The 60,948-nt window shown below is 44.3% G+C and overlaps 1 protein-coding gene across 5 annotated transcripts; it reads left to right on the top strand.

Moving 5' to 3' along the window:
* Positions 1-276: 276 nt before the first annotated feature.
* On the top strand, positions 277-51,057 carry TGFBRAP1 (transforming growth factor beta receptor associated protein 1). 5 transcript variants are annotated; one of them, XR_006734798.1, is made up of 13 exons: positions 277-360; positions 16,541-17,242; positions 21,026-21,220; positions 23,216-23,370; positions 34,880-34,962; positions 37,801-38,142; positions 39,868-39,925; positions 41,481-41,624; positions 43,542-43,685; positions 44,644-44,803; positions 46,151-46,584; positions 48,282-48,645; positions 49,750-51,057. XR_006734798.1 is itself a non-coding variant. In XM_045550335.1 (12 exons), the coding sequence occupies exons 2-12, from the start codon at positions 16,555-16,557 to the stop codon at positions 48,456-48,458; spliced, it is 2,580 nt and encodes an 859-aa protein (XP_045406291.1). In that variant the 5' UTR covers positions 277-360; positions 16,541-16,554; the 3' UTR covers positions 48,459-48,742. The 5 variants fall into 5 exon arrangements, 4 of the variants coding, with proteins under 4 accessions (XP_045406291.1, XP_045406289.1, XP_045406292.1 ...); XM_045550335.1 differs by lacking the exon at positions 49,750-51,057 and having other exon boundaries at positions 48,282-48,742; XM_045550333.1 differs by lacking the exons at positions 48,282-48,645; positions 49,750-51,057 and adding an exon at positions 46,745-47,333.
* Positions 51,058-60,948: the final 9,891 nt, after the last annotated feature.

Raw genomic sequence — 60,948 nt, 5'->3', positions numbered from 1 at the left:
TATTTTGACTATATATGGAAGAGCGGTTCCTGGATTCATGGTAACCTTTGGTTCTTCATTGTGTGCTGACCCAAAGTAATAGTAAAAAGTAATAGTAATTTCCTAAAAGGAGTGGGTAAAATAGTCCAGGACTCAGTCCTTAAATAAGTGCACCACGCAGATGCACTCCTGCCCTCAGGCACCTCCTCTGTGCCTGGGCCCGGGACCGGCCCCGGGCCTGGGGGATGGGCGGCTCCGTCCCCGAGGCGCGGTCCAGCTCCGCCGAGGGCACCGCCAGCCACTCGGCGCCGCGAGCCCTCGCGGTCAGGTGGCAGCGGGGCCAGGCGATTCCCAGGATTCATTCATTCATTCATTCAGCAGGTATTGCCCGAGTGCCTGCCGCGCCGGCGGGGGAGGAGAAGGTACCCTAACCCCAGCAGCACTCGGAGCTGGCGTCGACTGAGCGCGCGCCGGGGGCCGGGCGGCGTTCTCGGTGCTTTACCCGAATGAACGCCTCGCACCCCCGGGCCGTCCCGCGAGGCAGGCGCTGTTGGGGTCCCCGTGCGCAGCGGGCGGCCCTGAGGCCCAGAGCGGGGCCCACCTCGGCCCGGGCCCGGCGCGAGGCCGGCAGGGCCCGCAGGCCGGCGGGCTGCACGGGCACGGTCGAGCTCCCGCCCTCGCCGGCGCCGGGCGGCCGCCCCACGTGACGGGAAGCGGCGGCGGCGGGGCCGGGCCAGCCCTGGAGCGGCGGGCCGGAGCGGGGCGGCGGGGCCCCAGGCCGCGGGGCGGCGCGGGGCGGCGGGCGCGGGCGCTGGTGAGTGCGGCGGGCGGCGGCCTGGCGGGGCGCGGGGCGCGGACAGGGGGGCTGGAGGGCGGGGGACAGGCGGCGGGGCGGGGTGGAGGGGCGAGCCGGTGCGTGTGCACTCGGGCAGGTGGAGGGCGCAGGAATGCGGGGTGGGGGGGCAAGTGTCTGTACAGGTGTGCAGGCGTGCGACTTGAGGGCAGGTACACATTGTGGGGGCCGGCGTGCTTGCTGGGGTGAGCAAGTAAGTGTTCACGTTGTGTGCGATGGGGCGGTGTGCACGAGTGTGGACTCAGCAAGTGTGTATGTTGTGGTGTGTGAAGAGTGTGTGTGTTCAGGGCAGGGGAAGATCCGGAGACCTCGTCCTCGATTTGGGTTTTATGGAGAGAGGGGCCAGGAAGGACTGCACTCCCGTGCCCCTTGCGCCTCCACCCCTCATATGGAATGGTTTGGGCGCTGTAATTGAGGGCTTCCCAAGCTCTTTGCATGTGAGAGCTCAAGTTCAGGTCACACTCAGGCCTGAATTGTTGCCCTGAACTGGGAGAGTAGACAGGGATTTTTCAGGGAGGAGGGAAGAGGCCTGTGCTGGGGTTCCTTACCCCTGTTTTTAGCACCAGGTCAGGGACTGGAAGCTGCCAGCTCCAAGGGATTTTTCCTTTCCATTGCTTTCTGAAGGTGCAGGTGGAAGTTGGTCCACTTGCTTCCCTGTGTTACGTTGGGATGACTTTAAAGACTGAAGCTGTCCAGTTGTCTGCACCTGCACCTACCCGTTGCTTACACCTAACGGCTGTTGGGTGACCCTCAGCAAGCATCCCCCAGGCTGCTCTGGGCCCTACCTGGGTGCTGGAAGTGGGGGATTAGGAATCACACTGTGTGTCTTAATGAACTGCAGTGGGATGTAATCACTGATGAAGTGCTTGTGGGCAGGTGCCTTGTCCATTGGGAAGGAAGGCAGCTGTGGCCATGGTTGTGGTGGCAGGTTAAGGCACTGAGAAGGTTTGCAAGGAGGATTATACTGTGGTGTGAGCTGGCTTGCCTGGAATCAAAACCAACAAGTGTGCAGGTGCTATGGTGCCCACTGCTCCCTTGTGGTGGACATGCTTCTCTCTGTTGGTCAGCTGGAACCTGGCAGACAACTGAGGGCTCGCAGATCCATGGTCAGATAGGAAGGAACATTGGACCAGCTGCTTCCTTTCTTTTCCCTTTCATTTCTGCCAGACAAGCAGCCTCAGCAGTCATTGCAGCTGCCTCTGGTGATAGTGAAAGGCAGTCTGGGGTATCAGAAAGACCACTGACTGGAATGTGCTGGCACCTGTCCACAACTAGCCTTTCCCAGGCCCTCTATGAAATGGGAGCAGTACTCCATGGTGGTGATAAATGTGGGGCTATGGGTTCAAATCCTGCCTTTGACACTTCCTGTGATCCTTGGGCAATTTGCTGGGCATTCTGAGTCTCGATTTCCTCAATCAAAATAGAGATAATATTAGAAAAGGTACATGAATTCTAATAAGAAAACTTGCCTGGAATGCTTCTGGCACAGGGCCTGACACTGGGTAGGTGCTCGATAAATTACTGCTAATATAATAAATATCAGTGAGGGTGTAGGGCTGTATCTCCCTTAGCTCTGAAAACCCAGGGTTTTATGCTCTGAGTAATTTTTGATCCAGTGAGTGCTTTGCTCTGGAGTTATACTTGCTGTGGATTCTGAATTCTAATTTGCTGTACACATCAAGGTATGCGTTCTACAATTAAACTGGGCGAGAGGTGTGGCAGTACTCCAGCCTTCATTCACTCTGCCCTTTCTCTTCTGCTCGTGATAGTGAGTGGCAGTCTTCTGGTCCTAGAGTTGGGGGCAGAGCTTGTTCACCACTGCATGTTCTGGGATGGATTCAGCCTCACCCTAAATCTTCCCACAGACAGGGATTTATTTTTATTTTTTAATTTCAATTTTTTTACTTGTTTATTTTTTTGAGACAGAGTCTTGCTCTGTCACCTGGGCTAGAGTGCCGTGGCATTAGCTTAGCTCACAGCAACCTCAAAGTCCTGGGCTCAAGCAATCCTCCTGCCTCCTACCTCTCTAGTAGGTGGGACTACAGTGTACACCACCACACCGGGAGAATTTTTCTAATTTTAGTAGAGACAGGGCCTCACTCTTGCTCAGGCTGGTCTCGAACTCCTGAGCTCAGGCTGGTCTCGAACTTCTGAGCTCAAGGGATCCCCCTGCCTCCACCTCCCAGAGTACTAAGATTACAGGAGTGAGCCACAGCGCCTGGCCCACAGACAGGGATTTGTAAGAGGCCTATTCTTCATTTAGGCAGCTCCAGTGAGGAGTTTAAAAGCATAGAGCTCACTGTTTAAAAAAATGCTGTATTTTGTAGGCCTGACTTGCAGCTGGCATTTCTGTTAAGAAAAAAAGTTATTATGGCTTCTTCGTTCATGCTGATATTAAAAATTTGTGATCCTTGAAGAAAACTCGAGGAAATTTTACTTAATGGGTTAAGCGTCTTCATCTTGGGCTGAATCCAGCCCTCATTAGAAATACATTAAAGTAATCATTTGTGGCAGCCAGGTGTTTGGATACTGCCGAATAATTTGGCCCATACTTTACAATTCATCTCGATGGCAAAAAAATATATAGCTACTAAGTGAATTTAGAAGTAACAGCTTAACTTGGGGCTACCCCAAATGAGATTGAGTGCTTCATGAAAAATGAATTATGAAATCTTACAGATGATTGGACATCAAGGTCTTTTCTTGATAGTCAAGTAGCTGCTATTGAGTACATTAAAGATTTAAGAAAAATAATGTATGTAAAAGAGGACAACCGATTAGCTACTATGGACTATGGACTCCTATAGGCAGTCGATAATTCCTTGTGGCTGCTTGAAGGTTCAGTGTGGAGAAAGTGTTATGAAATAAATGCCATATTCCCATTCTGCACTTCTCCACCTCTCCCTTCCCTTCTCAAATTCCTTCTTCAGTTATAACTGTTGATGTGACTTTTATAGGATTTCTATTATGTGTAGAATGTCCACTTCAGTCATTGTGAGTATTCTTTATAGGTTGTATATTAGGCATCCATACATATATACATCTATCAGCATACATACGCACACCCCATATATATGGGGTATATATGTATAGGCATATATATATGTATATATGTGTATGTGTGTATATATGTCTATATTTAAATAATTTTTAGATTAGTATTGCCCAGCAAAAGGTCATATATAGGTATACACCAGGGTAGTATTAAGATGACAAGTTAGGTGTTAGACCTTAGCTGTCCTTTTTCTTCTTTTTTTAGATACTCTGGCAGGTCATTGGGACAGGTTCATTGTGCTCTAACTAGTCTTTTGCTATCTCTGTCCCATGAGTGCAGAAGTTAACATGAAATGGTTGTCAAGTAGTATCTTAATTTTCAAAAGGGGGAAAAGTTGACTTTGATACAAGGCAACAAATTTATTGTTGATTCCTGGCAGATTTCAAGATTGTGTCATTAAACAGATAGTTGAGGGACTTAGAGAGGAACATGGGGCCAGCACAGGGTGCAGCTCAGGAAGAACAGTTTATGTCACATAAACCTATATCCTGTTTCGATAGGATTACTAGGTTAGTGGAGAAATTTGTAAATTTGCAGTTCTGTATCTGAATTTCAGCAGGGCAAGTGGAATAATAGGATTCCTCTTCTAGACTCACAGTGGGGAAGCAAGGGCCCTGCTGACGACAGGATCCCCTCAGGAGGAGCTATGGCAGCAGGACAGTCATCTTGACTTACCATAGTGGCCTCATGCTCCGGTTGCTGCTTTGTTCAGGAGAATTGAATTCCATGAGAGGATCTGAAATCACAGTTATCCCCCTCAATCAATAGAGTGGGAAGAATATGGCCTTGGAATCAGAAATGAAAACTGGGGTCAAACCCTGTTTCATCACCTTGTAGCCATGTAACCTTGAGCAAGCCACAGGAGATCTATCTCCGTAATAATATCCGCCCTCAGAATCATTGTGAAAATGAAAGGAAATCACTATATCGATTGCCCAGTGTCCAAGCAAACCCAGGCTCCAGCTCTGGTAAGGAGCCAGGGTGTCAGCCAGGGCTGTGTCCAGCCTTTGCCCCAGAGCCAATGTGGCATCTAGTTAAGAGCATGTGCTCTGGAGTGACTGCCTGGATTGAAATCCCAGCTCTCCACTTACTAGCTATGGTTATTCTTCCTTTTAGACCTCCATTTCCTCCCTCTTTGCCCAGCAGGAGCTGGAAAATAGTATAGGAGAGCACACAGCCCAGTCCAAATTCCTGTTTAACAGAAGAGGAGACAGACCCAGAGGCTCCAGATGACTTGCCTAAGATCATCTGGAAATGGGCAAGCCATGACGAGAACTAAGGATTCCCATATTAGTACTGGGCACATCTGCTGTGCAACCCACCCACCTTCACTGCCCCTGGGGCCTTGGTCCTTATGGAGAAGCTCCTCCCTAGCCCCCATCAGAGCCTCTCACCTGCCTGCTTCCCCCAGAGCTCACAGTCTGTCCATTTCTGCATCCAGCAAGAGTCAGCTCACATTCTTCCCAATCCAGTCTGAGCCCCTCTATGAGAATATTTCAAATGAGCAAAAGTGCCAAACTCTCCTCTTGGAAATGCATTTTTAGGAGGAAAAATTTATAGGTATTCATACCTATAATTTTAAGCTAGGTTACTAAACTGGAGAAAAATCACCTCCCAAAATGACTGAATGAGAAAGGTCATAAAATTGCTCCAAGGGCACTCCCTAGGAGCCGTCTGTCGACCTACTGGATGTGAGTTGAATCTTGTCCTTTTTGGTTTCTGACACTCAGGTCATTCTGACCATCTCTTTTCCTGTTAGAGATAGAGATTCCCAGGTTTCTCTTCTCTTTTTTGATTACTGTAAGGCGACATAATTAATCGGTATACCATGACTACATTTTCATTTTAACTTTTGAAGTAATTTGGGCTTACTGAAGAGTTGACAAATAGTTCACAAATACCCTTTGCCCAGCTTCCCCTTTTGTTAACATCTAATATGATCATAGTGTACAGTAAGCAAAACGAATATATTAACATTAGTACAATGCTATTAACCAAACTGCACACAGTATTCGGATTTCACCAGTTTTTCCACTAATATCTTTTTTCTGTTGCAGGATTTTTTTTTATCACATTGCATTTAGTTGTTACATGTCCCTGGCCTCTAATCTGTAGCAGTTCCTCAGTCTTTCCTGTTTTTTTCATGACCCTAACCCTCTTGAAGGGTACCCGTCAGGGATTTTGGAGAATGTCTCTCTGTTTGGGTTAGTTTGGTATTTTCTCATGCTTTGGTTGAGGTGATGTATTTTTGGCAGGAATACCACACAGTGACATGATGTGATTACTTTTTAACTCAATGCTGGATGCATTAGTGTCCTGTCCTCCGTCCACCCCCAAGCAACAGGAGCACCTCTGATGAAACGCCTCTGGGTCTCTACTGGCTCTTCTGTCCTCAGGAAATTCACTGGCCTCCAGGCCCTGGGAAGCGACTCTCCCTCCCTCTGCCCGTGGCGAGCAGGACCTAAATGTTCCCCATTTCCCCATCATATTTCTCTTTCATTTCCATAGGCCCCAGCCCCCAGCCCCCGATTACCCTGTTATTTTACCTTGAGGACTTAGGAGAGAATTTTTTTTTTTTTATTTCTGAGAAAGCCAACTGCAGCTTAAAAAAGAAAAATTTCAAGCCTTCTTTTAATGAAAAAAGTAATTATGTGTGTGACCACTGCGACTTTAAGTGATAACAAGCTTCATTTGACTTTAGGGTAGTAACTAAGATAATTCATATTTTTCTTGATCTTGAGGTGATGTCTATTGTAGTTATAATTAATTAGTCAATTTATATTTTAAGAAGAGGGAATCCACGCATAAAGCCACCAAAATGCATCTTTTAGGTGCGACGTAAACTTTAGAGACACTGATGTGGTTTTATTAAATGTTATTTCTACAGACTGAAGGTGATTGTCAGAGAGCCTGTTAAAGTGGCCATGGGAGTTGGAGGTGTTTAGTGTTTTATCATATAGTAGAGGACTCCCATTCCCTGTTTATTTTGCATATTTAGCACAAAGAACACATCGGAAAATAGCTTGCAATGGGAGACTTTTGTTTGCAAAGTTTGCCTCTTCCCACCTAATACAGGATTTTGAGACTGTGATTTGGTTCTTCTTTCAGTCAGTAATGTAATATAGGAAATACAGGTTCTCAGGCAAAAAATACCTACATGTCCTGCTCGATTTCTATGATGCAGTAGCCAGGAAAGGAAGGGTGAGCGTGGGGCTGGTGCCTGTGCCAGGGAGGAGGACAGGAGGTTAGCATTTGCACTGAGTCCCACGGGGTGGCAGAGGCTGGGCAGCAGGCCCCTTAATAGCTGATGCCCACACTGTTTCTGCTTCAGCAGCTGACAAAGCCAAGCTCCAGCATGCGCCCCCCACCGTCTGAGGCCATCACCTGACTTCCAGGCTCTCCCATGTCAGCCACTGTCTCTGGGACGAGCAAATTGGCCTTCATGCGTGCTTCTAAGTCTTCCTCCCTTCAGCATCTCAGGACCAGCCTCAAACAGCACAGGGAGCAAGGTGAGGTGTTCTGCCGTGTTGCGGATCACCCCTTTCCCATACCTTCCTCCTCACCACCATGGCTTGCTTTTGGCTATGTCCCCTGTGATTTACCTTTTGCTCCTGATTATGGGGCACCAACATTGCGACCAGTTGTGGAGCTGCGAATGACTGATGATGTGTGCCAGGTTCTGTATTCTCTCCAGCCCTCTCCACGGCTGTTAGGATGTATGGCAACTTTTGTTAATTCCCTTACAGGTTTGGTTTTTAGAGCTAATGTATGATATGTAGTCATACATTTCTTAACAATGAAGATACATTTTAAGAAACATGTAGTTATGCCATTCTGTCATTGTGCAAATGTCATAGAGTGCACTTACACAAACCTAGATGGTATAGTTTACTACACACCTAGGCTGTATGGTACAGTCTGTTGCTCTGAGGCCACAAACCTATGCACCATGTTATTGTACTGAATACTGTAGGCAATTTTCACACAATACTAGGTATTTGTGTTATCTGTGCATATCTGAACCTGGAAAAGGTACAGTAAAAATACAGTATAAAGGATAAAAAATACTACACCCATAGCTGGCACTTACCATGAATGGAGCTTGCAGGACTGGAAGTTGCCTGGGTGAGTCAATGAGCCAGTGGTGAGTGAATGTGAAGGCCTAGGACATTACTGTACACCACTGTAGGGTTTATACACACTGTGTACTTAGGCTATACTAAATTAATAAAAAAATTTCTTCAATAATAAATTAACCTTAGTTTACTGTAACTGTTACTTTACAAACTTTAAAAATTTTTTTAACTTTTTGATTCTTTTGTAATAACACTTAAAACACAAATGCATTACACAGCTATACTAAAATATTTTCTTTCTTCATATCCTCAGTTTATAAGCTTTTTTCTGTTTTTAAATTTTTTTATTTTTATTTTTTACTTTTTGAACTTTTTTTTTAAAAAATTAAGACACAAACACACACATTAACCTAGGCCTACAAAGGGTCAGGATCATCAATATCACTGTCTCCTACCTCCCCATCTTGTCCCACTGGAAGGTCGTTAGGGGTAATAACAGGCCTGGAGCCGTCATCTCCTATAATAACAATGCCTCCTTCTGGAATATCTGCTGAAGGGCCTCTCTGAGACTGTTGTACCGTTAACTTTTTTTCCCTAAGTAGAAGAAGTACACCCTAAAATAATGATTAAAAAGTATAGTATAACATAGTTGTTTATTATTATTATCAACCATTATGTGCTGTACATAATTGTATGTGCTAGACTTTTGTATGACTGGCACCAAAGTAAGTGTGTTTACACCAGCATCACCACAAACATGTGAGTAATGCACTGTCCTACAGTATTACAATGGCTATGACTTCATTAAGCGATAGAAATTTTCAGCTCCATTATTATCTTAGGGGACCACAGTTGTATATGCCATCTGTTGTGGACTGAAACGTCATTATGCGACGTGTGACTATATTCAGTTTTCTCAAGGTTTTCCCCTATAATGAATGTTGGTATCTGTCTATGGCTTCGTGGTCTCAGTAAATATGTTTACCCAGGTTAATTGAAAAGCTGCTTCTTAGAGAAACATTTTTTCTATAAAAGGAAAGTTCTTTATTAAAATGGCAAAAGAGAAACTTTAAGAAAGTCATTGTATTTATAGAAAAACTGCAACTCACAGGAAAATGCAAAGAAAGAAAGAATATTCATGCCTAAAGCTGGGATCCCTGTGATCAGCCACTCAGTGGCGGGGGTGTGGGAATCCGTGGGCGTCCTCCAGCACCCATACTGAGGCTGGCCTTGTCCCCCAGACGTCACGGCTTTCCTAATGCACGTGTGATGTGGTCGGCAGAGGAGGAGGAGGCAGCCTGTTTTCCTTTAGGGGTTATTATTAATAGGCTGTTAAATTCGACCCTACCACTGTAGGTAATAATAACTATTTTCTGATTGATGGTTTTAATCACTTGAAAAGCTGTCCAGAAAATAGTGTTTGCTCAAGATCCCTTTTGACAACAGGTCAGTTTGTAGAGTGACTTGGACACTTAGAGGTTCTTTGGAACACCAGAGACTAGTTCGATATAATTCAGAACTGAATGTAGCTTATAAAACAAGCGGCTGATATTATGGAATAATATGAATAGGTTAATAGCTGTAACTTTTCTTTCTAAATAAGGGAGGAAAGGTTAGCTGAGGTTAGAATTTTAAGGGCTTTGTGTCTGATCTGAGTCTGGAGTTAGGCTGGGGCACACCTTCCCGGACGAGTTAAGGACGGTAATGATGTGATATTTCAGGTGCACAGTCCACGTTTCTGCCCACCTTTCCAAACTGGCTTCGGATCTGGCCTGGCTTTGGTCCAAATGCTAGAATGACAGTTTGATCCTGTTCACTTATGGTGGACTGTCATAAACTAAAAAACAGACCAAAAAAAAGCAAAAAACCCTTACTGTAAAATAAGAAAATAGCAAATCTAACTTTAGGTAGAGTGTCCTTTTTAAAATTAGGTGAAGAATTAATCTTCAGCTTGTTCATAGGAAAGTGCCTTGTGTTATAGGGCTGTAAGACCCATTGATGGGTTTTTGGAGGTTTTTTTTCCCCCCTGAAGTGATGAAGTTCTGTTGCATATATAGCTACATAGGGCTCTGAAGAGTTTGTTTCATTTAAAAGTTGTGAGCTAATTTTAAAATGTGAGATTTTTTTTTTTTTTTTTGGTGCAGATGCATAGGATGCCAGGCTGATCTTAAAGTTGACTCTCATATTATGTGTACATTATTTGCACATAATATGCCATTTTTTCAGACAACAGATAACAGAATGTCATTCTGTGGTTCAAGAATAATTACTGGTAAAGATCCCATCTTAATAAATGCCACTTTGTCATAGCATTCTTTTAACAGGATATATTTATTGTATATAAATATTCTCTTCATATATTTATATCTATTTCTGTCTCAGGAGTTTTAAAATTATACCTATGTTAAAATCTTGTGCTGTTGAATCAACAAGCCTCTTTCTGTCTAGATAATGTATCTACTTAAAAAATTGCTTTTATTTCATGTTTATTCTTTGTGCTGTGACTTTTTTATGAGCCCTGGCATTGGTGAGATTAGTACAGCAGAAATGAAAAGGAGAGTCAGACAGTTGGTAAAATCAGTATTGGAATGGTTGAAAAATAAGAGTGGAGATAGTATACTTGTATGGCCCTGGAGGCTGAAGGAGGTGAGAGGCTGGCCTCTTGGAGAACGTACAGGTGCCCGGCCAGGGCAGGGCATCCACCTTCCGGAGCAGTCTGCCGTATGCTAGTTTTTTCCTTCATCTTCTAATATCTAGGGGATATTTATGAGAAATAATTGATAAGACGTCCCAAATTGGACTTTGATATTCTGAGAAATGCCCAGTAAATGTGAATACAAAGTATTATAATTTAGGTCTTCATTAATGTCTAACATCAGATTGAAGTTTCTAATCGTTTGTAGAAATGCAGATTGCTTTGGTAGTTTTTAAAAAAATTAAACTATTTTTAAACTCTCTAATAGATTTTTTGTGGGCTTCTATGTGAACAGTGACATCATCTATGAATAAGTATAGTTTTATCTTTGTTTTCAATTCTTTATAACTATTCTTCTTTTTCTTGTTTTATTGTACTGGCAAAGACTCCCAATACAATGTTGAATAGAGACAGTGTATTAGTTTTCTAGGGCTGCCGTGACCGAGTGCTACAAACTGGGTGCCTGGAACAACAGAAACTTCTATTTCATGGTTCTGGAGGGTAGAAATCTGAGATTAAGGTGTCGGCAGGGTTGGTTTCACCCGGGGGCTGTGAGGGAGAATCTGTTCCTGGCTTCTCTCCTAGTTTCTAGTCGTTTCCGGCATTCCTTGGCTTGTAGGTCCCCGTCCTCTTCCTGTGCCTTCATGTGTCTTTTCTCTATATGTGTCTGTGGGTTCAAATTTCTCCTTTTTATAAGAACACATTTCATATTGGATTAGGCCCACCCTAATGACCTCACCTTAACTTGGTCATCTGTAAGGGCCTTATTTCCAAATAAGGCCACATTCACAGATACTGGGTTTAGGACTTCAGCATGGTTTGGGTGTGGGGGGGGGGGTCTCATTTCAGCCCATAACAGATGGTAATAGCAGGCATTCTTGTCTTGTTTTAAAGGGAATGATTTTAAAACTTTGCTGTTAGGGTTTTTGTTTGCTTTAGATAGCAAGATAATATGCTACAAGTTTGTGCTGTAAATAGATGTTGAATTTTATTTAATGCTTTTTCTACATCTATTGAAATATTTACAGTTTTTTTGCTTTTAGTTTATAAAGGTGGGGAAGTAAACCAACAGATTTTATTCCCTTAAACCAACATTGCATCTCAACATAGCCATATTGTATTTTTAAACATATGTTAGTTGATTCAGTGTGCTAATATTTAATATTTTTGCGTGTTGATTTAAGAGTAAGAGTGACCTATGATTTTCCTTTTTCCTGTATCCTTATCTGGTTAGAATATCAAAGTTATACTTTATACTGGCTTTATAAAATAAAGTAGGATATGTTCCCTCTTTTTTTTTTTTAGTTCTTAGAAACATTTATTATGTGAAATTGGAATTATGTGATTCCCAAATGTTTGTAGAACTTGCTAGGAGAACCATCTGGATGTGGTGCTTGCTTTGTGGGGCAGTGTCCATGAAATCAGAATACAGACAGTGCTCTGCATTGCTCCTGAGTGTGTCCAGAGCAGCTCTCCTGGCCTTGGCTGTGTACTGTGAGATAAGTGGGTCCTCTAGAAGCCTACGTGCTGGCATAACAGGTCTCCAGGTAAAGAACACAGAAACATTTTTTTTGAAACTTACGGGTAATATGAAAGTCTGCGGTGTCCGGTGTATGGCCAGAAAGAATGGAACTGTTTTTGAACTGAGTTTTAGGAAACTTACTAAGGAATCTAAGGGAAAATGCCAAAAGTAACCAGTTCTTTTATTAGTGGCCACAGGTGCTAACTAAAAGATAATGTTTTTGTGTACATTTGTAGAAAAGAGATTAGTATTTGTACGTTAGTATTTTCAAAGACATGGACTTAGATTCCAGTTATGACTAGCAGCAGTGTCTTTAAGATGACAATGTGGGTATTCTTAGTCTGATAGGAAATAGGAAATAAAATTACTAATATTTTTATTTTGGCCCGTAGCACATATTGCTTTATACCGTTAAGTTGTTTATTTTTCTAGTCCTGTTTCCTTAATGAGACTGGGAGACTTTTGGGAAATAGGACTGTGTCTCATACTTTTTGTTTTATTTTGTTGCACTCTTAAAGGTGCTTGCTCTATGTATAATATTTATTTAAATTATGGTCCTTGAATGTACTAGCATTTTTCAATCTCTTCCATAACTGAGTATGTATTTTAAGATTTTGAGAAAACATTAAAATGTTGATCTTTTAGCTGGGCGTGGTGGCGCTCACCTGTAGTCCCTGCTACTCAGGAGGCTGAGACCGGGATCCCTTGAGCCCAGTTAGCTATGATTGCGCCACTGTACTCTAGCCGGGCAATAGAGCAAGACCCTGTCTCTAAAAAAAAAAAAAAAAAGGTTGATCTTTTAAACTATAAACATGCTTTTAAAGTGAAATGGTAACAAAAAGTTTCAGTTTTATTATTTTATTTTATTTTTTTTGCTCAATTTTCTCCATGGGTTGGAAAGTTTAAGTTTTAGATCAGTTTGAGATCACACAGTAAAAGTATGAATTATAATATAATAATATAATATAATATACCTTAGAGAAACTTTTTATTAGCATGTTGATTTCTCTCTGATTCAGAGCCTGGTTAGTTGGATTTAATGATAATACCAAGGTGTGACCTAAAGTTTATCTTTTTATGATCCATATTTTATCTATATAAATATATCCATGTGAACAAGATCATGGAGAGAATTTTCCCACTGCTTAAAAGAATGGTTTTTAAGTGCTACCATATTACATGGTCGGCTTTCATTTACCTCCATGTAATTTTGCTTTACCATTTAATTATTATCATTTAAATATTATTATTATTATTATTATTTTTAGAGACAGGGTCTCTGTCGCTCAGGCTGGAGTACAGTGGAGTGATCATAGCTCACTGTAACCTCGAACTTCGGGGCTCAGTCAATCCTCCTGTCTTAGCCTCTTGAGTAGCTGGGACATAGGTGTGTGCCACCCACACGTGGCTAATTTTTAAAAAATTTTTGTAGAAACAGCATCTCACTATGTTGCCTAGGCTGATCTCGAACTCCTGGGCTCGAGTGATCCTCACACCTTGGCCTCCCAAAACTGCTGGGATTATAGGTGTGAGCCATTGCATCTGCCTCCGTTTAATTATTAAATCAGGTTTTTTATTTAAAGGCCTCTACTAGGAAATTTATCTTTAGCAAGACTTGAGTAAATATAGTTACCAAATAGTGAAACAATATTGTATTTCCTTTTAAATGTTATAGAGTTATGACCTTCTAATAAACCACATGCTTTTCTTAACTGGTGCCTCTCCACTCCTTTTCTATGCCCAGCCAAGGACTTAGACTAACTGTGGTGTTTGATTCTTTCCATAATATTCTGTACTGCAAATGTGTTTAATATACCCCTTATGCTAACTAAAGACAGAGGCTAGAATTACGGACAATATGCTTTTAAGAAATTAAATAAGAATTTGATTGTAGGTGCCCAAAGCTTGTTTCTCTATTTCTTCCACAAAGGGAAAGACACAATTTATATTTTAAATGGCAGAATAACTTTATCCTGCCATTTTAAAGGACCGCCCTGATGATAGATCAATCAATGGAGGAAGAAGTATTTTCTGTTACTTTGCTTTCACAGACTTAGACGTCTCAAAGCCTACATTTCGATATCTGGGTTTTACTCATTAGCATTTAAATGGAGGAAAAAATACTGTCTGGGTGAGTTTGGGTGATTATGGTCAGTTGGGACACATAGATGATGGTGTTAAAGAGTTGTTTGTGCCAGAGACCGTTTGCAGGAGCCTGCCAGAGTCCTTCACCCAACTTTCCCTGGGATTCCGGGAAGTTCCTGAACCCCGAGATAGGTGGACACGATTCCTTCTCTGTGGGACCTTTTGAGCCTTCCTGCCCCCTCTCCCCTCCTCTTTTCCGTGGTTTCTGTGAGGATGAGCCCCCTAACTGAGTGTGAAGATGCTGAGGGTGGGGGGTGGGTGTGAGAGTATGTTCCGGCTGGCATTGCTGTCCATCGGGGGAGGTGAACAGGTTGCCCACATCTGAGGACAGAAGACAGCATTGTTCTGTCTCTTGATGCCCAGCTTGGGAAATAAAGAACTGAAGCCGGACTGGAGAGTGGGGGAGAGATGAGAGCTGGTCCAGACTGGGAGGGAATCACAGTTAATGGTGAGACCAAGCACTTAATTTATTGAGTGTTGTGTACCAAATGCCAAATGATATAGTAAGCTTTTTATGTGAGCTGATTTACTTAACCCTCAAACAATCTATGAAGTAGGTGCCGTTATTATTACACTCATTTCACAGATGAGGACATTGAGGCTGGAAAAGCCAAGTGTTGTAGTCTGTCTGGGCTGCTGTAACAAACTGCCATATACTAGGTAATTTATAAACAATAGAAATTATCTCCGCTCACAGTCCTGGAGGCTGGAAAGTCAGAGATTGAGGCAGGGCAAGTTCGGTGTTCGGTGAGGGCTGGTCCCTTCTAGTTGCCTCCTCCCATGATGGAAGGAACGAGCAAACTCCCTTGGGCCTCTTTGATAAAGGCACTAATCCCATCCACGAGGGCTCCACCCTCATGGCCCAGGCACCTCCCGGATGCCCCATCTCCCAGCACTACTGCACTGGGGATTAAGTTTCAACATGTAATTTTTGGAGGGACACAAACATTCTGACCACAGCACCAAGTAGTTTTTGCTCAAGTGATGGGAAGAGACAGGAGGGACGGATGTGTCCTCATCCCCAGGCCTGGGGTACCCTCCTGCATGGGAATTTTGTTTGCCCAGGGAAAGGGCGCTAGAGCCTCACTCACTCTTGTGTATCTGTTGTTGCCTCAGTGGTCAGGGGGATACAAGAAATTGCCAAGTTCTAAAATCTTTGAGTTGAAAGGCACCAGAGAGGTTATCTGATTCTTCCTCTTCCCTGATGTATGAATCTTTCTTGAATATTTCTGAGAGCTCTTCTTGCCTTTTCTGGAATGCCTCAAAGAATTAAGGAACTTAATCTCTCATGAGGCAACCCTGTTCCAGTTTTGGACAGCTTGCAGTGATGAGAAGGCTCTCTGACACAGGCCCAGCCAGTGTCCCTGTGACTTACATCATTCTCCACAGTCCTCTCTCCCGGATCCCCTGCTCTGCTCCTGTCACAGGGTCTGTGCCTGTGAGTCTGCCTCAGGAGAGGCCGTCTCGCCTGGTCTGCTGCCTCTGCCCATAGAGTGAGAAACCAAAATCCTCTCCAGAGGGTGGGTAGGAAGCCAGGGGTTAGCATGGGGGGCAGCCTCTCCTCCTGTGGGAGCCAGTGACCGGCTTGCAAATCTACCAACTCGCACCTGAAAAACTTGGGAGATCTGAGGCACGCCTTTACTGCTCAACCTGAACACGTTTACCCTGGAGCTGGGGCCAACATGCATGCCTTGCTGGGAAGAATACAAAGGAATTCAAGACACAGTTCCTGCCTCAGCATTTCTGGCCGGATTGCGTGCCACAGTTGACTTAAATGCACATTCAAGTAGCTGCAGACACTCAGGGAAGATTGATGAGGGTCGTTTCTGCCTTTTTCAGAAGTTCTTTTGTTATGTTGTCTGTGGGTGAGTATGTGCACCTCTCTCCCACCATGGGTGTGTCTCCTATGGGCAGCATGAGGAAGTTCCAGATAATTCTGTGTTTTGGTGGGAAGGAGCGTGATGGCACGATTACTAGCACATGTACATGTGTGCACACGTGTGTGCACGTGTGCTTTTCTGCTGGGGTCTCCCGATTGTCTGATGGGGGAGGTCAACAGGGAAATCTTATCTTTCCATTTTTTAAATCAGTGTTGAAGGATTTTCTGTAATGGAAATAACTGGCGAGTCAGTGCATCTTTATTGCAACCTGACCTGTTTCTGCTTATGCCTTGTTCCTCTAAAATTAATTTTATTTCCCCTTTCTCTCCCCACAGATCACCCGGTAGACATGATGAACATCAAGGCCTTTACGCTGGTCTCTGCTGTGGAGCGGGAGCTGCTCATGGGCGACAAGGAGCACATCAACATAGAGTGCGTGGAGTGCTGTGGCAAGGACCTCTACGTCGGCACCAACGACTGCTTCATCTACCACTTCCTGCTGGAGGAGAAGACTGTGCCCGCTGGGACCGCCACGTTCACTGCCACCAAACAGCTGCACAGACACCTGGGTTTCAAGAAGCCAGTGAATGAGCTGCGAGCGGCCTCGGCTCTCAACAGGCTGCTGGTGCTGTGTGACAACTCCATAACCCTGGCCAACATGCTGAACCTGGAGCCCGTCCCCTCGGGGGCCCGCATCAAAGGGGCGTCCACCTTTGCTCTGAACGAGAATCCCGTGAGCGGGGACCCATTCTGTGTGGAAGTTTGCATCATCTCTGTCAAACGCAGAACCATCCAGATGTTTCTGGTGTATGAGGACCGGGTGCAGATCGTCAAGGAGGTGTCGACTCCGGAGCAGCCCCTCGCCGTGGCTGTGGATGGCCACTTCTTGTGCCTGGCTCTGACCACTCAGTACATCATCCTGAACTACAGCACGGGGGTCTCCCAGGACCTGTTTCCCTACTGCAGCGAGGAGAAGCGGCCAATCGTCAAGAGGATAGGGAGACAGGAGTTCCTGCTGGCGGGCCCTGGAGGGCTGGGTGAGGAGGACGCGTTAGCGCCCCCGTTTTCCTGGGGTGGTCTCCGTGAATGCACACTGAAATTGGAGAGTGAGATTTTAGCTGTGCGCAGTAAATACTCATGAAGAGTATTGGCCAACATTGGGAATATGTGGCAGGATAGTGGCAGAAGTGCATGAGCACGGTTTGCTAAAATCCTGTTGGATTGTTTTGGCTCCTGCATGGTGACATTCTGTTTTTGTCCATTCCTCCTTCACATTAATATATTATGGTTGAGCAGCCCTAATCCAAAAATCCAAAATCTGAAACTTTTTGAGTGAGGATATGTCATCACGAGTGGAAAATTCCCCACATTAAGTACTTAACACAAACTTTGTTTCATGTACGAAGTTATTAAAAATATTGTATAAAATTACCTTCAGGCCATGTGTATAAGGCATATATGAAACATAAATGAGTTTCATGTTTAGACTTGGGTCCCATCCCCAGGATATCTCATTGTGTCTATGTAAATATTTAAAAGTCCGAAATCTAACTCACTTCTGATCCCAAGCATTTGGGACAAGGGGTACTCATTCTGTGTTGGGAATGCTTCTGTGAAGCGAAACTTCTCGTAAGTATTTGGTTACACCAAGTACATCGTATCCAAAGGCAGGATGAGGCAGTTTTCAATAGGGGGTGGACTCCCTTCTGTCTCGTAGAAATGACTTTCTAAAAAGCGTCGTTAGGAACTCAAGGATGTGCTTGGTTCCTTTGGTGCCTGGTGGAACCTCATTTGGGTGGACTTCCGAGTCCCTCTGGCATGTCCAGGAATCTCTTAGTGTCCCTGGCTGCTGGCATGTTCCGGGCTCACCTAGTGTACTTCCTGCCCTGGAATGCCTTTCAACCATTTCCCCGAGGAACCCTGATGTTTGCAGACCATAGCCTGGGGGCCAGAGGTACTTGTTTGCTATTGTTCCTAGGCCTTTTCAGTGGACAGTGCTGGGAAGTATGTATTTTTTAATGATAACTCCACAGTGAGATCATGTTGATAGAACCAGTCCGTCAGTGTACCTGTGCCCTCCTTTCAACCACACTAAAAATCTTCCTTCTCTACCACCCAACATCATTCTTCCTTTAATTTATCCCACAGTGTTTAGAACAGAATAACAATACTGACATTACTGTTCCCATGGTGTTAATTACTGGAAAAAGTTTGATGGCTTGTGGTTCTTTTTGTCCTGAGGGTATTAGGAATATACAGTCAAATTACTGTGTTTTAAATTCATTTGGAATAGTTCTCTTCTGTGCGATTATGCCACCAACTGGACATGCAGTTAGATTGGTTTGTTTTATTTTACTTTTCAATTTTTGGAAATTGCTTTAGTTTATTTATTTTTTTATTATATAAATATTAACAGGGTTCCAAGGCAGATAAATATAGCAAGATAGAATCAAAGAGGTCTAGCTTATATCCTGCTTTTTACCTAGTCTCCCCCTCCTCCATAGGTAACCTTTATTTTTAGGATTTATCCTTTCATTTTTAAATAAAACATAAAAACAAACATGTAAACATTTGTATCTCCCTCCTTCTTGGCTAAATGGTACTGTACTGTTCTTTCCCTTGTTTTTTTTACTTAATATATTATGGCAATCACTTTGTAGTATCACATAGAGGTCTTCCTTCATTTTTGTATTAATAGATGCATGCTAGTTGATGGTGTAGAGGTGCCACAGTGCATTGGATCTGCTGGTGGACGTTCGGGTTTTTTTCTAGTCTTAGTCTAGAAAGGGACTTATCTGTGTGTGTGTGTGTGTGTGTGTGTGTTCAGTGTGTCTATGAGAAAGTTTTCTAGAGGTGAGATTGCTGAATCAAAGTGAAAATGCGAGGTATTACCACATTTCCCCTCCATAAAGGTTGTACCATTTTATTTCTCCCCAGCAACGTATGACAGAGCCTGTTTCACCCCAGCTTTGCCAACAGAGTATGTTGTCCAGACTTGCGCACTTTTACCAGTCTGGTACATAAGAAATGGTTTCTCAGGGTAGTTTTAACTTGTATTTCCCCTATTGTGTGCAAAGTTGAACACTTTTCATATGTTTAAGAGCTATTTGCATTTCTTTTGATGGGAATTATCTATTTTTTTTTAAAGTATTCTTTATATATTTGAGATGCCAACCTGTATCTAAGTTTCAAATATTTGTTTCCAGTTTTTACCACGCAAAAGGTTTTCTAGAAATTTCTATATAATCAAATACGTTGACCTTTTTAGTTATTGCTTCTTGATTTTTAGTTGCAATTAAGAGCTTTTTCCCCATCTTCTGAGTTAAAGATAGAGTCACCTGTGCTTTCTGCTTGTATGATTTCATTTCTTAGAGTGAAGAGCGTAAAGAATGGATTTAATTTTATCTTTTTTATGTGGCTATCCAGTTATCCCAATCAACGAAGGAGTCCATTTTTTCTTTGCTGATTTAGGTGGCTGCCTTTAAATGTACACTCAATTCTCCTTTAGCCATTCGTCTGCCTCTGGAGTTCCTGTTTTGTTCCATCAGTTCATTTTCCTGTTCATGTGTCATACCTAACCGTTTTAGTTATAAAGACTTTATAGTGAAAACATTTGACTCCAGTATCCCTTTGTTGTAGTGTTAGGACTGAAGGGAAATGATATTCATATTTAGGATGCATTTTTCCCCAAACTCAATATCCCAACTACATGGGTATCATGCTAAATGAATTAACCTTAATTGTTGTTCTGCTTGTAACTGGTACAATGGTAAGCAGATTGAAAGGTCACTTGTAAGGTCTCACATTACCTATATACAACATAGTAACCACCACCATCTTCATATAGATTCAGGAGTTACTAGGTCAAAGAAATTAATGAATGTAAATGCACCTTTAAACGAAAAAGCTATATATTTTTATTTTTATTGCTGCCATTCTCCATAACTTGTGACGATTCCTATGTCATGAGAAATTGCTCTGAACTTTTTTCAGAACAATACTTTGTTAGAATTGTCATAATACAATTGATTATTGTGACTTTGAACTCTATCTTGTGATAATGCTTTTTGAAGAGGGCAGATAACTCAGCTGCTCTTCACTTCACGTGTTCCCCCCACCCCCAGCTTAGTTAAGGAGCTGGACTGAAACTTAGAGGATGCACAATCGAAAATAATGTTTTGAGAGGTGTACCTCTTTGTTACGTTTGCATGTGGACAGCACTCGCACTCCTTCCCTAGTATAGAAGCAGTACACATCATCGCCTGGTTGGCCAGAGTAGAACTAGTTGGTGGGTGTTGGTCACAGTCCCCTCTGTTCCTGGATGGACTTCAACTCTGAGCATGGGCAATTCCTGATATAACACCTAGTAGAGTACCTGGCACATAGCAGGTGCTCAATACGTACGTACGTGTGGAATGGCTGGGTGAGAAAGAGCTGTAACTTAGACAAACCAGTTGGAGGACTAGATACGAAAGAAAGCTTGCAAAGCTTCCTAAATTGATTGAAAGTAGCTTTTGCCCCATATGAGGACATGTACTTTATAAATCTTCATGTAGGTTATAAGGAAACATTTTTTTAACCTAACTTTTAATTGGAAGTAAATGTCAGATACGGATTCTGGGTAAGGTAGTTCTCTTTACAGAAATAAAGTCCTGTAGGGTTCTTCACACATGCAGCGCATTATAGTATCTTTCCTTTCTTGAAATATAAGATGCTGTAAGAAAACTGCGGGGGGGATTTCTGCATCCAGACATATCTACAGAAAAAAGATACCATAGTTATTTGAAGGCCCACCTAACTCTTTCTTCTTATTTCCACAGGCATGTTTGCCACAGTCGCTGGGATATCCCAGCGTGCCCCTGTGCACTGGTCAGAGAACGTGATTGGGGCGGCCATTTCCTTTCCGTATGTCATAGCGCTCGATGACGAATTCATCACAGTTCACAGCATGTTGGACCAGCAGCAAAAGCAGACCCTGCCCTTTAAGGAAGGCCACATCCTACAGGACTTTGAAGGTACTCATTTATATAGGACTCTTAACAAAACTTGCTTACCAACCCTTTTATGATATTTCATTAGTAAATGTTATTAAGGGTCTGTTAGGAACTGGGCCTCGTGCTAAGCATAGCAGATAAATGAATGACTCTAACACGGTCTCTGCGAGAGTGCGGTGTGACTGCAGGGTACGGTGTGTGTGGAGGGCGGTGTGAGTTGAGCTGCAGCCCACCAGGGCAGTCGGGGAGGGACTTCATCTTCTGTGTAATGGTGAGCCAATTGAAGGATTTATTTTACTTTTCCTCATTGTATTTTCAACATTTTCAAACATATAGAATAGTTGAAAGAGAAAGAAAGCCTTTCGTCTAGATTCAACACGTTAACATTTTGCTGAGCCATTTGAAAGTAAGTGGAAGATAGCACGATTTATTTATTTATTTATTTGAGACAGGGTTGCGCTCTGTCACCTGGGCCAAAGTGCAGTGGCATCATCATAGCTCACTACAACCTCAAACTTCTGGGCTCAAGTTATCCTCCTGCCTCAGCCTCCTGAGTACCCAGGATGGGCACACACTGCCACATTCAACTAATTTTTCTATTTTTTGTAGAGAGGGGGTCTCACTATGTTGCTCAGGCTGGTCTCGAATTCCTTGCCTCAAGTGATCCTCCCACCTCAGCCTCCCAAAGTGCTAGGATTACAGGAGTTAGCCACCACCTGGCATCATTATGCCATTTAATCTCAAAATAACTTTAATACTCATCTCCTAAGAATAAGGGCATTTTCCTACAAAACCACAATGCCATTTTCACACCTAAAAAAATTAACACTAATTCTGTAGTACCATCTCATGTCCCGCTTTTATATTCAGATTTCCCCAGCTGTCTCATAAGGCCTTTTATTGTATCTTCTTTAAACCAGGAACTAATCAAGATTTATGCATTGCATTTGCCATGTCAGGATTTTAGTTCACCAAGTATTGCCTCTCCTGTGTCCAGCACAGTCTTAGCTGCTGGCGAGATAAACTTAGCAAGACACACAATCCCCACCGTTAGGTGGGTCAGATTCCAGGTGGCACTGACACATGTCTTGGAGTAGCATATAGAGCAGTATTATGGTGCTGTGTGTGTTGAATGGTGGAGGTGGGGGCAGGGTGTCATGGACACATACGGGAGATGACGTAACTCACCTTGAGCGGGAACAAAGAGGCCAGCTGGAAAAAGTGACACCAGGCAGAGGAGGGACAGAATCTTATGTGAGTTTGAGAAAAACTACTTTAGCTGTGATACAGAAGACAGAAAGAAAAGATCATTTAATTGCTTCCTGTGAACAGGTAGTGCTTAGCTGAATGTTTCTTCAGAGAACAGAGTTTAATTTGAAAGCTTAGTAGTGGGAGCTAGTCTTGGATTGCAATTCTGACTCTTCTGTGAACTACCTGGGGAGGGTCTCACAGGTAAAATGAGGACAGCAGTGTTGGCCATAGGTGGGGTTAACTCACAGGATTGTGGGGAAATGAATATGTTAATGGCAAGACTTGGACATATTTGGATGGTAGGTAATATGAAATATCTCATGGTTCAAGATACTGCATTAAAATCTTAGTTTTATATAAACTAAATTGGAAGGTAAAGAATTTTTAAAAATTGTTATATTAAGGCATATCATAATTCTTACCGATAATGTTCCCTGATGGAGCTCGCAACTTCATTGGATTATATATTATATACCTACCACGATGATTTTAAATTTACTAGCACTTTTGAATAGAAAAAGGCAAAAAAGCAGATGTTATTCTTTGGAAATGTAGTATTAAGAGTTTGCCCTTTTCTAACAGTTAACAGTGTGGGAAGAAGAAAAGGGAAGCATTATAATTTCTGATTTCTGTAGGAATTCTATTGAGAAAACTGTGATGAGATTGATCAGCAACTCAGATAATGATCTGATTTGTGGAAAGCAATGTGTTTTCTTGCAGGCAATATGTTTTTTCCCTTTCCAACAATGTTGAATTTCTTCCCAGGAAGAGTGATTGTTGCCACAAGTAAAGGAGTTTACATCTTGGTTCCATTACCTCTGGAAAAACAAATACAGGATCTTCTAGCAAGCCATAGAGTGGAAGAAGCTTTGGTTTTAGCAAAAGGGGCCCGGAGGAATATTCCGAAAGAGAAATTTCAGGTTTGTAATTAACTGGTCACAAGAAAGCGTGCCTCTAAGCCACCAGTTAGAAAACATTTGGATTTAACTAACATGCGTTGGCCCTTCCTGTATACGACTGCTTTTGTATCTGTTATTTAATTTTCTCAGCAAATCCACATTTTATAGATAAGGAAATAGGCTGCAGAGCAGTGAAACAGCTTGACTGAAGGATACACAGCTAATAGTGGAGACATCAGGTTTTGAACTTCTGACTTAATTCTGCTACTTTATATACTGGGTTGTATTTCTAATCAACTTTCTTCTGCAGTGAACATTCAGAGAATAATCTAGACATAGTTTTTATAAACCAAAAGAGTTAATTTCTCTCTGAATTTAGAATTTTATTTGTTGGGATGGGGTTGAATTAAAGTTTAGATTTTTTACTGTCTATAGGAAAAGCTTTGCTAATCATATAGATAAAGTACCTAATATTGCAGAAACCTATCTAATTGATTTCCTTAGGAGAAAATTTTTAATGCACTTAAGAAACACTAATTTTGGATATAATTGCTATGTAAATGTAATTGACATAAACCAGGTTTCCTAAAAATCATTACTTAATCAGTTGTTAGTTGTTCAGGTTACTCTATATATTTGAGAGTAATAAAACATAATATTAATGTGTATGTATGCTTCATATGAATATCTAAATTGATAATAGGTTTAATTATTAATATCTATTAATATTAATAATGTCGGTCAGATTTTATACCTGACAGTGTGATTGTTGAGGATGAAATGCTCTTTGGCCTCAGGTTATTTTTGCAGCAAAGGATAGATTCTGACAGTAGAAGAAGACAAGGTGTGTGATTTATGGTTATGGGCTATGAAGGAGAGCATCTTTTCTACATTTCAACATTGATAAACTTTCCATCTTTGTTGCTGGGTTTTAAGTAAGACTGATCTGTTAGCGTTCAGCAGGGGGCAGCAAAAGCAAAAGGAAGAAAGCTCCCTTTGGTTCAGGGCCTGTGACTGTGCTGAGCACTTGTCTGTAGTGAGCCAGGCAGGGCAGGGTGTGGGACGGGGACTGGAGGTGGGTGGCCAGTCGGAGGCTGGTCACCACCACGCTTGCTCGGGGTCCCTGCTCCCCTCCCGTGACCTGCCCTCTGTGAAGGTGTTGGAGTCCAGAGGGGCCATGCCAAGGTTGTCACAGCTGCTACTGGGGAGTCTCCCCTCTTTGCACACACACCATGTATACACTTCAAGTGCGTAATGTTTTCTTACAAAGGCTTTCAATGTTCTTCATCTGATTTTTTGCTTTTTTTGCCCTCTACGTTTTTCACCAGGATTAGAGATGAACAGTCGTTATTAGATAAGTCATCTTGTTCTTGAATCTGATTATTTCGAGGTTTTTAGTTTTTTTTTTTTTCCTAGCCTATTCCTTGTATTGCTCCAAACTCATATATCCAGTTCTGGCAATATGTCCTCAGAATTATCTCGAACTCAGCCTTTATTCTCAGTTCCCATTATTACTGCTAGTGTTCAGATCTCTTCCCATGTTTTGCCTGAATTATTTTCACAGCTTCCTTGGTGTGTGTTTGCACTGCATCCTCCAGGTAGCTGTGGGAATCCGAATCCTTTGCTTAAAATACTTGACTAGGCACCTCCTTGCCCGGGTAAAGTCTTTGAAACGTGTCATAATCTGGCTCCACCCACTTCTCTGGCCTCATCATCACACCCCGCTATGCCGTGAAGCACAGGCCTAAATTCTACATTCCTGCCTCAAAGGATGGAGGACAAAGAGAGCAAACAACTCTTGAGCCCTATAATATGTCAGGCACTCTGCAAGGCATATAACACATTTGTTTTTTTAATCCTCAAAAGAATTCAGTAGTAACTGGTGTCCTCATTTTACAGACAAAACCCAAGGACAGGGCAGCCCAGATCAGTCGCTCCTGTGGACGTTGGTTACGTCTGGGCCGGCCTTCTCCGGGGCTCTTTGCCCTGCCGCGCCTGCCTCCTCATTTCTGGAACATGCCATGTACCCTCACACGCTCCTCTACCCTTCTCCCTTCTCTGCAGTTGTTATTTATGCTATTTGCTATTACTGGAATATATTAATACCTCTGAACTTAGTAAGATACTATCTCAATACCTTGCTTAAATCCGTCTCCTTCGCTGAGCCTTTCTCTCCTCCAGGCAGAACTGAGAACTTGTTTCTCCCATGCTTCTGCAAGTGTGTGCACGAGCGCTGAGCACACTGCGCATGTTATCAGCTCTCTCCTCAGCCCCACGCTTTTTCCTCTCTGGTTCCTGGGTAGACTCTTCCCTCTCTATAGAAGAAAGGGAGGAATGGGTAGTTCTGAGCTTCCAGCTGGTCCTGCAACAGAGGGCTTTTGTTTGAAATAGAAACCGTAAGAGAACAGTAAGACAATATTGATCAAAACAAGGTTAGAAATAACATTTCCTGAATGTGTGTGTTTTTAAGGACTAGATGCCACCCATACAGTTAGGTGCATTCCTTATTTTAATTTTAGGATTCCACATGCTAGACCCCAGGATTAGAGAAGCAGAAAGGGAGAGGAGAAGAGGCCAGAGCTCAGTAGACTGCTTCCTCACCGTTGCACTCCTTTCCCTTCTTTTAAAGCAAGGACTAGTTTTGCTTCACTGAGTTCTGTTTTGGGGATGGGTTGGATCAAGAAGTTTAACTATAGGACTGAGATTATAGGATTGTTTCTTCTAGAGGTCCAAAAGGGTTGTTCAGAACTTTAAGAAAGCAGGCCTTAAATAAAGGTTTAGGATGCTTTAAAGAAAGTAAGGCTGGGCATGGGGACTCACACCTGTAATCCTAGCACTTTGGGAGGCTGATGTGGGAGGATTGCTTGAGCCCAGGAGTTCGAGACCAGCCTGGGCAATGTAGCAAGACTCTGTCTCAACAAAAATAGAAAAATTAGCCAGTGTGGTAGCACATGCCCAGCTATAGTCCCAGCTACTTGGGAGGCTGAGCCAGGAGGATCACTTAAGCCCAGGAGTTAGAGGTTGCAGTGGGCTGTGATCGCACCACTGCATTCCAGCCTGGGTGATAAAGCAAGACCCTATCTCAAAAGAAAAAAAAAAAAGAAACAGTAAGGAGACATCTTGCTTTATAGACAGGTCTGTGTCACACATAAAAAGTTACTTGATTTGTATCGTGTCAATGTGGATAGTGTTTATATTTAAGCTTGAGCTCTGATAGATTTTTTTTTATTTCATCTAAAAACATTTTAGTATGTATCTCTAAAAGGAAAGATGCCTCTTTAAAATAACTACAGCACATAGCTCCCCCCAATCAACACTAATTCCTTCATATGGTGGGTATCTGGCTTGTGCTCTTATTTCCCCAATTGTCCTATAAATGTTCTTGCTTTGCATTTTTTTTTTTTTATCCTTAGGAAAAATCTCACTAGACTATACACTCAAATTACTGTTTTAAAGTCACTTGGGATGGTTCTCCCTTGTGTGGTTCTGCTACCAGCTCTTATATTAGGTTCGTTTGTTTCATTTGACTTTTGTTCTTTAGGGATTGCTTTTTAAAATTTAATTTGTTTTATAACTATGTAAAATATTTACATAGTTCAAGAGTCAAATCAGTAAGACAAAGTATATTCAGGGAAATCTAGACTCTGTTTCTCCCCTTCACTCTGGTCACTTCCTTCCCCTTCATACTGTGTGGTCTGTTGATTTGCATTTTTCTCTTTTTCTCTCCCTTCCTCCTTACCTGTATTCTTTTGGTGTGAGTGTATTTTTTTATTCTAATGGTTACTTTAATAGTATTAACTTTATAAAATCCCTTTGGTTTTCTCTTTCCGGGAAGGTTCCTGTTGTCTGTTGGTTCCCCACTTTGAGCATATATGAAGTTAGCCAGCACCCTCTTCATCACTCTCCCCTCCTCTTCCCCAGCATCTGCTTTGAAGTACTGTCCCTGCATTCGTATGTAGCCATTACCTGGAAGGCAGTCATCAAGCATGTTGTCCTTTTTGATAATCTCCCCATTCTCCCCTATTGTTTTGATGAGCATATTATCCATACTTTCTCTGAGCTCATAGCCCGTCACATATTGTTCTGTCTCCCTTGTTTATCAGTCTTAGTTCTGTAGGCAAATTATGTTGAATGCTCACCACCAAATTTAATGCCGATGTCCCTCCAGTCATTTTGGTTTTCTGAACAATCCTCTTGTAGGTATTTCGGAATAGGAACATGAGAACACTGTCTCTGAATTGACAGTCACAGGTCATCCACAACATTTACACTTGAGGGCCAGTTTGGTTGAATATGAAATCCTCAACTCACATTATCTTTCAGTGAGGAACTTAAATGTGTTCCACCATTATAAAGTGTTGCAGTCAAAAATCTGATGACAACCTGAATTTCTTTCCCTTGAAGTGACTTGGTCTTTTTGCTGGGATGCCCAAACCACTCAAATTTCTGTGAAGTCTCATATCTCCATGTTGGCACATTCAGCCAATTGGAGCCTTCCAAGTCCCCACTGCCATCCTCACAGTGGCCTGCCGAGCTCTCAGGTGGTGCTGGTGGCACGTTGGGGTGCCCTGGCTGTCTTGGGCCCAAGCCCCTTTGCCTCTCTCCACTTGTCCCCACAGTTTCTGATACCACCAGGGCCTGCAGCTGGTGGTGAGTTGTCTCCACTGGCTTGTGCTTTGGGGTTTGTGGGGAGGCCTTGTCACTTATTTTGTTACAAGTATGTCAGTGAGTTTCTGGTTTTGCTATCCAAATTGTTTTTTGCTTTTGTGTTTTTTTTTTTTGAGACAGAGTCTCACTCTGTCGCCCGGGCTAGAGTGAGTGCCGTGGCGTTAGCCTAGCTCACAGCAACCTCAAACTCCTGGGCTAAAATATACAAGATATTTACCATTTTAACCATTTTTAAGTATTCAGTTTAGTACACAGCAAGCACTAAGTGCATTCACATGGTGTGCCATCATTACCACCTCCCTTCCATCTTCACAACTCTTTCATCTCCCCAGACTGAACCTCTGCACCCATTAACACTAACTCTCCATCTGTCCCCTCCCCCTGGCCCCTGGCAACCACATTCTATTTCTGTCTCTGTGAATTTGACTACTCTAGGTACTTCATGAATGGAATTACATTTCCTACTTGTCCTATGACTGGCTTATTTCACTTAGCATAATATCTTCAAGATTCTTCCATGTTAACATATGTCAAAATGTTCATTCTTTTTAAGACTGAGTAATACTCCATTATATGTCTATACTATGTTTTCTTTCTTTACTCATTCGTCAATGGACTTTTGGGTTGCTTTCACCTTTTGGCTATTGTGAATAAAGCTACTATGAAACAGTAGTTTTCTTTTTGGAGGGGAGACTTGAGAAAGTAAAAAACATTGGCACTTTCTTAGCCATCTCAGGTTGCTGTGACAGAATACTGTAAACTGGATGGCTTAAACAACAAATATTTATTTCTGACAATTCTAGAGGCTGAGAAATCCAATATCAAGGTGGCTGCATGATGTGGTGTCTGAAGAGGGCCCCTTCCCTGTTCATAGAAAGCTGTCTTCTGTCTGTCTTCATATGGCACAGAGGGGAGACAAGCTCTCCTGGAACTCGTATAAGGGCACTGTCCCATTCATGAGGTCTCTACCCTCAGGACTTTATGTCATCCTGATTACCTCCCAAGGACTACATCTCCTAATACCACCCTACCTACCTTCCCTAGTAGGCAGGAAAATAAAGTTGCCCGTCTAGTAAATATATGAAAAGATGATTGTCTCCCATATAGAGATATGCACACTAAAAATACACTAATGCATTTTCCATCTATCAGATTGCCAGAGATCAAAGCATTCGATGGTACCATGTTGGTGAGGGTGTGGGGAAGTAGGCACTTCCATGTCATCTGTAAGAATGTAAACTTGATACAGCCTTTGTAGGAGGCAATTCAAGAAAGCCTGACATTACAACTTGCAGCTGTGCACCTTGAAGTGTAGTCTATAGGTTTAATCACTAAAATTTGAAATAACAAATGTAGAAAACTCTTGCTCCATCTTTTTTTAAAAAAAAAAACAACAGAACCTAGAGGCCACCACTGGGGCATGATTCAATGCGTTTTTGTCTAGTGGGTGGGTGTTGCAGTGCTCTGCAGCCAGGACAAAATCAGTGCCTTTATGCGCTTAACGTATAGTGTGAATATAGAATAAGTTTAAAAAAACAAAGTGCAGAGCATCGTGCATAGCATGCTACCACTATTAACATGGGGTAAAAGCATTTGCTTACCAGTATATAACATGTCTCTGGAAGGTTGCACGAGAAATGAATAGCACCGATTACCTCTGGAGGGCGTGTCTGGCTGGGGTCGGGAGTGGAAGGCCTCACCACATCCCTTCTGAATGTTTGAAATTTGAGCGCATGAATGTATTACTCACTTGGGGATTTTAAATTTTAAAAAGTATAGAAGAAAAAATAACATGCATGTGATTAACAAAAAATCAAATGGTAAGTTTCCTTTTCTCCCTTAGCATCTTTCTCCCTAAAAGCCACCAGTGTTCTTTTCCAAGAGTTTGGGGCTTTTGGGCGGTAAATTTTTTATGTGTGCTACCTCTTTTCTTGTCACCACCTCGCCGGCACACTGTTCCCACTTTTCCTGCTTTGTGTGTGTCTGTCGCGTGGCTTCCTTCCAGGTCAGGGCTTCCCAGAGCACATTTCACCAAACACTTACGCAGAGATGGCAACAGGTGCACGGTGGGAAGAAGATTCTGTTTTGAAATGTTAAATTAATTGGGTTTCCTAACTGAAGGTTCTCGAATGTGATTCCCTCTGAGGGCATATATCATACATTACTATATTTGTATTATGTTTCTGTGAATCCCCAAAAAGGAATGTATATAAAAATATATCATTCTATATATGATATAGTTGTATGTTTTATAATTACAGCATTTAAATGCATCTTTGCTTATATATTTTATGTATCAACATTTAAATATATAGACCTATATACATACATACACACGTGTTTACAAACTTACTCATTCAGGACAGATTGCCTTTTTAACAAGGAGACTGTCATGGCATTAATGTTCCACCTGATATATTTTGGAAAAGGTGTTTCTATTTCGGCAATAACTAAGTAAGAGGGTTTTTTTAAGTGAAAAAATAAAGGTATGAATATAGTTCAAATTGTAACTAACAGTCATGCCAAATTTTGTTTAGAATGTTGGCTGTACTTACAAGAATGATACTTATGTATCATATAGCCCAAGTCTTCTGGGTGTTATGAGGTATCATAGCATGTGTCTTGGAGGTATGTCACATCAGGAGTGGGCTGTCCTCCGTGGGTCGGTAGCTGGTTTGTAATGACTGCATTTGGCATTTAGCCTTCTCCAGTCTGCAGCCCGTCTTGGTAGAGAGGAGCATGCCGCCAGCCCTGCTATCCTGGAAGCGAATGAGCCCACTGGCAAAGCTGGAGTGCTCCCTTGAGGCGGGAAGGGATCTAAGCCTAGCCCTATATGTAGGCTTTTTTGCCCTTAAAAGAATCTCTTTTCAGCTGAAAACTCCTAGAATAGGTCTTAACACTGTCTTTATAATCTAGTTTCTTTGTTGTCTCCTTATGTCCTAGTAGGGGTGACCTACAGCTTCTTGGTTCCCAGCCAGTCCCCTGGACTAAAGAACCAGCCACAGCCTCAGGTGGCTCAGGAAAGGGCAGAGACAGCCTGCTCATGTTGTCCCTGCCCCTGGCTTTGAGTTCACGTCATGCTAGTGTGTATCTGTCATCCCCCCTTGGCTCCAGGGAAACCTCCTGCTGTGGTATTTGCAGACTCATTTGGTTGTGGTTGTCATCTTTCTCAGAAAACCCTTTTTATAGCTATGAAAAATATTCTAGTCTGAGTCCACATTTGACCTACCCAGTTTTTACAGACTTGAAAGAAAATATCACTTTTCTGAATTGCAGTAAATGACTCCATTTTATTCCTTATGCTGGCCTCACCGCTCCACTCATTGTTGCATGTTTGGCTTACGGTTAGGTACAGCCACCTGGGTGCCATGTTTTAGGAACTGCTCTTGTCACAGTGACAGTAGCTGTGCCGCCATCATGTGGTTATTCCAGCTGCTTGTAGGAAGTTTCCTTTTAAAATCTCCTGATTTTCAACTCTTTTTCTTTCATTAGAAAAGGATTTATCCACCTCCCCTCCAACACTCACAAAGATGTGGTAGAATAAAGCAAACAGACTTGAAAAGATAATGGAAAAGGTTAAATCGTGGCATTAGTTAGGAATGCAGACTACATGCTCAGTCTAAAGAGAGACATTTATTGAGTGCTTACTGCATGCCAGGCACTGCTGTGAAGCCCACATGATTGAACTCTCTTACCCTCACCACAGCTCTGAGGTAGGAGTGGCTGTGCCCTCCTTGCAAAGAGGGAGACGCAGCATAGAGACCCAGAGTCACTTGTGCAGCGTCATACGGCAAAAAATGGGCAGAGCCAGGACTCAAAGCCCAGCATTCTGTTTTTCACTTCGGTGTTTCTCTTTGGTCTAAACCAGGTCACCACAGAAATAAGAAGCTTTCGGCTATTACCAAAGTTCAGTAAAGGAAAAAAATTTGCTTGGAGAAGCTCTTTTTCTATTATTGTAATAAAATATATGTAACATGAATTTGTACCATTTTAACTATTTTTAATCATATAGTTCAGTGGCATTAAGTGCATTCACAATGTTGTGCAGCCATCACCACCATCCATCTCCGGAGCTTTTTACCTTCTCACGCAGAAACTCTGTACTATTTAACAGTAACTCCCACCCCTCCCCCCCATTCCACTTTCTGTGTTTATGAATTTGACTAGTCTGGGGACCTCTTATTAGTGGAACCATACAGTATTTTTCCTTCTTTGCCTGGTTTATTCACTTAGCATAATGTCCTCAGGGGTCATCCAGGTTTACCATTGTCACAATTTCCTTCCTAGTTAAAGCTGAATATCATTCCATTCGTTGGAGGACATTGCATGTCATTAGGCAGTGCACGTGAAAGAGGAGCCACAGAACAAGCTACACTGTGAATTTAGCGCTCAGAAGAGCTGTTCTCAACATGTAAAGAAGCTCTTGTGTGATATTTAAATTTGACAATGCAACCTTGAAAACAGGTTTAGAAATCTTTAGCTTAGAATTTTCTGTTTCACAAAACTCCCAATTCCTCAAATCATGAAAGTTAGAAATCTTAATTCTGAAGTGTAATACTGGTAACATGGGTTTTAACTTCAGTTTCAATTTGCTTCCAGAGTACATGTGACCTTGTAAGCCTGGCCGAGGTATTGTCCCCCCAGCCCTTTGTACAGAGTAGATAGTGAGTGACTACTTAGGGGTCTGTTTTGCTAATTTACTCTCTTCACCTGGGAATTTCAGTCACTGCCTTACACTGAAGGCTGGTAATAAAAAAAGAAAGTTGAAGCTTCTATCATTGAATTAGCTCTAGACTTTCTTGTTCTCTGTCTTCCTTATGTGGTCATCCTCGTCCCTACCTGGCTCCAGGTGTTGTATTATAGTTCAGAATTAATGAGCAGGAGCAGGAGGAGGCATCAGTCTAGTAGACAATCTGGAGATGAGACAGTCACTTTCAGAGAACCAAGAATTAGCCGTACTTGGTCAAGTTTCTAATCAGGCATTTTTTAGGCAAAATGAGATGGGGTTCTCTATCTGTCATCCTTGGTCAACACCCATGAGGCATGTATGCAGGACGAAAGAATCTCTTTGCATGCTTCTTCCAAGTCTGCATGTAGCATTTCCAAACTAGAATACAGTAAACAGCCTCTTATTCTTAGAGATTTGGAGCGTTAGCAAAAGTAATTTTTATTTCCCTTCAGGTAGGGGACCAGTGGATGACATTTGAATCCTGCAGCCACAGTGAATAAATTGCTGTTCAGCTGATTTCTCATCAGCAAGCCTGGGTGTGGTTGAGAATTCTTCTGCCACAGCTGATGGGTCCTTTTCATCCTTTTTGCTAAGTGGATGGCCTCTGTTATTTCTGCTGTCAGAAAGGGAACTCGCATTCTGGGGCAACAGGACTTGGCCCTGCTCATCCATCTCCTTATTATTGGGTAGTACAATTAGGTCGGTCTTTAGGTCAGAAATGGCTGGTTTCAGAGAAGAAAAATAAAGACAGATGGTGAGAAGAGAAATGAAAGGTTTAAATAGCCTGCTTGTTCTGACATTTCTAAAGGAATTTTTGCTGGGGGCAGAGGGAAGAACTGTGGCTTTGCTTTTGTGAGCTCTTTAAAACTCCTGTACAGTGAAAGCCCTTCGAAGGGTAATTTGAGAGAACGGGATTGGTGGTGTTCAGGCACTGCCGGGCTCCACTTCACCAGTGTCCTCAGTGGCCAACAGCTCTAACCGCCTGCTGTGTGGATGGATCAGTGAGTGGAAAGAATGGGCTCTAGAATCAGAGAGATCTGGTTTTAAATCATTGTTCAACCACTTGTTACTTTAGTAAGTTGGGGCTAAAAACTTACCATCTCTGGGCAGAACTTCCTTACCTGTAAAATGGGGACAAGTGAATGACAAAGTGGAGTTTCATGAAAATTGATGAGATAATTCTTCAGATCAATAAGCACCAATAAATGGCAGATATCAGGCTGGCAGTGTCGGGGTGCTAGTGAGTGATGTGTGCACCCCGCATTCACAGAACGCATGGCTGACGGCAGCACTTGGGTTGGAAGGAGGAGGCTTCAGAGTCAGAGAGAGTGCTCCAAACACAGGGAGGGCCCTCACTTGTGAGGCGAGGAGGGCCTGGGCTATCATGGTGGCACTGTAAGGACAGAGGGAAGAGACACATCCAGGAGCTATTGTAAACAAAGGGTGCTCAGAACTGAAAACCGATCTGGTTGGACAGTGACAGGGAGGAGGTGGGATCAGAGACACCACATGACAAGTCCCTAAAGTGTGTTTTGCTATTACTGGATGTTACGAGAACAAAGGGATCATGGAAATGTGGGTCATAGTGGATTAAACAAAGATAAACTGGCACCTTTACTGCAGGAATTTCAGATGGTGATATGTTAGTGTGGGCCGTGCATCACCAGGAGGAGATGGAACATGCAGAATTTCCCCTAAGAAGGCCTATGTATTTATCTATTTAGTTGTTAAATGGGATCAGCTTGTGCTCTGAGGGATACTCTGAGAAGTGCTCCTGTGACGTGTCAATACCAGAAGAGCAGGAGAAGGCTGGGCAGCTCCTAGTCGGCCAGAAACACCAGAGTTGTTCATATTCTTCTGAGCAACTGGAAGTACAGGCAGCCATTGAAGCCCTGCAAGTTAATGAAGATAAAGGGATGCATTTGGGAAGGATTGGGGAATTATAAAAACCAATCCACGAAGAGAGAGATATCTGTCATTTCATATATGCCTTGTTTTTTCCTTTAACTTAAAATTTCAAGCTTCTATGTCACAATTAACATTCAGCTTGGGTTATGAATTAAAGATCGAGTTTCCCCCTGCTGTGATGGTTTTAAGGTATCTCTAAGACATTAAACGTGTCTTTCCTTGCAGGTCATGTACAGAAGGATTCTGCAGCAGGCGGGGTTTATACAGTTTGCACAACTTCAGTTCCTAGAAGCTAAAGAGCTCTTCAGGTAATTTGAGGTGTTGGTAGCAAGACTTCCACTACCGTGTCCCCCTGTGGTCAAACCTCTGTTTCCAGTATGATGTGATGGGAAGTGTGGCCATGTGAGGTTGTGCTTCAGGTGGAAATGGCGAGGGTTGTTGGTAACAGCAGGCACCAACAGTGCTGGTTCCTCGACTTCACCCCTCACGCTCAGCCTCAGGTCAACTGTCCTGTGTCTTAAAGAGGGTCGGGGCTGAGGAGGGGCAGAGAATAGTCCTGCTCCTGTGAAGGCATCAAGACTGCTTGGCTAGTCTTGCCCAAATGGCAGGAGGAGTGAAAAAAAAAAAAAAAAAAAAAACAGAAAAAGATTGTTTAGCCAGGAGAAGAGAAGTCTAAAGAATGAACTTGATAGCGTTGGAAGGATTCCTAGGAAAACACTGTAGTGCGGGCTTGCTTTTCTCCAGAGATTTTACAAGAAAGTTTTGAGTTTAGAGAAAGAGCTGGGGCTTCTGGGAAGAACTATGAAAACTTTTTGTTATCTTCTGAAGACTTTTTAAATGTTATATTCCTGGTCAGCTGTCTTAGAAAGTTGAGTCTCTCTTGTGGAGGTCCCTGGTGGCATTGAGATGAGTCCTGTATCTGCAGGACGCATTCTCTCTCTCTCCCCCCGCAGCGACCATGCCTGTCTTACAGCACACCCTTGGCGTCAGGCCCCGCCTCTCCCCCTGCTCTTTCCTGCAGCCGCTGTGCTCCGTGAGGCAGTGCTTGCTTGTTCAGCACTCCTTGCAGAAGACTAAGTTAGACGAGCTCTGATAGTCTTTAACTATCCTACCAAAGCACTGTCTTTAGAGTACATTTTCAAAATGTCTCACTAGAATAGATTCTGCACAGTTTAGAGCTACCTAAAAAATAAGATGTATAGGAAGCCCCTGAATAGATCATTTTCATCTAAGTAGCAACTGGAGCAAACACCTCCCGCGACATGTCGTCTCCTGCCAGTCCTCTAGGATGTTTGCATATGACCCACGCATGTCCCTACATCCACTGCGGCTCTGATCTCTCTGTTACACAATGCAGTGTAGACAATGGATTTCTGAGCAAAGAAGGAATTAGTCCTTAAATAATGATGTCCATATAACTTTTACTTATGCAAATCCTGTGTGCCGTTCTCATCTATTCCTGGAAAGATCAATGGCCTTGGAGTGTAAATAGATTCTTTGCCCCTTTGAACCTAGGCTCTTTTCAGCCATATCTTGTTTTATCCCTGCGGTGTTGAAGACCTCCTGACTCGATCATAGGTACATGCCAGGGCATCTTCTTTTTCTCATGGGCTGATCTGAAACAATGGCCACAGACACATTCCTGGAAGAGTTCACTGATTTTGGAAGAGAATAAATGTAGGGCCTGTCTGTTATTAGGGTGAGATTCCTGCACTTCTATACATCAGCTTCGTACTAGCTTACCTTTACATTGCCTGCTGCTCAGCTTCTGTCCGGAGCGTGACTGAGAGAATTGATATTTGAAGATGATACTCCTAAAACAGGGATGGGTCCACTTTCCCTTCCTGTGCCCCAGGCAAGCATTGCCAATAAATTACGATATTTTTTTTTTCTTCATCGAACTGGGACTTGTCTTCAGACTCCTTCTCGGTACTGTGCTAGAGGCCACAACTGCTAGCTGGTCGTGGCTGGTGCTAAGAGGGACGTGTGCGATGTGTCTGTTCCTCTGGACAGTCTGCAGCCTGTCTTCGTGTCCAGCAGGCGCAGCTGGTCTGTCACTCGGCAGACATGGCCTAAGCGGCAGAGCAAGGGAGGGAAGGGTGAGACCGTGCCCCTGCTGTTACGGTGTGCCCATGCCCCTTTGGCAAACAGGCATGTACCCCTTGTACAGCGTGGGTGCCACTCTGCCATGGAAGTATCGTATGGGCTTACGTTAGCCAGTGAGGGAACCGTAGATCTTATGTGATGAGCAGAAGTTTCCCAGATCAAGAATCATACTTTAGCCCAGATTGGCACTATTGACATTTCAAACCAGATAATTCTTAGTTGGGGACTATCTTGTGCATTGCAGGGTGTTTAGAAGGAGCAACCATGGCCTCTACCCACTAGATACTGGTAGCATCCCCCAGTCCTAACAAAAATGTCTCCAGGTGTTGCCACTTGTCCCCCAGGGAGCAAAATTACTTCCCACAGAGAACCCCTGCTTTAGGCAAAGGAAAGAGCAACAGCAAAAGCTTAAGAGGCATGAACTTACAACCAGCAAAATAATTAGGTACGGTTGAAGTGTCAGGGTGTGGGAGGGGCGCTTGAGACTGAAGTTGTAAGGTCGTTTGGGGACAGTTTAGGAAGGGCCTTGAATGCCATGCCAAGACATCGGTGAGGAAATTGTATCCTTATAAAGTCCCTTCTTTAAGGACCATTTAGCAGGGCTGTTTATCATTTATTGCCAGTTAAATGTTGGCACCAGAAGACCCGTGATGCTGCTGCCTTTGCGCAGACCAGACGCTGCGGGCTGTTATCCTGGGTGTCGCCTTTTCTGCCTTGATTGCTGGGAGTCCGGTGTTCAGCTGGGTATTACAGCGTCGAAGTGTTTCAGCGTTCCCCTTCCACCCCGGTCGTTGGTTGTGTATGTGTCTTTCACCCCGTCCCCTCTGTTCTCTTTGGGAACCAGGTGGTGGCACCCAGTTTGATGGTGCTTTGCTGCTTTTGCAGATTAAGACAATCGCTCTGCCGTGCCTACCCTGTCCCCAGCTCCCCTGGTCCCCGTGAACACGTGCCGACGGGCACTCCCCCCCAGTGCTGTTTTGTGTGCCTATGTGTACTCTTTCTCTCTTTTTGCTTCATTTAGTTTGACACTGTAATTGCAGAAGCGGCCAGCTTGACGTCCGGGAGCTGATCTCTCTCTACCCCTTCCTGTTGCCTACCTCCTCCTCCTTCACCCGGTCCCACCCTCCTCTCCACGAGTACGCAGACCTGAACCAGCTGACCCAGGGGGACCAGGAGAAGATGGCCAAGTGCAAGCGATTCCTCATGAGCTACCTGAATGAAGTCCGCAGCACAGAGGGTGCAAACGGCTACAAAGAGGACATCGACACAGCCTTGCTCAAGCTGTACGCGGAGGCCAACCATGACAGCCTGCTGGACCTCCTAGTCACCGAGAACTTCTGTCTTCTGACGGACAGCGCCGTGTGGCTGGAGAAGCACAAAAAGTGAGTGTTCTCCTTTTGCCTGGTCCTTCTGCACCCAGTGGCCCTTTGCCATGGATGTTGTCATAAAACTGACTTAGCCAGTGTGACGCTGGGGCTCCCCAGGATCCATCCAGCGACTGCCGTGAAATCATAGTGACAACAGGCACCCAGCACTCCTCAGACGTCACTTGCATCACGGGCTGTAGGCCACTTGAAGGGCTCTTGGAGGGCATTCACTCTCGTACCCATTCTTTAATGATGTGGAGTGCTGTTTGGAACTAGTCGTGGGCTTTTGTTAGTAAATCAAGTGACTTTTAAGTTTCCTATGTGGTCAACCTAGGATTCACCTGCGGGAGATGCCATGTGTGCACTGGTGAAATTAATAGTGCACTGTAGTCATTGGTAACCAAATTGAATAGATACCTATCTAGATAAGTAGGTATAAAGGGAGGCTTCTTGATTTTGTTGATACAAGGTATAGTTTAAAACTTTGCCTTCTTTCCGTACATGAGTTAGTAGGTGGCCTTGGGGATAGTGGGCGGTTCATACACAGTGACTGGCTTGGTTGGGCCCGGCAGTTCTTCATCCTGGCCAGGTGGTCACGTAGCCCAACCATTCCAGGCCTTAGTTTTCTTATCTTTAAAAATGAGGGGTGTTGGGTGATCCCTCAGTTCCATTTGAGCAATGAGAGTTTTGTCTATGACTCTTGTTAAGTACGTGAAATGGCAAAAGTGTGGATGAAATCCCAGGGGGACCATGGGGTCACTGTGCTAGGTCCCATTCAGGTGCCCGAGGTGACACAGGCTTCCACGTGGGTACTGGCTCTTTCAGCAGTTTCCATCAGTTACTCGAATATGCTGTGGAGTCAGGTTATTTTGTTTAGGAGCCAGGCCTCATGGTAGTGACTCAGGATGGTAGGACCTGCAGAGTCAATATAACTTTCCAAAAGTTTAAGGAAATGAGACGGATTCAAATAGATATGTCAGTCTCTTGAGAGTTTGATATTGAAGAGAAGAAATCTGACCTCTCGCTGGGTCAGCTCACTCCAGTTACTTGCCGGGGAGGAGGAGGCCCAGGGTCCTGGCACACACGCAGAACTTCGGGAAGGTGCCAAGGGCTCCCTGCCCAGGCAATGCCAATGTTATTGCTAATCCTTTCCATTTATAGATGAGGAAATGGAGGGCTGGGGAAGTTAATCTACTTGCTCAAGTCAAACAGTTTATACGTAATGAACCTTGGATTGAAACTCTGGTACTTGAACTCTGGGCACCTTCCCCAGGACTCTCCCTGACTTCCTGCTGTCTGCCATGCCTGGATACCGTTGCAGTTACTGCTGTTATTCTTGTTCAAACTCCTCACCGTGTCTTTCAATACTTGCTCAGGCAACGTACCTTTTAGTACCCCCTGATGAGTTAATGGTTTATGAAGGGATATGAAATTACGTTAATATTTGAATCAAATTGTAAAGCAATTCCAAATGTGATTTTTCCATAGTAATTGTTTTCTTTTTCGGCTCATCTTAGATTGGAATCAGATTAGTTTTAGAAACTGATAGAATACACCTTTTTAGTACCATGAGTAAATGAACAGAAATGAGAATCCTTTGGCTATTTGAAATTTGTTGTTGAACTCTGAGTTGAATAGAATACGGGGATGGGAGGAGACCAGGACTAGGGGGTGTCACTGTGCGGGGGCCGCCTGTGTGGCTGGTGGTAGGGTTGTGCTTACCACGTTGTTGTCCTTCAGGTACTTTGCACTGGGACTGCTCTATCATTACAATCACCAAGATGCTGCTGCAGTTCAGGTGAGTTCAAAAGCATTTTCACATGATTTTAAATCAGTGCCATTTAACTTAGTGTTACTTAAAAAAAATTCACAAGTTGACAGAGACCACTTTTGCCTGATCAACACCCTTTTTTCCAGAACAAAAATAATACTATTTTAGAAAGTGAATTCCTTTTTTTTTTTTTTTTTGAGACAGTGTCTCGCTCTGTTGCCTGGGCTAGAGTGCCATGGCATCAGCCTAGCTCACAGCAACCTCAAACTCCTGGGCTCAAGCAATCCTACTGCTTCAGCCTCCCAAGTAGCTGGGACTACAGGCATGCGCCATCATGCCTGGCTAATTTTTTCTATATATATTTTTAGCTGTCCAGATAATTTCTTTCTATTTTTAGTAGAGGCAGGGTCTCACTCTTGCTCAGGCTGGTCTCGAACTCCTGAGCTCAAACAATCCGCCCGCCTCCCAGAGTGCTAGGATTATAGGTGTGAGCCACACACCCCCGGCCTAGAAAGTGAATTCCTTGAGAAATGTTGGCCAAGAATTTTCTTTTCTTTGACTTTATGTTTCCTTAAAGAATATTATTGAGACTGAGTTTTTGGAAATTTAAGAAATGAAAATATGATTTCTCATAGAGCCTTGAGGTATATAGTATCACTACCCTATCAGAAAATTAAGGCAGTGAATAGCAGTCAGATGTGTCATTTCCACTGTTAAGGACGATAACTATTGCCAATGAGCTGGGTCAGTTATTGTCTTCTTGTCACCTGTGACAAAACCAAAGCTGATCAAGGCCAGTCTCTTGCCCAAGGCCATGCCGCTGGTCAGTGGTAGAGCTGGGATTTTAACAGCCCTCGGTGTGGCCCTGGCAGGGCTACTGTGCGTGAACCAAAACCAGCATCCATTTGTTAGTGTTGTTTCTTGTCTTATGTCTTACTGCAGATCTTGGAAAAACCTCATCTCGTGCTCTCAGGAAACTTTCTCCCCTTCTGCTATTGGTTATCTACTTGCATTGCAATGTGTAGGAGGTTCCTGATGTGCCTTTTTGTTTTATTTTGTGAGGGGCCCAGAGCGTCAGCCATATTCACTCAGCTAACGTCAACTTTGTGACTTTGGCAAAGCTGAACAAGTATTTAGTTGCTCTGAGAAACTATCATGGTAACATGATTGCAGAGCAGAGTGGAAAAAACATGGGTTCCCATCAGTGTGTACCCAGTAGCCAAGAGTAGATTTGAGTGTCAAAGATAAAATTTTTATTCTTTAAAACATGGTGTTATCAGAATTATAGCTCAATATAAGTGCTAATAACACCATTAGCAGATATATATGTGTGTGTGTGTGTGTATGTATATATGTATGTATAGTTAGAGAGAGATTTGTAAACTTAAAATAATATGGAATAAATCTCCATATGTGGCATTCTATAAAAAATGACACATGTCAATGTATGTATGATTAAGTTATTTGGTTTGGAGAATGCAGTGTTGCAGAAACTAGTATCATAAAACATGTCCATTTCTTTTATTTTTAAATTTAATTAAATTTTTATTTTTTTCTCTTTTCATTCTTTATTCCTGTCCAGTTGTGGGTGAACATTGTGAATGGGGACATCCAGGACTCCACGCGCTCAGACGTGTACGAATACGTCGTCGACTTCCTCGCCTGCTGCGTAGACCGGGAGCTGGTGTGGGCCCACGCGGACTGGGTCCTGCAGAAGAGCGAGGAGGTTTGTGCTTCACAAATACATTGTTTGTGGGGGGCATGGTAAAAACAGACCCCCCAAAACCTTGATTTAAGGTGGAGAAAAAAAAGTTACGTTTCAACCTCTCCCTCTGTTTTCTTTGTTCTCTTTTTAATAACTTCCTTTGAACCATCTGAATTCCAGCTCTGAGGGCAGTTCTGCGTTTTGGTGCTTCTGAGACATCCTCTTTCTGGGGTGGGGTCACTTTTATCGGAAAGTAAGAAGCATTGCCAACTCACATTCTAGCGTCTTGAAATCACGTGTTTTTGAAATTCCCCCCCCCACCCCTCAACTGAATGAAGTCTGCCACTGTTGTTCTCCCGAGCAGGAGCAGGTGGCTGCCCTGCAGGACTTGGTCCTCGGGAAGAGAAGGCCCCAGCCTGGGCCACATCGGGCAGACCATCACGCTTGTCTCTGCTCGCCCTGCCCCGACGTGGAGGTTATGGTCTGGAGAAGGGGAGCCGGGGGCAGGACCTGCCCGTCTTAGGGGCTGACAAGTGATGACAGTGAAAAAGTACCTGTTGGCTGTAGGGAAGGCAGCGTGCTCAGGACAGAGGGCCGGAATCCTTAGTAATACCCCACAGACTGGGAAAAAGGCAGCAAGCGTTTCATGTTAGAAATGTGGGCTGTACATTTCCACGGCTCCCCTTGGAGAGGCAGAATTAGCTTTTTGATGCAGGACCTTTGTCCTAAATGGAGAGTTCCTGAGTGTTGCATCCGCCTTTCTAAAGCCTGAGTTGGAATATATCTTCTCATATCCTCCCTGGTGCTGTCTTAACTGGAAAGTCAGAGCCTGTGCACCCTGTGTACTTTCTATTCCATCTTTACCTTGCCTCTGTGCACACACCTGCAGAACATATCCTGACACGCTCACACGCACCCACAACACGGATCTAGCGTTGTTGCAAGGTTTAGGCTCTTCCCAGTGCTCATAGATGATAGATAACAGCAAACCATACCCAGACTTCTGTGTGCCAAACCATGGGCAGTCACCTGACATATGTCATCTCTTAAACAGCACAACAGCCCCATAGGTGGGCGTTAATTACAGATGAGGAAACTTTCCCAAGGTTGTATAGTTGGTAGAGTTGAGACACAAATCCAGGCTTATAGAACCCAAAATTCATGCTCATAACAGCTGTGCTATATTTCTCATATTTTGGGTTTGTGGAGTGTGTGTGTACATGCATGCATGTTCACGCACTACAATAGCACCAGCACACACACATAAGTGCTCAGGAGAGGCGCAGCATGAATTCACTTTTCCTACTTGCCTCATCATCAGCCTTTCTTTGAAAGACAGAATTAGACCAGTCCACTCCATTGGACAGGCACAGGAAGACAGCCTGCAAACTTGTTCAGGGACCAGAGCTGAGATCTCAGATTAACCATCTATCATAAATAATCCACAGAGCAGATAATCCACGGTCAGAAAACTGAGTTTACTGTACTGAATTTTTTACACTTTTGATATTTTTTCTTATACTCTTCAGCAAGTGACCAGCCTTGTTTTAGGACGATCTTAATATTACAAAGTTGTTACTCTATGGGCTGTCAAAACCTGTTACCAGTAAATGTTTCATTCTTTAGTTTCCAATCCTTTTCAAAGAAATTCCTGCTGGATATGAGAGGAGAGTTTCCGAGTCTAGGCTGCCTTCCCTATCTTGATTTTATGCCCTTTGGTCTTTGTGCTTTGTGCTGAACTGTTTTTCTCTATAACCATATTTTTAAACCACTTTATTGAGATATGATTGACATACACAAAGCTGTACATATTTAATGTACTCTATCACCATATCTGTAATAATGATTTTATCCAAAGTGTGAATGTTCAGTGACAAAAATAAAGATGAAAAGGTGAGTTTAAACAGCACAATAACTAAATTGCATCTTCTCTTTCAGATTGGAGTTCAAGTTTTTACCAGGAGACCTTTGGAAGAACAGCAGAATAGTTTTAAGCCAGACGATATCATCAATTGCCTTAAAAAATACCCTAAAGCCCTTGTTAAATATCTGGAACATCTCGTTATAGACAAGAGACTACAGGTGAGCACTTCAGAACTTAGACTACAGTGTGTGGGATGCAATAGCACAGTAGTAACTGAAAAGACAGGATTTAACTATAAAACTTGGCACGCGGCTCTAATGCAATGTTCCTATTACCCAGGTGCTCAGTCTGTACTCGCTGGTGGTCTGAGGGGGAACTTGGGGCTTGGGAAAGAGACCTGGAGGGATAGGTAGCTTTTTTTTCCCTAAACTACTATCTCATGTCCACTCTGCGTATATTTTTCTTCTCTTTTCCTCCTTTGTTATTATCGTTAAAGGAAATGAGAGAGGCTGCACCTTTTTGTGGAATACCTAAATCCTGTGGCCTCTTTGTCTCAAAATGAGGAGGAACCTTCTTTTATATTTCCCATAGATGTTAAACTCATCTTGTCTGTTTTGTGATTTCTGAGAGATTTTTTTTTTTTTTTTTTTGAGACAGAGTCTCACTCTGTTACCCAGGCTAGAGTGCCATGGCGTCAGCCTTGCTCACAGCAACCTCAAACTCCTGGGCTCAAGCAATCCTCCTGCCTCAGCCTCCCAAGTAGCTGGGACTACAGGCATGCGCCACCATGCCCGGCTAATGTTTATATATATATATATATATATATATATATATATATATATATATATGTGTGTGTGTGTGTGTGTGTGTGTGTATATATATATATATTTCTTTTTTAGTTGTCCAGCTAATTTCTTTCTATTAGTAGAGACGGGGTCTCGGCCTTGCTCAGGCTGGTCTCGAACTCCTGAGCTCAAACGATCCACCTGCCTCAGCCTCCCATAGTGCTAGGATTACAGGCGTGAGCCACCGTGCCTGGCCTCTGAGAGTTTTGATCCAGCAAGGAGCATCTGCCCTAGCTCACCTCCCATCACGGGAGCACTGGCTGCCGAGCGAGGGCTGCAGGCTTCCCACTTGCCAACGCTGTCTGTCTGCTTGGACCCCCGTTCCCTGCAGAAGGAAGAGTACCACACACACCTGGCTCTCCTCTACCTGGAAGAGGTGCTGCAGCAGAGGGCCCCCGCCGGCAGCAAGGGTACAGAAGCTACCGAGACGCAGACCAAACTGCGGCGTCTGCTCCAGAAGTCCGATTTGTACCGAGTCCACTTTCTGATAGGTGAGGATGGTTTCAGTATTCTCTCAAGTAAGGAACTTCTCTCAAGGGAGTGGGGGGAAGCAGAGAGAGAAGGGCTTTGGTGTAGCTCCCGATTTTGATTCCATGGGGTGATTCCTTCACCCTCTTTCAGTAGAGTCAGCCTTCCTGGAGGGAGGGGTGGGCCTCTCGTGCTCCCACCCTCTGTAGGTCGACAGTGCCTTTCATGGAGCTGCCCCGGTAGGTTTTGGATGTCTGCATGTCTCTCGACCATACCTTTGTTCAGACTTCTTTATTCAGCTTCAAAGCACCGAATCGTAGTTCCTTCTGATGGTTCCAATGTCTGATCGGAGCTCTGCCAGCTGGCACTGCCCCAGCGGCCTGCTCGTGGACTGCTCAAGGGTTGAGGCCTCTCACCCCCTAAGCCAGAGGAAGGTAGCCTAGGTATCTTGGAGGGAATGTGGGTTTGCAGTTCCTCGGGTGCAGAGACCACAGTTTCTGTATTGTGCGAAGTGCCACAGAGCAGCACGGTGCTCACACCTAGTAGAATCAACGAGTTTCTTTCTGCATTTGACATTATAGAATTTCTGGATTTCTACTCCCTGGGGTTAGTGACATGTTTTTCTTATTCTCGTTATAAACAGTAGTTATGTTCTATGAAGTCTCCACAAACACTGACTTAGTGAACAATGGACTACTGTTACTAGGGGAAATACAGGGTGTTACGTTCCTGCAACCCTCTGGTCACAGCATTTTCATCAACTGATCCATATACAAGCTTGTTTTATGGGTGTTTCTGTTTAGAGACACCTTATTTAATACATATTGTTGATTCACTAACATAGAACACAGCCAACAACACTACCTCACACCCAAATGAGGCAATCTAACACATATTTTCTCTGTAAGACACATGATGTGCTTAGGAGCACGAGACAGCACTTGAACACTATGCTTGGAGGACATTTTAAACAGCGAAATCGCCAACAAAAGCAAAAAATAAAAAAATAAAAAAAAATATGGCACAAATTAGACCAGACCGTGGAAAGGATATGTATACATGTTGTGAGAGCTGAGACAAACGGCAGGGTGTCATCACCTTGTCTGACTTCAGCTATGTGGCTAAAATTTTTTGACACTCTGTGTTTAGGCAAAAATGACTTGAAATTATCACGAGTATTAATTTGGAAGTTACAAATAAATATCGGTGAGTAGATGAATTCGTAACACAAAATTCATAATATAAAATTCATAATACAAAATTGACAAATAACGAGGATTGGCTGGCTGTGCCAGACATAGAGAGGCCGACCAGTGGGCCCTGAGCTTCCAGGCCCCGCCTGTGTCTGAGCTGCGGGTTCTGTCTCGCAGAGAGGATCCAGGGCGCCGGGCTGCCCATGGAGAGCGCCATCCTCCACGGGAAGCTGGGCGAGCACGAGAAGGCCCTGCACATCCTGGTGCACGAGCTGAAGGACTTCTCGGCAGCCGAGGACTACTGCCTGTGGTGCTCCGAGGGCCAGGACCTGCCCCACCGCCAGCGCCTCTTCCACACACTGCTCGCCATTTACCTCCACGCGGGACCCTCTGCCCACGAGCTGACGGTGGCTGCCGTGGACCTGCTGAACCGCCACGCCACGGAATTCGACGCGGCCCGGGTGCTGCAGCTGCTGCCTGACACGTGGTCAGTGCAGCTTCTTTGCCCGTTCCTGACGGGGGCCGTGAGGGACAGCATGCATGCCAGGAGGACCATGCAGGTGGCCGTTGGCCTGGCCAGGTCAGAAAACTTAATCTACACCTACGATAAGGTGAGTGAGTGCCGGCCCTTCTGGATGAGCTAGCTTTTTGGCCAGTTGACATTTTATTGAAGGCAGATTTTAACTATGGAAAAACAGTCTTTCTCGGTTTTTCTTTTTTCCCTCTCTCTCTGTGACTTCAACACATCAGTATCCCATCTTATTCATACAGAAACTGAGTCTGTGGCAGCAGAGCAGAGGCCGGGCTGGCAGGTCCGACGGCAGTGCACTTGGTCTCCGCTTTTGGACACTGATCAAGAGAGCGTGGGAGAGGCTGAGGGAAGGAGAGCGGTGTCAGAACAGCGAGCCCTCCCCAAGCAGGGATGATGTGCCCTTAGAGGCACTTTCCATCATGACGCCATTTTGTCATCATGACAGTTTTATGCAGTATCCACTATTATCGTCCCCATTTCACAGAAGAGGAAACTGAGGCAGGGAGGAATCACATAGTGAGTAAATGGAAGAGCCCAGAGGTGCCTCCCAGGCCAATTCAGAACCCCATTCCCGGTACCCATGCTGCCCTCCCCCTCTGGAGACGGCTTCCCTGTGGGGCCTGTGTTCCACGTGGCTCAGAGGGTTCTTTCCAGAGCAGAATCCAACGTGTTCCTCTCCTACTGAGAGCCTTGGTTGACTCTCTGTGGCCTGGAAGATGGAGTCTCACCCTTCCTTCCCCATCTCTCTCTGCTTCCCAGCATGTGTCCTGGCTTCAGCCGCACAGAACCGTCCAGATGTGACACGCTTTTCATACCTCTTCACCTTAGTACATGCTGTTCCCACAGCCTGAGATACTCTTATCTTTTTGTTTGTGCCTGGCAAAGGCCCAGTCAAAACCCAGGCTAAGTATTTTTTTCCTTGGTGAAACCATCTCATACTCCTTAACAGATTAATCAGCTTCTCTTTTGCCCATTTTTATACTTTATGCATGCATTCACAGTTGTCTGCCTTTACTGTTAGACTCTGGGTTCTTTGAGGGCAGGGAGCTTCATTTATTTATCTTCATTTCAGTCTCTCTAGGGCCAAGCCTGGCGTGTTGAAAGCATCTAATCAGTGTTTGTGGAATGACTGACACAACTATGTGTGCAGGAAGGATTCACTAAGTTGCTACTTGACCCTGCCAATAGACTGACTTGCCTGGGTTGACACAAATGAATTGTGCAGGAAGATTTTGTAACTTGCTAAACTCAAGTCCTATTTATCAGCCAGGGGCTGCCGGCATTAGGGCTCAGTTTCAGCAGTTACTGCTCAAGAAACAGAATTGTGTTTCCCAGAGCCAGTCAGGAATGTGCGACATGAGCCGTATGACTTTGACTATATCCCTCATTGTTGCCTTACTCTTCTTATTTGCAAATGAGAGGACTGTGGAATTAGATGATTTACAGAGTCCCATTCAGCACTGACATTCGTGACTTTATAACAGGCCTCACTTGAAACGATCAGAGCTCTGAGAATCTTAGAGGATCTTGGTAGAAATGCCTTAGCCAGACAAGCATCAGTGACTTCTGTAAAATAAGAAAAACAGTTTTGCAGCTCTTTTACTTCTCTAGTTAGTAAGAATGGTTTTATTTTCACCTTTAATATTCTGTTTCAAGATAATATTAAAATAAGCCTTATCAGTAATAATAATCCACATCAACTCTGAAAAACTGGAAAGCAGCTACTGCAGGGATAATCACGTGTGAAGAATTCTCAGTCTCGCTTTCTCTTTGCAGATGAAGTTGAAGGGAAGCTCCGTTCGGCTCTCCGACAAAAAGCTTTGCCAGATGTGCCAAAATCCCTTTTGTGAGCCTGTGTTTGTTAGATATCCAAACGGTGGTCTTGTGCACACCCACTGTGCTGCCAGCAGACACACGAACCCCAGCTCACCCAGCCCTGGCACTCGGACTTGACACGCTTGGCCCAAGGGCACGAGGGGACTCCGACATCGCATTCGTTACCAGCCTGCCGGATGCAAAGAGCAGACAGCCAGGCCCTGTGTCAGCCAGGACGAGGGGAAGACATCTGGGTGCTGCGTGCCGGGGAGACTTTAGTCCATGGGAAACAAGGACTCCTCACTTCTGACTGCTCTCTGTGAATGTACGTGGCAAATTCCTGAAAATCCCGAAAATAGAGACATGCAAGAGTTCACCTGTCCACGAACATAGTAATCCAAAACAAAGGTCTACTTTGAAAAGTGGGTCCTCCCTGTGTAATCCAGACACAGGTGAGGACCCCCGCCCCCAGGCCCATCTTTAGACACGCACCGGCACTGGAAACATGCTTCAGCGTGGCCTGAGAGGCAGCCCTCTCCCGCCCGGCAGGTGGCCGGGGCACAGACACCTGTGGTGGCAACCTTGCATTCCCACAGAGGTGTGCTCTCCATCCACACGGCTCAGCCTTGGCAGTCCTGTTTCCCAGGGTAACCTGTGGGCCCTGCCTTTGCCCTTGGAAGCAGCTGACCTTGGAGAAGGATCTTTGTTCCTTATTTCCCGTCTGGCTCTCAGTCCCCAAACGACTGCCTTCTTTACCCAAGCACTCACTTTGGGGTAAATTCCTATGCTTCTGGCTGTCTAGCGAGTGAAGATCTGTTTAGAAACTGAGAAAACTCCAGGAAAGAAGCCTGGAGGAATCCCGTGGCGGGTGAGGGCCCAGGTGTGCGTTCCTTTCCTGTCCCTTGTCTGCTGATTTGAAACTCCATGATTAACGTTTGACAAAACATTTTTATTTAAATTGCATCACCTCTGTAGTTTTTCTCTTGTTTAGAAATTCATCTGTCCTATTCATTAGGGATATTTTCTCTCATTAGAGTGTACCTCCTGTCGAATACTTGGGAAATTAAAAGGGAAATGTGATGAGCACAAACCGAGCATTCTTTGCAGGAGAGGCCGGCTTTAACCTCGCACTTTTAGCAGTGCAGGCACCAGGTGAAGCTGCCTTGGCACTTGGTGGAGGCGGCGCCGTTCCTGGCGGATGCCTCTGCGCTGCACACCCTCATGGGGACGTCCAGTCAGGCTGCTTTTCCTCCCTGCACTTTATGTGCCTGCTCTGAGATCTCCTGAACACAAGGAAGAAAATGCCTCTCGTTCATAACAGGCCGGGGATTCCCTTTGTGTTTCTGTATAACATCACCAACAAGCTGAAGGTATTGTCACTTCGCTGCCCTCTTTTGAATTTCTTCATTGTGGTTATTGATTCTCTTAGGAACTAACAATAAAGACGCTGTCCCCCCAATCATAATGCCTGGAGACGAGTGTTAGCTTGTACGCATGACAAAGAGAGGACCCTGGAATACACCTTCTCTTCATCAGCCCAAGCCTTCATGAGCTGGGATGAGGAGCTCATTCTCCATCCTTTAAAAAATGTTTCCTGTACTAATAATGGTTAGTGTATTTTTTGTTTGTTTGTTTTATGATTCTAATTGGGCCAAGAAGCAAAAGCACCCATGTATTGTTTTGGGGGTGGGGGGGTGGAATTGGCACCATTTTTTCCTATTAAATGTTTCAATTATCTAAAGAGTAAATGATGAAGAAATTCTCCTTGTAGCTCAACTGTATGCTATATTGGTATGCGCTCAAAGCCTGGTCATGAGTTTTGCCCTGTGGGTGACTCTTGTTACGGGATGGTTATATTATTGCATATATTATCATTACAACTTGTGAGTTTGAGTTTATATTTCTCAAAGAATCAGTTACCCATATATGCAACATTGCACTCTTAAAAGCACTGTTTTCTCTGTACAAAATAGGTAAAGTCTTGAAAAAACCGAGCGATTGCTCATTCCTAACTTGGGGACACTTGTCTCTTTTTTCTCTGAATGTTGATCAATATTTTGGAACGTTTGTCATCCTTTAGAATAATGGGGATTAAAGTTGAGCAGTTTTCCATCTCTACCAAATCCTGTAACACAAACAGAATTCTATGACGATGTGCAGAATTGTCTGGTATGTTAAACACCGTACCTTTGTCTAACCTTTCTCACTCCTACAAGGCCCTTTTCTCAAATCATATTTGTAAGAGAAATATATGGTTCTTTCTAACAGGCCTGCTGATTTGTGACTGTGCCGTTGAATAGAGCAATTAGAACCATCACTCAGCCCTTTCCCCCTCATTAGGTTCAGTGTAACCATTCTAGTTAAAACACAGCATGAATTGAATTCAGTTTACATTAATTTTCTATGGGCAATCCCATTTGGTTTTATGAACTGTTTATCTGCTGTTGCCTATCAAGGATTAATGTAGGAGTGTCCTGTGGGCTGGGGTGTGTGGCTTCTGCCCATGGGCTTGCTAACGTGTGCTCGCTCACCTCGGGAGCGTGGGCAGGGGGCCACGGGTGGCACGGCTCAGTGGACACCTGTTACATGCCCAGGGTGGCTCTTGCTTTTTGCTTTCTCTCCCATAGAAACCTTTGTCCTTGCAACTTTATCCTTCACTCCTGATTGGGTCCCAGATACACAAGATGTACAAATGTAAAACTTACTGATTTTATTAAAATTCTTTTAGTTCTTTGTTCTTTCTGTAATTTTTTAAAAATAAAGATGATCTTGATGAAATGATGGCTTCCACTCAACGCCGTACCTGGTCTGAGGAATTCCAGAATCTGTACCTCCTGGCTCCTCTTGGCAACTGCCCCTCAAATTCTGTTTATTACTTTACCAAATTTTAAGCTGTCTGCCTGTGAATTTATCTCCTGCCTATGTTTAGGGCACTCCTTGACATTTGTTGCCTTCAGATTAATCACGCGCTGAGGAGTTTAACCAGGGAGGTTTCTGATTACTTCTTACATACTTCACCTTTTAGCCAGATGCTCTTAAATAAGCCTGCTGCTCTTGGATTTCTAACCCTGAACATACTCAAGGAATATAATTTTTTTTTTAATCTCTTAAATTTTACTTCATCACCTAGGACGCTGTTGAGAGGAGGTCTCTGAGCCATCCTGTTGAATTTCACAGCACTTTCTCCTGTTCTTTCCTTGCTTGTATTGTTCTAGCCCTGAGGGACATCACCTTGTCATCACAGATGATGTGCCCTGACCATTCCAGCCCTACTGCACATGCCAGTCGGGTGGGGTGGATCCCAAACGTGTGTGAGGAGAGGCAGAGTGTCATGACTCCTCCTCATTTCAAATCAAAGAAACTGAGGCACAGTTTGTTCAGGTGATTTTCTTGGAGTTTGAGTGGGCAACAAGCCAATGCCACAGTTCGTACCTGCAGATCCTCCCACTTAAAACTTCAGCAACCAGAAACCAGGCCTGGGCTGCCTGCATTCAAACCATTGTGCTGCTGCATTTACAAAAAGCATGAAGCAGCAACTGTGATATTCTTTTTTCGTTTTTATGTCACTGGTATCCGAAGGCCCATTAGCGTATTAGAGAGTAGGGAAGCAGGGAGGGGCCATTTAGATGGATAAACCTGACTGGAAGGGAAGGAGTGTGGGTTCACGGTGCCTGAATTGTGAGAATAGTACCAAGGCAGGAGACCAGGCCTGTGGCTGGGATAGAGAGAGCATAAATTGACATCCCAAATGTGTCTGTTGGTGGAGACAGAGACTGGCGTCTGACTCAGTTAAATGGGCTGTGACTCGTGTTAGGTGTAATTAGATGTTAACTAACACCCCATTTGCTCTTAGCAGATCTGTCAACCTTAGCATTTGAAATGAAAATGTACAAGAATCTAGACCATATGGACTGGAGGCCCTTTCACCTTCTCAAAAAAGCTAAATGGCTGGAGCACCGTCCAAAGGCTTGTTAACAGTTGTTGGGAGATGAGCACTCGAATTAATGAAGCCTGCTTTTCCTTAGCTTGCAACCAGGGAAGGGAAACAAATAGCTATAATTCAGTCTGCAGTCCAGAGTTGTAAATTAGTTAAATGAGATCACGTGGCAAGAAGGGATTAGAAAGCAACACACACAACTCAACAGGCCAAGTGTGACTTGAGAAGTCAAATCACACTTCTCAATGTGTGTGGTGCGTTGGGCTCTGACACACCCCACTGTGGTCCTGGGCAAGTCATGTCACCTAGACCTTGGTGGCCTTGCCCATAAACAGGAGGTGGACCTGGGTTGTGTCTGAGGTCCCTTCTGGTGTTAACTTTCTGTTCCCAGCAAGAGAAATCAGGGTGAGGGAGCAGGTATGGTGTTAGCCTTTGATACCCAATGCTGCTCTATAGCACGGGGGTCTCCCAGGGTAGCCCCCATCGGCCCCAGCACGGGAGCTCTTGTACGGCATCCCAAGGACGTGTCCCTGTGGGTGTGTGTGAGCATTCCCAGATGCTCAACCCCCAGGATCTAATGGCAGTTCCATGATGAGAAAAGTGACGTTGTAATTCACCCCTGCTGGTTCAAGCTCCCCCGTCTGGAGCCATGAGCAGAGCTGGTCTATACGTACCCTTTGCAGATGCCCTTTGCTCCGGCCTCCTCCAGTCTTGGCTGAGAATCATCCCTTTGCCTTTGCTCGTGTGCTCTGGCTTCCACAAGTCCTTCCCTTGACCATCACCTTTCTCTAGAGAATGTTTTCCGTTTATCTCACTTGAAATATCAGTTTTACTCTTTGAAATTCCATGTGTGTCCAGATTAAGCCGGGGAGGCAAGTCCCACCCACCCTGATCTTGATAGGAGCGAGAGCTGAGATGACGCAGAGTGCTGCAGACTGACTCACCCCAGCCCCTGCGCTGTCTGGGCGCCCACGCACGTTGGTGATTCACCTGGTGCAGCGGTGTGATGTGTGTGGTAGAATCTCGTGGTCAGTCTGCCCACCCTCCCCCGCCCCGCCTCTGCAGCCAGCGCGTCACAGTAAAACCCACAGTCTAAGTTGTTTTTCAACACATTGCTGACTTACAGACAACCATTGACTGGAGCTCCTGAGTAAATATAACTGAAGTCCCAAACTTCTGCTTTCTTAACAATTGGAGCACCAGAGAACATTTCCCCGATTATTGTTTATGAGACAAAATAATGCACAATTCTAAAGAGATTTGATTTATATTTTCAGTCAATTTACAAGAGTATATTCACTTTATGAGTAAATATAGTCAGAAACTCAATTTTATGTCCAAAAAAAAGGGAGACAAGTTATCATACTATTGATATGGCTATATTTAAGTACATTTTCCATGTATGTTAGTTTTCTTGCCATTTTATTATGGTAAAACGTACATAATATGAAATTAAACATTTTAGCCAATTTTTAAGTGTATAGTTCTGTGGCATTAATACATTCATGTTGCTGTGAATCCATCTTCAGAATTTATTATCCCAAACAGAAACTCTGTACCCATTAAGCAGTAACTTCTCATTGCCCCTCCCCCAGTCCCTGGCAACCATCGTTCTACTTTATGTCTCTATGAATTTAACCATTTGAGGTATCTCACGGAAGTGGAGTCGCACAGTATTTGTCCATTTGGGACTGTCTTATTTCACTTGGCATAATATCCCCAAGGTTCACCCATGTAGCAGGTTTCAGAATTTCCTTCCTTTTTGATGCTGAATAATATTCCATTTCGTGGTTTTTAAATAGTGTATTTAGTTACCAAAAGTGGGTGGGCATAGACTATTTGCATTATTTATTTTATATAAAACTAGAATTGCTATTTTGTACATTCATAGCAATGTAGGATATATAACCCTATATCAGCCCATCTAAAGGTCATGCATTTATGGTCCTAATCCCTTCCATTGGGTTAAGCTCATGAATGGTCTAATGCAGGCCCTTGAGAATGGATGCAAAAAATCAGCACGTCTTTGACAACAGGGAGTGGCACAGAGATTTCCCCATCCGTGATGTGACACGTGTCTGTCTGCAAAGCTCTGCATAAAGCCGACTCAGAAACAAGGGCTAGACGAACTTACAGGAAACAGTGACCAGAGCCAGGGCAGCTGCCCTGTAGGTCAGAGCAGGTGACACGGTAGTAGTCAGGTCTCCTAATGAAGGTTTGCACAACTTCCATCATAGCTTCCTTTACATAAAGCTCTGCAGCATCTTTTGGGAAGGCAAGAAGCTGTGTCCCAGCCCCAGATCCCTAGTCATGCCCCTCCTTGGGCTTGCTGTGGCTATTACGGCTCCAATTCCTGTTTTCGAGTAGGTCACCACAACATGACACCTGGGAGTGTGAACAGCCTGCTGAAGCTGACAGGATAGGAAGGGGGCATTTCCCTTAGCTTTCCTGGGACAGCAAAAAGTGACTTTGTAGGCGGTGTAGACAGCATGGGTGTGTGTCTGGGTTTGGGACAGGAAGGGCTCGTATTCACTGCTCCCTGCCAGCAGTTAGAGCCAGCGTGTTTCTTTTGGTTGTACTCCCCCGCTACTGCGGGGGATCTTGGTGCTGCAGATTTTCTAACATGCTTCCACACCTGCATTTCGGGCCTGTGTCCTGAGCAACCCGGTGTGGAACAGACCACAGCGAAGCCTATGTAATTACAGAGGGAAGATTGGCTGTCTCGGCATGTCAACCACGAGAGCATCCTGCAAACCTTCATTATCTCTGCTCCCATAACTGTAATTTCATGCCACTGAACGTTGAAAAACGCAGCGGCAGTGCCAGTTTCCTATTTGTGCTCAATTGGCGCCGACTGGTGTAATTTTCAGATATCTTGTGTTTGTACAAATACTAGAAAACAAGCTGCTTCCTAAGCAGCTGACAGGGAAGGTCAGCTGTTCCCGAGCCGCCCTGTCCGTGACAGGATGTACATTGTGTCAGGGTTCAGCAAAGAAAGAGAACCAATGGGAGGTGTGTGTGTGTGCGCAAAGAGAGACAGAGATTGATTGATTGATTATGAGGAATTGGCTCATGTGATTCTAGAGGCTGAGAAGTCCTTGCCATCTGCCGTCTGCTAGCTGGAGACCCAGGAGAGACAGTGATGTCCTTCAGTCCGGGTACTAAGGCCTGAGAACCAGGAGCTGATGGTACAAATCCCAGCCTGAGGTCAGGACAAGATGAGAGATGTCCCCGCTCAAACACTGCAGCAAGTAAAAAATAAAAAAGGACGAATTCCTTCTTTCTCTGCCTGTTGTTCTATTCAGGCCCCCACTGGATTGGACAGTGCCCATCCACACTGGGGAGGGCCGTCTACTTTACTGAGGCCACCGATTCAACTGCTGATCTCACTGGAAACACCCTCACGTACATAGACACACCAGAACAAATTTAATCTGGGCACCCTGTGACCCAGTCACACTGACACATAAAATTAACCATCGTCCACATCTAGTGGGCCAGGAAGATGGAAGGATCTGTCTGCTTGGGGACTATCTGGGGCTGTCTTCCGTAGTGAGTGTCCTTGTGCCCTCCTGGGGCAGAGCCACAGTGGCACCGACTTATTGCAAGTTTACTGTCACGTTCATGCATCTGTAGAATTAGACGTGACCCTGCCACAGAGGGAGGCAGCTGAGGGACGGGAGGGCTCACCAAGAATCATATTTCATGCAAAGGGGGGTGGGTTTTCCCTTTTCTATTCATGCATTCATATATCCAGTCATTTATTCATTCAACAACTGTTATGTGTGGAGACTGCTATGTGCTAAGTTCTGCAGACAAAACAATGAAAAAGACCCAGCAGGTCTTGGCCCTGCCGCAGCTGTCCCTGAAGACAGTTGCAACAGAGCGGGACAGATGCGCAGAGTGGGTGGTGTGGGTAACTGAGTGCCTTGCGGGGAAAGTGCTCCAGGGAGAGGGAGTCGTGGGGCCAAGCCCAGAAGTGGGTGAGATGATGGATTCTTGGGAATGAGAGAGAGGGTCAGTTTGACTGGAGCCCAGAGAGTGATCAGCGAATGGAGACCGATGAGGCGGGAGGGCGAGGCTTTTTCCGGGTTCTCAGCAGAGTAACAAAAGGATTTGTGTGGTAGAAAGACCCATCACCCAGCACCCAAGGGGCCACTGCCAACACTGCTGTGTGGTATTCTGCCTGCTCATCTTGTCTCTGCACAGTCAAAGTCTTTAACGGCACGGGAAAGGGTGTGGGGGCGGGAAGGAGGGAAGGCAGAATGCAAACTGTTTTAGCCAATCAGCTTATTGGGGGATACTTTGTTTTAAAGTACAGTGTATTAATAGAAGTTCTGAGGTATAGCGAGGCCAATAGATGAGGTGACGACTGCCACTGAGAAGGTAGTGTGTTACTCAGGGCTCCCAAGGGTAAGGTCCCGCCATGCTGTGCAGGGCCACACGGGGAAGCACCCGGGTCTGTCGGGAGGGGCAGGGAGCGTGGACAAGAGTCTTTAGTGTGGTTTCCACAGGCAGGAGCGAGGCAGGGCCAGCAGGCTTAGATCGGTCAGTTTGAATAATCTCAGTAGGTTCTGAGGTGCAGGGCTGTCCCTAGTTGTTTGGTATCTGGCCCCACAGTGATTAGGGTAGGTGGGTAGTGCCCCAGAGGGCAAGAGCTCCATAAAGGAGGTGATTGGGGTTGGGCTCTGGATGGGTTGGTTTGTGTTTGGAAAGCATGCTTGGAATTGACTAGAAATTGGCTAATCCCAGGAGGGGCAGACCCTTGGGGGTCAGCAAGACCCCAGATGTCAAAGCATCAGTTACAGAAAATAAAAGACATGGTGAATATATCCTTTTGATTAGGCCATTGGGACAGCCACAACTGTATTCTTCTCTACCTTTCAGGACAGAGAAGAGGAGGTAAAAATGTTTAATATACATCTCACAGCAAGGCAGGAAAGGCTGCCTCAGTATTTGCCTTAATCAGCTTGGTCTGCTGTAACAAAGTACCGGAGACTAGGGAGGCTGAAACAACAGAACTTTACTTCTCACAGTTTCTGGAGGCTGGAAGTTCAAGATCAAGGTGCTGGCCAATTCGGTTCCTGGTGAGGCCTCTCTTCCTGGCTTCAGATGGCCTCATTCTTGCTGTGCCCTCACACAGCAGAGTGAGGGAGCTCTGGTGTCTCCTTCTTTTCTTATAGGAGCACTAATTCATGGGGCTCTACCCTCATGACCGAATCACCTCCCAAAGGCTCCACCTCCTAACACTATCCCTTTGGGGCTTAGGGATTCAACATAGGAATTTGGTGGTAGACACAGCTCATTTGATAGCAGTAGAATACAGAAACAGTGGAGTCTGGAAAACCCTTCCTAGCCCAGCCTGCCAGGCAGCCAGCCAGATTTCTGCTGTGTTCAAAGGGTTTCTTGGCCGGTCGCAGTGGCTCATGGCTATAATCCTAGCACTCTGGGAGGCCGAGGCAGTTGGATTGAGTTCAGGAGTTCGAGACCAGCCTGAGCAAGAGTGAGACCCCATCTCTACTAAAAATAGAAAGAAATTATCTGGGCAGCTAAAAATATATATAGAAAAAAATTAGCCAGGCATGGTGGCGCATGCCTGTAGTCCCAGCTACTTGGGAGGCTGAGGCAGTTGGATCACTTGAGCCCGAGTTTGAGGTTGCTGTGAGTTAGTCTGACGCCACGGCACTCTAGCCTGGGCAACAGAGTGAGACTCTGTCTCAAAAAACAACAACAACAACAACAACAACAACAACAACAAAGGGTTTCTTGAGTTTTGGTGACTCAAATTGTCCTGAAGTGGCCATGATTAATCCTTTTAGCCCAGATTGGTTTCTGGGGAGATGCAAAATACCTTTAATAGTTGTTTCTCTTATACTTTTCTACATAGAATTAGTGAACATATATTAATTAGCCTTACCCTTTGTAAAACTGCAAAGTTCTTGCATAATGCCTCCTAAGTCAAAAAGGCTGTGTTTACTCTCCCTGGTACCCTCATAACTGAATTCATAATCCAACTTGTGGCCCAAAGGGAACTTGGCACAGCCTGCTGGCAGAGGGCCCATTGGTGGCTGAGGGGAAGTACTTTACGGCCTACCCAAGAATTTCCCAAGTTGCTGGTGAGCCCAGCTGGTAGGAGAATAACTTGACACACACTTTCCAAAAAGCAATTTTATTATGGCACCAGAAGCCACCATGTCCACTTTTAGAAGTTGATTTTAGGAGAACCATCAGTAGCTGAGCATCCTTTTTGTCAAGGATGCTCATTACAGCATTTTTTTAAAAAAAATAGTGAAAAATAGGAAAAAAGCCTTGAATATCCCAAACAGGGAATCCTTAAGGATCTGTGGCACATCCACACAATAGAGGACTCCTGGCCATCAGAAATCACTTCAAAACATGAAAAAAAAAAAAAAGATAAAAACTGGGCCACAAAATCGTGATAGTGTATTATCTGAATTTTGCAAAAGAAAATATCTATTTTTATATAGTCAAAAAGACTAGAAAAAAATTTTTCTTAAAAAAAAACTCCAATAAGCACAGTAGTTGTTTGTTTTTGTTCTTGTTTTTACAAGGAGCAACCTCCTTCTGTAACTGAAAAAAAATCAGTACAGATATTTTTTAACTTTTTTTTAAAAAAAAAACTAGGGAACATTTAGTCATCTATATCATTCTTTTACAGAAGCTAAAACCTAAACTTTAAGACGTTAGTGTCATCTCATGTCAGGTGAAGGGCTTAACCGTGTCTGCTTGTTGCATTGCTTGAGAAGAAGGAAAGTTCTGAGAAAACCAGAGAGGAGGGTCAGGGAATGAAGAGCATGTGTAGACAGAAGGAGGCTCACATGTAGGTGTAACACAGATTTAGAGATAATTGGAGCATCAACTCTGGAGAATGCAGGGAACAGCCGGGAGCACTCCTTTGGCCTGGCTGGAGAGAAGCCGACCACCTGTGCAGGTCTTAGGGGATGCATTCCAGCAGCCTCCACCCCCTGCAGGGGGGAAGGCGCTCTCTGGTAGCCTAGACTGGCTGCTTCCTGAAAGACCCATCAAATCTCTGATCCCAGGGAGAATCCCAAGGCCTTGAGGAGAAAGAGCTTCCAGTTTCAGATAGTTCCTCCCTTACTTCTGTTTGCTCGTTGAAAACAAATTAAGCTCTCTATTTTTCGTTATGCATTTTTTAAATCATTCAGGCTTGTTTGTCTTTACGGTGAGCTTTGTGTTCACCTCTGTTCATGGTGTAATAAAGCATTCAAAGGCTTCATGAGACCACAGCAACATACTGAAATGAGGGAGTATGCCATCAGCATTTCAATGAGGGAGGAAACAAGAACTGTATTCCCCCAAAGGACCGTGAATAAGGAGCAGCAAGCCTTTCTTTTAAAAAAATGCTTCTGAAAATGAGCTTGGTTATTTTTCCTAGATTGGAATGGTCGGCAAAGGGATAGCAGATGCTGGAGGCAGCAGGAAAAAGTGCAGAGATGAAACATGAAGATCCTAGGCAAGTAATTTGTTCTTATTAACTAGGCTTTGGGGATCTTCAGGCATTTACCTGAACACCTCAGGAGGCTGAACTTGCAATAGATTTGTGAATGCAGAAGGTAAAGTTCTGGTTGCATCTAAGTGGTTGTCACACAGATAAGTTCCTATCAGACTATTTGGGAAAAATCTATCTGTGCTGCAGCCCCCACTGGTTCCCTCTCTGACTGTGGCAATCTCTGGCACCCTTCCTATTCCTAGAACACCTTGTTCTCTGCTCCTCCAGCATGAAGGTGCGAGAGAGCAGAAGGCAAACTGGAACCCTGGATGCCTGCCCAGAACTGGTGCACACACCCAAGTGCACACACACCGTGCTTTTGCATTCACACATCCTTTTATTCTTACACGATCCAGATGCTAACCTCCCAGTGAGGGTCCCCAAGCCCTCCCTTTCCTTGCATGGTTAAGTCACCATGGTCTGGCCTGAGCCAGTCCCATGCCCTGTGGTGGTCCATCTGTGCCCTGGGCAACCGTCTCTACCATTCAACAGCCGAAGCTTTGAAATTTCTTTTTCCTTTAACGTGACCAAATTCTTGGGCAGAGTTGGTCTTAATCAATGCTGATTGTTTGTTATTTCAAATAGTAATGTTTTTTCTTGTCTTGGCAAAGTTCATTTCTTTGTGGTTGTAAATTTGCAAACAGTTTGGCCTTTGTGTCTCCCGTGGTTTGTGTCTAAAAGGTAAAATGTGCCTTTTTCTCCTTACCACGGGCATATGTGCATGCACTTTCTGTATTTGCATGTAGGACTCTGTATTGGGGGCTGGGAGTGAAGAGAGAGGCAACTGTCTTAGGTTGATGTGATAGAGATACGTTTACTTCACAGTGAACAAAGGCTGTTTGTGAAATTTGTACATAGGACTTCAGAATCATATGTGTGCTAGGAACTCTTGTTTTATAAAATTGTGCAAAGTTTTGGCAGACACTGCTGGGAGTCCACCAAATCCTTCTCCTCTTCCACAGGAAGATGCAGCTGGGCACATTGTTGCCCAACGAGGGACTCCATTTCCCAGCCTCATGTGCAGCCAGGGGTGGCCATGGGACTCCCAGGGTTGCGTGGGGTGTCTCATCACACATGCTCCCCCATACTCTTCCCCTTCCTTGTGAGCTGGAACAGAAACACAGAAATGGCCACAGCCTAGACTGACCACACGGTTGAGG

Source organism: Lemur catta, chromosome 4 (assembly GCF_020740605.2).
Source record: "Lemur catta isolate mLemCat1 chromosome 4, mLemCat1.pri, whole genome shotgun sequence".
In the NCBI taxonomy this organism is placed as follows: domain Eukaryota; kingdom Metazoa; phylum Chordata; class Mammalia; order Primates; family Lemuridae; genus Lemur; species Lemur catta.
This window is presented reverse-complemented; position numbering and strand designations above follow the sequence as displayed.

Coding starts and splice junctions, on each gene's coding strand:
- TGFBRAP1 (XM_045550333.1), top strand. CDS start 16,555: ATGATGAACATCAAGGCCTTTACGCTGGTCTCTGCTGTGGAGCGGGAG. Junction 39,926..41,480: donor AAGATGCTGCTGCAGTTCAG/GTGAGTTCAAAA, acceptor ATTCCTGTCCAG/TTGTGGGTGAACATTGTGAA. Junction 46,585..46,744: donor TAATCTACACCTACGATAAG/GTGAGTGAGTGC, acceptor TTATTCATACAG/AAACTGAGTCTGTGGCAGCA.